General features: G+C 39.9%; 1 protein-coding gene across 1 annotated transcript; it reads left to right on the top strand.

The window, feature by feature from the left end:
• The first annotated feature begins 13174 nt into the window (after window positions 1–13174).
• Window positions 13175–14350, top strand: LOC146315783 (uncharacterized). The gene has a single exon (XM_084736575.1). The coding sequence runs from the start codon at window positions 13175–13177 to the stop codon at window positions 14348–14350; it is 1176 nt and encodes a 391-aa protein (XP_084592701.1).
• The last annotated feature ends 57739 nt before the right edge of the window (window positions 14351–72089 follow it).

A 72089-nucleotide genomic window follows, 5' to 3' on the forward strand; every position in this document is an offset into this window, starting at 1 on the left:
TCACCACTGTTCCTTCCTTGGACCACTTTTGATAGATACTGACCACTGCAGACCAGGAACACCCCACAAGAGCTGCAGTTTTGGAGATAATCGTCTAACCATCACAATTTGGCCATTTTTCCTGCTTCTAACAAATCAACTTGGAGGACAAAATGTTCACTTGCTGCCTAATATATCCCACCCACTAAAATGGGACAGAGGGAGATAATCAGTGTTATTCACTCCACCTGTCAGTGGTCATAATGTTATGCCTGAAGGGTCGTCACGGGTTGGCTGCAGGCGGCAAGAAATCACCGCAGCCCTTGCTTGTGTCTCATTCCAGAGTAGGCCTGTCTTGGACACAAATTGGCACAGCCCAGCACAATAAAAGTGGTAATGGAAAGGCAAGCAGTGTGGCACAGTTTGACGCAGTGCAGCCAACAGTGCTAGTGCCCCAATAGATTCCCCACTTTAAGATGGAAAACAAGCTTTTTCACAGGCTGAATATATTTGATGAGCCTTTACCCTCCTATTATCCTTGGGGTCAATTTGACCCCATTCAATGATTATCATTCAAAAAATAATAGTTGACTTTTGTTTTTTTGCTTCATATTTCATGACTTTTCCTAATTTGATGGGTACAATTGATTTAGCATAAAATTATCATGATGATATTTTTTCAATGCGCTGAACACATATTGCACACATTGGTGTTCCTCTGGGATCAATTTGGCCTCAAGCTGTTTTAGCTGTGTAAAAGTTGGCCGTTTCTCAATATGCGTTCTTCTCTGTACTTCTGTTCTTGGGTACTTGAGAAACGTCATCAGTCTCAGTCCAAGTACTGTTCCAATTCAAAAGTCCGCATTTCGCCGAGTACAGTCAAATACCCGGATGTATTCTCTGTTTTATCGAGGATGCATCGGGTGGTGACTTGTGTGGACTTGGGGCAGCCACGTATCCCACAATGCATTTCGTAGCAACAATGGCGGAGGAGAGGACACACAACTGTAAGTTACAAGTTTCGAAATATTATTGTTTTAGTAACATGGAATGTAATTTTAAGATTATTTTATGTGAAAATGTAGACATTAAAACGTAAAATCTGTGGTCGATTCACCACGATAGCGCGTAGTTTAAAATTTGCTCCGAAGTTTTCGGAGATGTGTCGTCCTGCTAACGGGACGGCCAGCATACAACGCCAGCTAGCAAGATGACCAGGCGGTTAGCATTCATGTTACCCCGCTAAAAACAACGTTATCCCGCCATGACTTTTTGAAATCTGTCGCTGGCTCTGATATCTCTGTAGTAGTAAAACATGAGATATAATTCGTTGTCTGCACATGTAACAGGCAGTCTTTGGTCTCGGAAACTGTTGTATTATTTGTTAGGGGGAAAAGTGGTTTGTCTTAGGGCGTAATCAAATCAAAGATTAATAATTTTTATATATTTTTTTAACTATAACGTTGTACCAGAGCACTATCTTTGTGGTTTCGACCAAATGTTTGTTTGCTTGTCCATTTACCATGCTGCACAAACGTACTATACTTGTTATAATAGCTGTCGTTGTGCATTTTAAGTAACATAAGCAATATTTCAATCGAGGGACAACTGAGGAAACCCGGGCCCTCATTCAGTGGCGGGCGGCTAACGAGGCCCTTTTCACCGGCCGGCGAAACTCGGCCAAGTCAGGATGGGAGTGAGTATTGCTTTTGGGTGCTTGTATCATTGCTTGTATGGCTGGGCAAGGATTAGAGCCAGATTTTTGCAGTCTTCATCCATAATGGTTAGTATTTTATTGAAGTAGCGTGTCACCTCACTTATTCCTGTATTTGTTTTTCCAAGGGACTTTGTTGCCACTTCGGGCATGGCCATAACGGCCAAGCAGGCGAAGAAAAAGTGGAATAATTTAAAGGACAAGTATAAGGTAATATGCCTGTTTCTCTGCTTGGTATTATCCTGAGAACCTTTCTTAGAATACTTTTAAATTAATTACATAGCTTTTGTTTGCCAGGCCAATCAGTTTTGCAGTGTAATATTTAATAACCTATTTTCAGGAGCTAAGAGACCCACCGACAGGCAAAGGGGTAGAGGCCGGGAGTGTAACTGCTGCCACCTGGCAGTGGTACAGTGAGATGGATGCTGCACTCCAGGGGCAGCACTCAATCAGTCTGCCCCTGGTTGTTGCAGCGAATCTCACTGCCACTACAGGTGGTGTGGTGAGCACCTCGGCCTCTACCCCTTCTGCAGGAGAGGGCAGGGCCAGGCAGAGCAGGAAGAGGCCAAGGGACAGTGAGCTTCTGGACTTTATGAAAGAACAGGCAGAGAAGGAAGAACAGAGGGAGAGAGAAGCACTGGCCAGAGAGGAGGAGAGAGAGAGGGCAGCAACAGCCAGAGCGGAGCGCTATTTGGCTCTGTTTGAAAAACTTGTGGACAAATTTTAAATAGTTTCTGTTGTTTGAAAATGTTTGTTAAAGTTATTAAATTTTGTTATGTTTAATATTGAATCCAGGGAATTCATTTTTGAAAACAGTGGTGTATTGTGTATATTTACAACAAAACATACATATTTTTTACAGTGATATACAGTTATTAATAGTGCAGTGCAGTTGAATTTAATTTAGCCAAAACCAGAAAAAGAACATTGCAACAAATGAATATACAACATATTTACAATTATTTACAGTCATGCAGCTGAATTTAAATTAGCCAGAAAAAGAACATTCAACACATTCAACATATATACACACACACATCAATCTCATCTCTTATATATCTAATCTATACAGTATATATAATAGCATCTAAATTATGTTTTAAATTTTTTTAACTCCAGTGAACATGACTACATCTGGAGAGGGTTTCTTTCTAGATGTAGTCATGTTCACCCAGACATGCAGGCAGCTCCTCAGGAGCTGAGAGCTGGGCAGCCAGCCTTGTTCGGACACCATTCCCTGACAGGTCCCTCTCATCCACCTCATTGTTGCCGGGGTCATCCTCATCGTCTGGGCCCAGGCCTTCTTCTTCCTCCTCCAGGATGTCCCCTGCTGCCACACAGATGTTGTGCAGGATGCATCAGGCACCTACTACTTTTGGGGCAAATCGAGGCCGGATCTCGAGGGCCCTCAAGAATATTGAGTGCCACCGTGTTTTCAGGATCCCAAAGGTGCGCTCAATAATGTTCCGTGCCCGTGCATGGTGCCTGTTGTACCGGGCTTCAACTTGGCCTGTTAATTAGAATTCAGGTAGAAAATGTATTGTTGTATGTAACAACAATGTGTGTGCATGTGTGTGTGTGTGTAATGAGAATGAGTGTGTTCTTACTTGCTACAGGCTGGCAATATGGTGTCATAATCGCAACAGGACGCTGCAGGCATGGGTATCCTCCATCTCCCAACAAGAAGTACCCAGCTGGTGGATACAGGGCCTGGTGGTACATCGGGGATCTGTGGAGGACAAGTGCATCATGCACCGATCCTGGTTGGCCAATGAACATATGCAGAAATTTGCCTTTGGCATCACAAATGCCCTGCAGGATGACAGAGGGGAAAAGCTTTCTGTTGATGTAGCTTCTCTTCTGTGGCTCTGCAGGAGGAAGAATCCTCACATGGCACCCATCAATGGCACCAGCAGCATACTGAAAAGTATCATGGCCAGCAAGGTGAGCAAAGCCAGCCCCCACCTCCTCCATCTGCTCTGCTGTGGGGAAATGGACCACCCTATGGAGGATGGTCATCATGTCCTCGACGACTTTGTGCACAATCCTGCACACTGTGGCGAGTGGCATGGCAAAGATGTCTGCCGTTACCCTGTAGGAGGTTCCACAGGCAAGCCAGTAGAGCGTGACGAGCACCTCAACTTCATGGCTCCATCCATGTGCTTTTCCCCGGGGCAGTATCTGGAGCAGCATGGTGATGCTGTCCCTGGATAGCCTGAAGGCCGGTTTCTGCTCTGCTCCAGAGAAGAATGTGGCCAGGATAGGCACATTATAATTCATTTGTGCATACCTCTGCAAGGGACTTTGGTCCTGTTAAAAAAAAAAATGTTTATTAATTGTTGTTGCATTTGTGTTTTTAGTATGTAATATTTATTCAATATTTATTTTATATGTATTAAACTTTGTTCTAAATATGAATTGTCTTTTTAAATTTGAAGTGTCTGATATGAACTGTTAAGAATTACAATTACGTTTCCCTCTAACATATGACCTGTTTGTTCAGGTGCTTGAGAACGTTTCTAGTTCTTTCATAACTTGATAGGCTGTGTAAGGTTCTGAGACAAGAAGTTACTGTAGCCTACATGATTACTGTATCACAGACATCAAAATACATCTTTAAAAAAAAAAAGTTTGGGAAACAGTGGGCTAAACCATTTCAATATTAGTAACTTTGTGTTACAGCTCTACAGTGTCAGTCTCAGTAATGTTATAGCCAGGGGTGGAAGTAATTAATTACAAATAGTGAAAGTTTAGTGTATAGTGTATATATATATATATATAAATATATATATATATATATAGTATAGTTTCAACATTGGCACGTTTGCATTGTCCATTATTTATAAATCAATTGTTGTGGCAGTAACTGCACTTCATCTAGCTTTGTTTTGTCTGCTGGAAACATTTGCTGAATAAGGAAATAAAAACTTGAAATGAGAGGAAAAAAAAGAGCCAATCAAAATGAGGGACAAAACACTTGTTTTGTATCAAATCAGTTATTAATGATTAATTGATTGTTAGTGTTTTAACTATTGGTAAAGCAAAATACAGAAAATTTAGAGCCTCTGGAGAGGTGATGGTCACATCATCAGTTAAAAGTTACTAATAGTCTGAGTAGTTATTTTTTTGACAAATACTTTGTACTTCTACTTAAGTATTTTAGTTTTTTTACTTGTAACTGAGTAATATTTTAGCAATGTAATAGTAATAATTGTTTTTTTTTTATGTAATCTGTTTTTGAAAGGTATTTGTCCAGCCAGTATAACCAAGTACATTTCAACATCACCACAAACCACAGTTGATAAAATATTAATCAACATCTCTAAATAAAATGTTTAATGTAGGGGTACCAAGTAAACTGTCAAGTTCTATGTAAATTGGTAGACAGCCTGACAAAAAAGCTCAATGAATAGACAAACGTACTGTGCCAGAGAGACATGCCAATAAAGCACGCCTCCTCTCCATCCTCCTCTGCATCGTAGCTCGTCTTTTACGGATCCGCCTCCTCAGTTCAGAAGCCTCCTCTTCAGCTGCTCGGTACAACGACCCGATGGTGATAGCTGTCATTATCTGATCCATATTATATCTGTTTTTCACCGTCTTAAATCTTAAATCTCAATTTAGCGCCACTACTGCAATCACGACCCTCCACAAACAGTTTTCCCGCCACTGGCTCTTTAAATATAGGCCACAAGTCAGTGAAAATAAATATTAATATTTTATTATATAATGAAAACCAAAAGATACAGGGTTGTTTCATATCATATTTCGTTTTATTTCAAATATACATTAATGGTGAAAATAACCGGAAGTGGCTAAGCCAAGCCGAGCTGAGATGATGACATCATCAAGTACGCTGCCGTCCCAATTGCAGAATGATTGTCCTGCGTCCTGCCGTCCTCGAGAGACTGTACTCCCAGGTCGAACTTGCTAAGTCCGAACTGCCAAGTCCGTAAGTCCGAACTTGGCGTACTTGGTATTGAGAAACGGCCGTTGTCTGTCTGTGTGTGACCCATGTGTGACCGAACATCCCCACACCTGCAGGTGCAGAGTTGATACTTTTGAGTTGATACATGACATTGGGGAGGGGGAACAATATTGGCAGGTGTCAGGTTTGTCCCACCCGAAATGATTCTAAGACCAGCATGACCTGTTCACTATGTAAGAAATATGTCTACAAGGAGCATAAACACACACTGTGCACATCCTGTGTAAAGTAGTGCAGACTAGAAGCTTGACTGTGGGTATAAAGAACTGTTCCATGTTCTGACTATCTGACTGATGTTCTCATTATGAATTTCTGTTTCATAAATGGGTGAATTTTCAAACCTGTAAACCCCCTCACACACACTAAAAAAACAAAAAAACAACCAAAAAAGACAAAAGAAACAAAAACAAAACAAATCATAAACAAAAAAAAGCATAACAAAAGAGGAGGGGTGAGTGAGACTTTATAGTGACTAACCACAAATATGTTATGAAAAAAGGAGATAAAAATAAGTAAATAAATATGTTTATGATAGGATAGGGGGGTCACCAACATCAATAAATATGGTTCATTCTGTGAGAGTCATGAATGTGCACCCCAAATTAGAAAAGGTTTGGATGAAAGATTTTCAAGATACACTAACTCTAAAACTGAAAATTTGACCTGATGGTGGCGCTGCAGGAAAGGTCACATCATCACCAAAATCAATAGGGTTCGTACTCTTGTGGTCATTAATGTTGTCAGTAAATTTGAGAAGATTTGGATGAAAACTTTTCAAGATAAATTAATTTTAATTAATTTCCTCTAATCCTCTAGTGCCTGATGGTGGCGCTAGAGGACAGATTAAGGTTTCATTATCAAGGGGTTATTTATGTATTCAACAAATAAACAAAGTGCCTGACACAAAAACTTGGTCAACAATTTTCTGTAAATCATTTTCTGGAGGCAAATATCCCTGGGGTCAGATTGACCCCAAGGGTAAAATGTGTTAGTGATATTTGAGGATAATAGGAGGGTTAACCCTACCCTGAACAATTACTAACCTCGACCCTTACTCTAACCTCAAACTAACCTTAAATTGGACATTCACCATCACTTATTAACTGAAATTGTAATATGTGTCCTTGAAAATAGCTTTAGCTTTCATACCCACTTGCAAATGAACACACACACATTGACATAGATCACATTGGAAGACATTACTTGGAGACTTATCCTAACCAACTCAGTGCATGGTTGTTGTGCCTAACTGGACAATCCATCCTAGTTTAACTGGTCTTTAGTCCGAAACGTGCCCCTGAAAGTAGGCCAAGTCAGATTACACACACATAGGGTACTAAAGTGCAAGTAGGGCAGCATGCTCTGAATGTGAATAATGAAAGATTATGTATTTTCATAGTCATCCACTTTACATAAAGGATTGAAAGCAATATGCCCACTCTCCATTAAATCCTCGGTCCATGCAGAGGCATAATGCATGAGTCCTTTTTAAATTGCCGTCTGAGCTTTTAAAGTAGTTAAAAATTACAGCCAATGTCTGTCTTTGCCTTCTAGGAACATTTAGACATGATTCAAACTCGACTTTACTCACACTATAATGTTCTTCCTTGTTTTATTCACCCGTTTTCATCCCAGAAAACATTTTTATTTTGAATGAATGTTCATATGGAAGTCTGCAACAATGCTGAAAGCCTGTGTGGAAAATAAACCAACCCAGAATAAACCATTTCAGGGGCCATCTGAGACTTCCTCTTACATTGTTTGCAATTGCGACCCAAATAAGTTTGTGATGTCAGTTCAAAACAGTTTGCCTGTCATCATCTTTCCTCACATGGTTTTGCTCCACTATTCCTCCTCTGGCATTTCCTTTCGTCTCATCATTCATCCAAATATCTTCTTCTGTATCGTTCAGATTTCATCTACTAATGTGCATCTTTGATTCGTTGACTAATTTGATCTCTTGTTTCCCATCAATTTCACAAACTCTCGCTTCAGTTTCTTATTTCTTTTTTAAATCCATCTCTCTCTGCCGCTGTCATTGTTTGCCTGCTTCTCTTTCTCTATTTTTCTTTCACTTCCATTCACAAGCTGCGTCTCTCGCTGTCTCCCCACCTGGCTTTCTTTCACTGGCACAAACCAGAGCTGTGCCTCTGCCTCTCTGCATCTTTTTCATTCACAATATCTGATTTCTTGTTGCTGTGATTGTTCAGCTCCGTCTCTGTCACATTTTTTCACACATTCACCTTCTACCTCATTCTTTTTGCTTCGATCCCTTCTCTCTTTCTCTCATTCACAAGCTACAGTGCTCACTTCCTCTCTTTTACTTGAAATCCATCCCTCTGTTTCTCTATTTTATGCATCCATACACTAGTTTGCCATTTTCTCAGCCTCCATTGCTATCTTCCGTCTCTTTCCACATATTCAGAAGCCACTGTAAAATTGCTGTTTTCATTTCTTTCCTCATTGTGTATATTCTTTTCGCCCGTGACTGATTTCTACATCCCGTCCACCTCTTCCTCATCACATGCAGCAGCCATGGCACGAGTTGGTTTTTACGCTGAGCACAGAGGACTCTGTTATAGGAATGATATGGTGGATTCAGTCGGGCTAATCCCATTAACCGCTGGAATAAAAAAAAAAACAGAGGGCCTCAGGAAAGAGACGTCTGATAAATTGTACTGTACCACAATGTAGGCAGGACAGGAAAGCTCATGGTGTTGTGAGTGCTCTCACTGTCACTCTCTCAGAATAATTCAGAACTCCAAAATATATTTAAAAAAATAATCTTAAATCCACTGAAAGCAGCGCCTGGCCTCTGCGTCTTGAGGGTTTTTAAGCAGGGGGGGTGGAAGCCAGAAGAAGTATGAAGAGTTTGACATGTAGACGATCCCTAAATAAATATGCCTTTGGTCGGGGTCAGGAGGAATATTACACCCAAGAAACTGCTTAGGAAGCAGCTGGGATTTTCAAAGTACTTTGTAACCCAAATTTTCCAATTAAAAGGCAAAATCCTTTTATGTTTTTTCCCCCTCACTCTTCATGCATTGCGCTGCAGAATGACATGAAGTTGAAAGAGCTCCTCCCTGGTGGCGAGTTTAGGCTGATCATGAATGATGAGGCAATGACTTAGTAAGGCGCTCTGCTTACTTTGTTCAGTCGCAATTTAAATGCGTTTGGTCCGAAACACACAAAGACACACGCATTTTAAAATGCTGATGAAGTGTTGTGGACACAAGTGAAGATTGTGCTGTATTTGCTGAAAGGTGACTGCAGACATGACGCAGCAAAAAGAGCAGCAAGGAATTCTCAATGGAAAAATAAACTTTGTGAAAGTCTACTGGAAAAGTATGTCTCCTTTTAAAGCTTAGATATTACATGACTACTGGTCTCCATGGTCAAAGTAATAGCTTACTCAGTAGAGGCATCTGTGGGGAAACACAATTAAGCACACTGAAGGCAAACATTGAAAAGAAGAAATCTTGCAAAGAAGAAACTTTGTGGCTAATGAAAAGCCTTATGCAAAGGGTGGAAAAGTATATTTAGCCTTCAGATTAAACCTTTGCATATATTTAATATACTTGTTTCAGGAAAAAAACAAGATTAATGCTACACCTGCGATGGGTTGTCTTAATCAACACCTCCTTGATTTCTTGAGTGATGGTAGAGGTAATCACTTCGGGTCATCAGGTGGGTACCTGAGTGGCAACCAATTTCACTTTTTCTGACACACAGGGTCTCAGGTGTCATTCATTGATAAAAGATGGAAAGAGTAGTACCTACCAGACAGAAGGAAGAGAAATATTTCAGAAATCCCAGTCTTACCTGATGATCTGATACTGACCACAGCAAACGCAACTGAAATACCTTTCCTGGGATGGATTGAGCACCTCTTTGATTTCTTGAGTGGCAGTAGGCGTAACCATCTCGTTGGATTCATCAGGTGGGCACACTCCATCACTGGTATTTCATTGATAGGCCCATGACACCTCCAGACAACACAACACCCCCTAGTCTTTTACCTCTTCCTACAGGTTGATAGTCACCTCACAGCCCAGGTTGGGTCCTTCCTCTTCAGTCTGCAATTTGCTTTAGCCAGTGAAGCTGTGTTGCTGACTTTCCCATAAGACAAACATATTTTCACAATAGATCCAGGCTCCTCTACAGCAATGTCTATTTAATACCGTTATAAAAATTAAACATTAATTGATGGATTGTAACAGGATTCGAATGCACTACCTGACCTTTACACCTTTACTTTCTGCTGGCTATATAACAAAAAAGGTCCCTATAAACGAGTCTAACAGATTATAAAACATGAACACTCACTATGTTCAGACATAGATGGATAGGCTTTACTGTCCCAGGAGGAGATTTGTTTTCTCAGCTTATACATGTTCCACACAGATACATACAGATCTACATAATACATCAGACATGGAACAATGTACTTGACAAAGGTGGTGAAGTGTGCATTGTTGTGCTAGATATAAAGGAATGCATCTGACCAGGTCTGCCACAATGGCCTTTCTGGTCAGTCTTCATCACCATGTCCCATCACCTCAGGGATCCATTCTCGGCCCACTATTATTCTCCAACTTCAAAGATGATGTTGTGGAACAACATGTTTCTCTATGCAGAGGATTCCACCATGTTCACAAAACATCATCAAATGGGTCTGAGGTTGCAGCAAGGCTAAAAGAAGACTTTGGAAATATCTGAAAATGGGCTGATTCCTTTAAGGTCACCTTCAAATCTACCAATGCAAGGCAATGATCCTGTCCAGAAAGAGGAATCCATCTTGCTATGATATCATCTATGGGAGCACTGAAATCAAGCTCAGTGAGCTTGGACTATGCATTGACAGAAAACTCCAGTGGCCCAACCATCTATCCAACATTTGAAAACATGCTAGACAATGTCTCGGAGCATTGCAGATGTTGGCCAACAAGCTTGATCACTGAGGCAAAGAGAACGTCTGCAAAACCCAGCTCAGGAGTACCGTGAAAATCTCCAGCCTCAAATTGCATGTAGATCACTAGACTGGATGATGACTATTTCCTAAAAGATTATGTCATCACTAAGCTCAGACATTGCAGAACACTTGCTGCAACAACTGTTGTTTTCAAGATGGGCACTTTCAACTGTCCACTGCACTACTACTCATCTCAATCATGTCCCAGGTGAACCACCTCCAGGTTTACCACCAAGCCTAATCACTCCCCAGGGCACACACCAAATGCCTTGACAGGAACTTTCTCCAGTCTGCTGTAACAACATAAAGCAGCCTTCCCCCTGCTGTACACCATATCAAGTAATGTTCGTGCCTTCAAGAAAAGATAAAAAAACACCTCCTCATCATGAGACTGCAATCCAAAAATCCCATTCACATCTGCCTTGAACTCACTGAACTCCTCCCAGCTGGCATGTAGGAAGCCCCCCAAAACAAACTGAAACATATTTGCAAATACTGTTTGGTTCAGTTCAACAACTGAGAAGGATCAACTGTTTCTCCTTCATCTTTCCTCTTCGCCTCTCGGCTCTGAAGGCTGAACTGAGTGGCACTTCCGTCCTATGGTACTTTTTTTTATTTCAAGCTGTTTTTTTTCTTGACTAATTAAAGTGAATTTTAATTTCTGTTTGTGTGTTCATTATTTATGTACTGAGGTAACCAAAATAAGTGTGAGTAAGCATGACACAAGAGGGAAAAACCCCCCACAATATTTCAAGTGTACTTTTTTGACGCTTTGAGCACCACAAGCATTTAGTTCCATTATATTATCTCTACAGCTGATATCTCCAAAACTCTGCAACTCAGACCAAAACTATTTAGATGGATGAATAGCACTAAAGGCTAGAGGAAAAGGTGGCGTCCCCACCTAGGTCAAAGATTAAAGTACAACATAGTTTGCTCATTTTGATAAAGTGATTAAACAATTCCCATATCAGTCAAACTATTAGTTCAAAACATAGATAGACAGTCATGTGTGATAGATTTACCTGTACTTTATTTTAATGGTCACCATTTTTTAACTGAGTGAAATTCAAATAAATTGATATGGAATCGCTGTACCCAATTTAATCTCACAGAAACCCAACTGTTTTCAGACTGAGAAATTTAAAAAGAATGGAGAACCAAATATATCACTTGCCCTATAAGCCCCAAAACCAAATAAATCCATTTTAAAATTCTAAACAATATTTATTTGTCCAATGAAATGCTAAGAAAGAGATTTAACATTGATCACAATAATTGTTGCTTTTGTGATGCTGAAATTAAAACCACAGGTTGTCCACAGGTCAATGTCTATACTCTATGACATTCTGGGAGGACTTGCAGGACTTGCTACTGTCCAAAATCCCACTACATCCTCCTCTCACAAGAGAAAATATAGTGTTTTTGTTATTGATCTCAAGGACACTAAAGGTGACATGATATTATATAACTTTACAGTCCTGGCAATTTTTTTTATCTACACATCTAAAGGAGGAAATTTAAACCCCTCTTCTCAGTTACTTAAAGGGACCTTATGGTCAATCATCTGAGTGCCTTAAAATTAATGGAATAAAAACACACCAAGTCTCTCCTCAAAACTTATGAAGAACTGAAAAAGTTTTATGACCCCTAGATCGACTTAATGCATTTTTCCTTTTCACAATTTAGTTTTTCTGTTTTTATTGTTTATTTTTTTTTACTACTTATTGCTCTGCATTGTAATATAAATGTTAAATTATTTTTCTATGCCATGCCTTGTATGTTATTCCTCTATGTGTTTCTCTGTCTGTAATATGGCTGTAATTTTTTTTTTTTTATAAACAAAGTTTTAAAAAATTCAGCCAGCCATCTTGGAGTATTCAGACACGAATTTCACCAACACAAGTTAGGAAAGAAGTTTCACGAGTTCAAACATGAGTTGCAATGGAAGCGACACAAAATCAGAGAAAACAGAGGAGGCAGAGGAGAAACAACACTGAGATCCATCAGCAGACTAATCAAGTCAAGGATTTCACCACCAGATGCCTTGATTTCTACCTCCATTCCCTGGAGGAGGAAATAAGGTGTGAGCTTAAGGACGACCCCTAGATTGACAATGCATTTTTCCTTTTCACAATTTTGTTGTTCTGTTTTTTTAGTTTATTTTTTTACTACTTATTGCTCTGCATTATAATAATAATTACTTTTCTATACCATGCCTTGTATGTTATTCCTCTGTTTTTTATGCCTTGTTGTAATTGTTTTGTTACAAATAAAGTTTTAAAAAATTCAGTCAGCCATCTTTGAAAAAAAACAAAAAAAAATGGTATCCCATAGCAACAACAAGATCAAAGAACCATGTTCTGATGATGTCATCAAGTCAGTTCTGGAATGTTGTGCTATAAAAGGCTTCTCAGAATCAAACCTGCATCAGACACGATTTTCACTGTCGAGTATTCAGACACGAATTTCATCGTCACAAGTTAGGAAAGAGGTTTTACAATTTCAAACACGAGTTACAATGGAAACGACACAAAGTCAGAGAAAGCAGAGGAGGCAGAGGAGAAACAACACTGAGATCCATCAGCAGACTCATCAAGTCAAAGATTTCGCCACCAGACGCCTTGATTTCTACCTCCATTCCCTGGAGGAGGAAATAAGGTGTGAGCTTAAGGACAGCGAGGCAAGGCTGACCAGGGGTCGATCTGAGCAGAGGCTCCACTTGGACATCCACGCGGACTCGCTGACCGCTCTCATCGATCAGCTCCAGGACAAGCAAGAGGAAAACAAGAGCAAAGAGCAGATGCAGACTGAAATATGTAGACTGCAAGCCCTGCTAGACACGGCTCCAGCCAAACATAACCGCTCTGAACAGGAAGATACTGATACTCTGAAATTACATCTCAGGAAAATCTGCTTCATGCTGCGGACAGCTCAGAGCGACCTTGAGCAGAAGACATCCTACACCAAAGAACTTGAAGTCAAGTTGGAGGCCATGACCAAAAAGAAAGAGGACCTTCAAAGTGAAGTCCAGGCCATGAAGTTACAGGTCCGTGTTGAGAAACAGCTGCGTGCCGTGGCTGAAACCAACATGGAGACGACAACTCATGGCCTTAAGTTGCAGCTTTTTGAAAAGGACACCGCGGAGTTTGAGGCTCGCACAAAGGCTGAACAGCTGGAGGCCGATCTTGTGTTTGAGCGGGATCAAGCTCATAAGTTGCAAGTGAAGCTGAACAAAATGGAGGAGAGTCTTGCTAAACAGAAGGAGGATGCAAAAAAGACACTGGAACGAGTCAAGGCTTCCCATCAAGCCCAGCTGGAGGAACAAAAAGCAGAGACCAGGAAGATTTCTTCTGCCCTGAAAAAGGCAGAGGATCTGCTGGAGACTCAGCGTCGCAGCTGGCAGCAGAAGGTGGAAGAAACAGAAAAATCAAAGACTTTCTTTGCGGCTCAACTTGAAGAGCAGAAACAAGAAAACAAAACTCTTGCAGATGCTCTGCAGAAGGTTGAGCAGCAGCTGGAAACTCATCATAACGAGTGGCAGAAGGAAAAATCATCCCTCCTTCAGGCCACAGAAGACCTCAGGAAGACTCTCCAGGAAAAGGAACAGGAGTGGAAGAAGAAAGAGTTCTCCCTGAACTCCCAGCTGACAGCTCTCGAGAATCAGCTAGCCAAGAAGAAAAAGAAGAAGAAGTAGTACCGTGTCCTCATGTGTGGCGTCTGAAGATCATCTACAGCCCACACACAGACTTCCAGCTCAGGGACAAGGACTTACACAAACACAGGTATTTGTGAGTATTAATCAGTTTTAACCCCCAAACAGCACTTTAAAAACGGCTGTTTGAGGGTCAAGACTTTACGTTCGTGCAGCACAGTGGTCAGCACTGCCCCCCTCACAGCAGAAAGAGCCTGAATCTTAAACTCACTTGGATCAGGGTCTTCCTGCATGGAGTTCAGATGTTTTCACCGTGATTACGTGGGTTTCCTCCAGGAGCTCTGGTTTCCCCACGCTAAAAACAAAAAGAAAGAAAATTGCACATACTCACATATATACTCCCAGCCGTCCGTGGAGAGAGGGATCTCTCTTTGAATTGCCTTTCCTTGGAGAGCTTGGGCTGGGCGCCTCTTCCTGAGCTGGATCTGCGAGACACATTTAAACACCATCAGCCACATGAATGAACATCACTTTTGTACATCAAAAAAAAAAAAATAAATAAAATAAAATAATGTCATGTTTCTTGGTCATTTGTTTTTTAGAATTTAAAGTTGCACTGTGTGTCACATTTGATATTAAATGGTTTGTTTGATGAATAAATCAGGGACAAACAGTGATCAGTCAGTTTTGTTGACTAGATCTCAAAGATGCTCATCAGCACATGGTCACTTACAGTTCTGAACAGTTCTGTACACACATAAATGCTAAAGGATCTGCCATAACACCCTAAAAAGGTTGTGTGTTTGCAGACAACAATGGTTTGGACAATGTTAGTTTGGTTGTGACATTTCCTAAATTTACACCCTGATTTAAAAAAAATAATACATGTACTTTAAAATGATGGGACCTTACACTGCTTTGGTAGTGACATGAGAATGTGGGGGGACTTTTTTTGACATACAGCCTCATGATTTTAAAGAAAATCTTTGTTGTTGAAATTTAGTGGTTACGGTTTGGGAAAGCTGCCTCCCAACTGAAAGTACACTACAAATCAGCACATAAGTCATTCCCTCATGGAAGATTTTATTTGGGTCATCAAATACATTAAAGACCATTGAAGAATTAATGCAAATTTAAGATTTCTATCTGTAGTACACCATTTAAAAAGAATTTTATTGATGACAGGAAAAAATGAGAGCCTGTTAATTCTGCCTAAACTCACTTATTTTGTCTTGTTTATATATTAGGCCAAAATGTCCTATATTGTTACACAGCCTAAATGCGTTTATTACTGATTTAAAGTACTTGAATTCTTAATATGTTCTTGAGAACACAGGTCAACATAATATAAGACAATCTGGAAATGACAGTAAAACTGGTCATGGCCATTCATTTATGCACATATTAACTTTTACCAAAATGTGTTGATAAGGCCTATTGTGGACTGTTTCTTGATGGTTTGTCATTTTTAAAAAGTGGGTCCTAAAGAACAAAGTTTGGGAAACACTGCTATGTAAGGGATCCTGCAGGGTTCTGCATCATACTGTCATGATTTGTTTCACAATAACGACCTGCTCAATGTACATTATCCTGCTTGATATATGGTTATTTACAAAAAAATCAAAAATTTGACACAAAATATTAATTTCAAAATTATTTTGGTAATTTAACAGTGATTCTATTAATCATAATCACAGCAACGGTCTGCTATACAAATAAAAAACTGACCGATCAGTTAAATACTTGTTGGACAGCAGTTTGCACAAATTCAGCAGAAATACGCATATAACAAAAAAAAACATGAATTCCTCAGATATTAACAGTACATACCCAGATAGCATGCACACGTCTCGCCGATGTCGGCCTCAGATCGTGCATCGGCATTCTACTCCTGACGTCTGTAAATGCATCTGAAAAGCATCGGCCCATAGCAGGTACATGGTTTGACAGAGGGCGGGATTATGTGCGCCACTTCAAAGTTGGTGATAGGTCGGCTATGGATCGATATATTGCACGTTATCCAAGTGGTGCCAATGGAACTGAGAGCAGGCTTTGGAGACGGAGAGGCTATTTCATGTCAGCCAGGACTGGTCTTCAGGTAAGCTCACTTAACGTAAATATATAAAAAATAGCTGTTTTATAAATATGACATACAGGATTAGCAACATAAGTCGGGATTTAGCAACATAAGTTGTTAAGCCCTGACTAGGTATGCTAGCACTGGTGATGAGCCCAGATACCGACTCCTAACAGGCTAGCGAGCTAGCTTAGCAAAGGTTAGTTGCTTATAAGTCACAGACCTGACCAGCAAATGTATCAACTAACTGGCCAACCAATCAGTGTTGAATTTGGGAAAGGGTCGGGTAATGTTAGTTAGCGTTAGCTGTTAGCTAGTAGCTGGTGGGCTTTGGTGATTTTACAGCTGCGGAGCTAACTTTAGCGGTTAACTGGCAGCTAATGAAGGGAAGCTCTGCTCTGCTCTATTTGTAAATATAACTCGGTGTAACATTTTCTCATAGTTCAGTACTGATTATGGGCTGTAGTCGGTGTGTTTGCACTGTAAGTGAAGTTAATATCAACCTCACGTAGGTTTGTCTGAGTTTAGTGCAGCATCTCTGGAAAACACAACAGACTCTAGTTGTTTCTGTCATGTCATGTCTGTCTGCCATGTGTGGCTCTGTAAGGTCAGACAGCGGCCGGGAAAAAAGGCACAGCAACGTTTTCCTTCCTTGGTGTGTCTATTTGTACGTGTTTATTTGTGAAGTATGGATATAGTATAAGTTAATTGAACAACATGGGCTCATGTGTTTTGTCTTCTTTTTCTCCCCTTTGCAGGCTCATAAGTCTGCCAGCAGACCAGACCGTGCTGTCCGTGTGCGTCTCCCGACCGGCCACCTGTATGTTTTTATATGTTCTGTCTTGTTTATCTTTTCTGTGCTGGAGTTGTTTTGACTATGCTGTCCGAAATAAATGTATGATCATTAATTTGAATCATAAGTGTCTCTTTATTTTATTCACACACTAAATTAGGAAGCTATTTTGACGGTCAAGCATATTGTTTTTTTTATTGTCATATTGCCATATTCCTATCACATTATAAGTAAGATAGTGAGATATTTGCTGATAGAATGATTCGACCTGAATAAATAAAGGTCATAGAAGCTGTAGAGAGGCTACGCTGTGCAGCTTTGATACATCAGCCAAACATCGTCTTGGAGAGCATTTTTGACCAAATGCCGTCGTCTCTGCAACATCTTCCCAATGAACAAACACTCTCCATACGACGTCGCGGCGATGCAATATTATTCATTCCTTTGTCTGGGTCACTATCCTCAATAAACCGTCTGGGAGGTTTTCTTTCTGTTGTATATTTTCTTGACATTTTTTCTCAAATGTCTGGCTTTGTCTGTTGGAAAAATATTTCAAAGACTCCGCTCTTTCTGTTCTTCCTGCTCTCCATCAGCTCGCCCACTTCTCCTCAGCTCCTGCATAAACTGTAAGATGCAATCCGTATGGCCTACTATAATATACCATACATCAATGCAAAGCTTATCTTTTCTAGTTTCAGGAGCAGTAAATTTTGCATGACAAATTGTAGACAATTGTAGACAAACCGTAGTACACCAAATATGAGGGGAAAGCTCATGTTGTCTACTTTCAGAAACCATTTGAAATTCTTCTCTAGTGCAAATGGCATGCATCACCATGTCGGTGCCGACATGTGCGTAAGGTCTCAATCCATGTAGTGTAGCAGAACCTGTACAACATGCACCCTAACTCTGTTTGACCTGAATGGAATGGCACCTCAATTAGTATCATTGTTAACGCGTGTGTTTACCCTAATGTGCAATTTTTAAGTAGCTGCTGTGAAAAAGGTCTATTTACATCCTTCTTATTGTCAGTCATAAACTTACGGTCCTTTTGATTCTTCTATGCTGTCTCCAAGTAATCTTTTTTCTTATGTGGTTGGGAACTGGTTCTCAGGCTTCCTCCCAAGGATTCAAGTACATTAATTATCATTATGCAACACAGGATTGTACAACAAAATTAGAGTTGTGTTTTCTTTGTACAAAACACAATATTTGCGTCAGGTTGAACATAGATAGCAGCAATAAGATGGTGATGATAATATGGTTGACATCTTCAAATTAAATATTCAACATCAGGGGAAACTGCCCATCAATTTTGACTGTTTGAGCACAAGGCATCATAAATGAAAAGACACAGGGTTCTCCTCCCTTGTCCTACCAGAGTCTTGTGTGTTGCATCCTGTCAGCTCGGCGACACATCAGTCTTTGGTTTCTCCTTGTTTGGCCAGCCCATTTCGTCCATGGACTTTATGCATTAGCAGCCTAAAGTACCAGGTGTAGCATGGCTCTTACCCACTCACCATCACTCCTTTGGCGGTCACCCACGGTGGTGCATCCAACTGATCTGCATGTTTGAAAGATACAGACTGCATTTTTGATCCTTTGATGGTCCGTTCTGAAGCTCATGCTTCATTTTCCAATGACTATGAGTGCATTTCTGTAAGAAGTTTCAGCAATAAAATGTAAAAAATCACATTAAAGTAGAAAAATATCAATGGTTGAAGGAGCTGCCAGCCACTGCATCCCACATATACAGCTGTTGCCACATGACTGAAGGTTCAGATCAAGGTATATGGTCTGCACAGTGAACCAGAGACAATAAGTGAACCTTTGTATTTCAATTCTCTTTGTCATGCACAAAATTTTGAGTTTTGGGGATGCATAAAACTCTGTACTAGATGGATTTCATAAATCATCTTCACTGACTTCCTGGCTTCAGCTCCATTCTCCACTTCAAGCGTGGCCATAAACAATCTCCTGAGCTCTGCTGCAGTTGTAGTAGTGTCACCTTCCTTTTCCAAAAATCCTCATTTACATATGAACAGACCCTCAAATACCTCCAAACAAATCATGTGTGATTACCTGCCTCTGTGATGGATGAAAGCTCCTGCAAAGAGACTCACGAAGAGGAGGAGAAGGAGGAGGAGGAGGAGAAGGAGTTTTTAATGACCATCGTTTTCTATTTGTGAAGCTCAGTTGCTCATTAGTGGCAATATTCAAAATACGAATCTCACTTGAAGTGAGTTCCATGAAGAGATGCAAACACATCAGACCAAAATACCACAGGGCTGATGAGATGCAGATTTAAGCAAAGCCATCAAATAAAGTTTTTTCATGATTTTCTTTAGCAAATGTAGACTTTAAGGTCAAAGCACATGGACACGCCTGTTCTTATACTTTAGTTTACTTGTGTTCTGATGTTATTTCTCATGAGCTAGTTAAGGAACATCTAAAGGGTTTTCTATGCATGAATTGAACTACTTCACACAACATGTCTGACTGCCTCAAAAGCCAAACAGGCTTTACCTGCTCTGAATGGCCTAGTGTGAAAAGCCTGTCGTCATAGCCTCCCCCTGGCTTCAAAACAATACCTCTCTGATCTCTCTCCAACAACATTTGTGTGCCATTGTATTCTCAATGCAACTACGCCAATGAGGATAGTGGTGCATACCTTCAGCCAGTCTCTCCGTGAAGATCCTCATGGTGCTGCACTGCGCCTCCAGAGTCACGATAGTCTCTGATCGTGTCCTACTTTCGTCCTACTTTTGTGCCTGCCCAACTTTCCCATCCAAATGCATTGGTAAAACCCGCCGTCGCACCTGATTTGCTTGTCCTATTTTAGCCACAGCCAATCAGAAGCCTCCAGGTTTTAACAACGCTTGATTGGCTCGTCTTACTCAAAACCATGGCTCCGCAATTGGCTGGCTGTCACGCATGCACCCTCAAAAGGCCGTAATTCTGCACTTGGACTCCGTCTTGTCAACTGCGCAGTTGAAATTGAATGATGAATGTGAGCGAAACGTAAGTAACTTTATATTAACTTAAATTGTTACAAGGCTGCATTCAGCGCTTAAAACTTGAGTCATTTATCGCTTATTGCTTGCTTATTGTTAAGCTGTCCTTTTTAAAGTGTGTTTTTGCAAGCGTTAGCTAGCAAGGTGCTCCAGTCGAAACCCCGGGTAAAAAAACAGCCAATTTCGGCAAAGATGTGTAAAAATAGTACGAAAAAATATCATTGAGGGTTCAAATACACCAAGTGTGATAACTGTGAGTAAATTTCTAACAATTTGGCGTAGGTCACGCCACGTTTTAAGCTTAAATTTAGTCCGTACTGTCAAGACTCCAGGACACTAACCACAGTAGCCCCACCACTCCTGTACTGTTAACGTCCGCACCGTTTGAAATTTCACGGCAAGAAGCCGTCAAATATCGTTCAGGAACTAATGTGTCGAGCCCTTCTGCTTCTGCTTCTTCTTGTGTCTCATGTACTAGTAATAGTTCATTCATGTTTGTACAGTATGGCATCCTGTACTGTGATATTTATGTTACTTTGTCATTGTTTTCGAGTTTTCTTTGTCCAAATCTATTTAAAGGACCATTTCATGATTAAATCACGTTAAAACTCATTTAATGGTAACACATGTTACACAGAAAAATGTCAAGTTGTGTGTGTGTGTGTGTGTGTGTGTGTGTTATGGTCATTGTTTTACATCAGTGTTGTCCAGCCCTGGTCCTCAGGGACCCCTGTGCTGCATGTTTTAGATGTTTCTCTGCTCCAACTCCAACCACCGGACCCTCCTGCAGTGGTGAGACCCTTTGTTTTATCTTTCAGTGTGTCATGCGGTGACTGTAAGAATATTATAATGGACCGATGATGAGTGAATTTATTTCCATCAGACACACTAAGAGGAGCAAGGCCATGATAACTAACACCATAGCCATGGCCGTGAAAGGAGCCTCGGCCGAGCGGACCACCACAGATCCCGTCCGGCCGTTCCAGGTTCTGCGGCAGGAGCCCGTGCAGCCTGACTGTCCTCTAGTGTTCAACCTCCCTGAGGACGCCTCTGGTCAGGCTGTCACCTACCGTGGGCCCCTGGCACCTGACCTCCACCAGCTCCTCGCCACTGCAGCTTCCTTCTCCACCGTCCCCTCTGCCACCACCTCCACCGATACCTCTGTCGCTGCTGCGACCACCACCGTCCCCTTCAGCATCTCCACTGCTGCTGCTGCCGCCACCACCACCGCCGCTGCCGCCGCCACCGTTCCCCGCTCCACAGCCTGGCAGAGGAAGATGAGGGAGGAGCAGCAGCGACGGGCCCGGGAAGAAGGTGCCCTGCAAGCGGCAGCAGGTGGGAGGCAGTTTGAGCACTTTCTCTGCAAGCGCTGTGGTCAGCCGAAAACAAAACAATACGGCCACAGCCGCTTCAGAGGAGAACAGGGACGCTCGGTGGAGGACTGGCTGGCAGAGAAAAGAAGGACGGCACCGCCAAAGGTCAGTTGCATGATATTCTGCACAGTGATGTTGTTGTTATATTTGGAAATAACCTGTCTGACAGCCGTTTGTTCAATTTGTTGTCTGCAGATGCCTGCCTCACAGCCTGCCACGCAGCCTGCCTCGCAGCCTGCCACACAGCGGCCTGCCGTTTTCCTCCAGCCTGCCACACAGCGTGCCTCACAGACTGCCACACAGCGGCCAGCCGCTCTCCTCCAGCCTGCCACACAGGGGCCAGCCGACGCTACCACCAGAACCTGACGCCACAGACCCTAGCCTCTGAACATTAGGCTTCATTAATAAAATATTAATAAAACAATGGACATATAATATGAATAATATGTCAATAAAGTTATAGTATAATAAGTTTTAAAACTTTAATTGATATGATATTATCTTTGGTATTATATTATAACTTTAATTGACATAGGTTTTAATAATGTAGAGATGCATATAATCCAAAAAAAGAGCCCCCACCCCCTTCACTGGTGAGGCTCAGCTCTGGGCCCTCCTCTCTGCTGGCCAGAGGTCAAGGCTCTTGCCCCTCAAAGGGCCCTTTTTTTCTGCCAGACCTATTAAATTGTATCTTAACATATGAATAATATTAGGGATGCACGATATATCGGCATTAATATCGGTATTGGCCAATATTTGTCATTTTTTAACACATCGGCATCGGTCCGATGAGTAAAACTGGACCAATATTATCAACTGATGTTTATATTCGTCTAGTTGCTATTTGCGTATGTGTGTCGGGACGTGGATGGGGAGGGATATTTGGCCATGCTGTATTTGTTTGGGCAGGTGACAGTGTCAGTGACAAAGGCACAGGATTGATTCCATTTTGAAAATAAAGGAAAGGCCAAAACGTACTAAAGGCGTCTGACTCTCGCGATTTGAAACGTACCCATTGTTCTAAATGGCAGAACACGCACTGAAAGCATCTTGACGCGCGTCAAACTGACTTGACGCTCGCTTGTTTCGATTTTGGAGCGTCAAATGAGGACCAGGGCTTTTTTTCTGCAGCTGCAGTTCGTGTTTGGGGAGAGTTACATGGAGTAAAAAGGTATGGACACGAGGAGCGAGTGCTGTTTGAGCTTTAGCTCCACCTGAAACCAGGTAAAAGAAAAAACAAAAAACGACCCGCAGCAGAGACGGAGGGAGGGAGAGAGCGTGTGAATATGGACAGATGCGCCGACTTGATATACGGACATTTTATGATCATGAAACATCATATTGAACACTTTTGTGGTGTGTTTTTTTTTTTTTTTGCTCCAAGTCTCATTTGTTTACTTTTAAATACTTAATTACTCCCCGCCGATTGATCATAACTGCGCAGGAGGAGAGAGAGGGACAGCAGAGAGGAGGGAGAGGGAGCGTGTGTGAAGTGCCGACTGATATGGGCCATTCTACCGAATTCGTGCAAATTGCTGTCCCACAATAAAAAAACTATTTAAGAAAACAATTAAGAATTCAGACCTTCAATATTTACTAAGATTATGTTATGATCTAGTTAAACACAAGACTGTAACTAGATAGTAATTAAGCTAAATATATACAAAATCATAATTTATGCTACCTTCCTAGGTACTTTGTATTGGGAAGTAGTTGTCCCAATCTCTAAGCCCTAAATTTCAATCCATGAAAATAATACTTAAAAGAATTTTGTCATTTTTTCCAATGGTGTATTTTAAAATATGTGTTTGGTTTATTTTAAACAGAATGTAAAATATTTAGATTCATTTTGAAGTTTTTTTTTTTAAATTACAAAACATGCTTTAAAAAATGCTGTCCCACACTTTCATGTCACAACCGTAACATGAGTCGTTTTACCACATGGGTGGAGCCTGGTTTTAGCCACACACCTGAATTTCTGACCAGGAAGTGACACTGCATCCCTGTCCCTCATGGCTGCATGGTGAGTGATTACCTCTCATCATTTTTAAGTAAATGTGTTCCAAAGTCTGAAAATCAGCATGTTACATTAATAACTGTCACAACCGTACACATATTATCTGCAAGTTAGTACACTTTTGTGGGCTCAAAGCAAAATATTATGTTTTGTTGTGTGTACAACTGTTCAAACATCTGTTGCTAGCCATTTACTTGTTAGCATGTTTGAGTTATGCTAGGAATTAGCTAAAAATGTCACAACCGTAACAGTCACAACCGTAACAAATTGTAACGTTACGGTTGTGACATAATCATTATGGTAGTGACAACATGTAATGTTCCACATATTTAAGGTAATGTTTGATCATTATTATTACATTATGCTCTTAAAACATACTACTACTACTAATAATAATAATGTTATTATATTATATTTGATTTGTAAAGCACATTTAATTCTTAAGAATCTCAGAGTGCTAAATAATGTATGATATGATAAAACATGAAGATAATGCTGATTTATATTTGACATTAATATTTGACATTATACAGCTAAGCTGGGAGAAAGCAAGCAGCAATGCCAAAAGAACATAAAAAGAGTGGAGCAGAGAGGGTGAGAGAATACAGAAAAAGATTGAGGGAAGACCCAGAGAAGTACGAAGAATATTTAAAGAAGGAAAAAGAACGAAACAAGAAATGAAAGGAAGAAGGAAAGGTCAAATCTATCGGTGATTTATCTGACAGGGAGCAAAGGAAGGTCAGAAGATCATGGCGAAAAAGACAGCAACATCACAGGGTATTGGTGAAAAGTCAAAGAGAGATGGAGAGATTGTACACGGCTTCCACGCCACCTCACACACCCTCTGCCACACCTTCTGCCATGTCTTCTCCCACGCCTCCTCACCTTCCACGCACTTCTAGTGAGACTAATAAAAGACGTTCTGTAATGCGTGTCCACAGAAAAATAAAGACCTTGAGCTGAAGATTAAAGAACTTGAACGAAAGAAAGTAAGATATAGAAAACGGTACCACAGATTGTGCATGAGGCCAGAGAAGTCAAAATGTTCCCCAAGAACAAAAACTCAGAAGAGTTCCTGCACATATCAGAAAGACCCTTCTTTTTCATAACACACTCATGCATGATTTGAAGAAAAAATACAAGTCTGCCAATTACAAAGAGAAACAAGGATTAAGAAGCGCACTGACAAGCAGGTTGCTCAGAAAATACAATCTTGTTTCTATGCTCAGAGAAACACTAGGCAGCTCCCACAGAGTGATCAACACGACTGCAGACAACCCAGATCTAAAGTTCACCTATCAGAGAACTGCCCAACTCAAGACCTTAAACCTAGTCAAGACTTTCTCAAGTCGAGATGACAACAGTCAGGCATCGGCAGGGAATAATAATAATAATAATAATTGAAAAAAATACATTATTAGCCCAAGGGTGTTCAGCATGTGTTCAGTATGTGGGCAGTTAGGTTATCATTTCAGTATGTAAATAACTAGATTATTAATATTCTTTTTTGTTTTTCTCTTTCTGGAGCTCTGTTTTTGTTCTTTAATGCACTTTCAAGCACAAAACACATTCTGCTGTGTGTATATTTGTTTTAGACGTTTTAATGTCATGTTGCAGTAGATGCGCTGCTATGTTTAAGTAATGTAAAATAAATGGCTCTTCAATAGTAAATTACCTCATTTTATTGATTATAAACATTTGTGTTTGTAAAATTTGCATTGTAAGGCAGGTTATGAGTTAATATTAAGCAATAAGGATGAGGGGATATAATACAACCTTGCAAACAAAATACTGTGGTCACGACCAAAACAGTGCAGTCACTACCGTAACAGTGCGGTCACTACCGTAACACTGAGTGTTTTGTAAAATAAAATAAGAATTGAGTCATTAAAAAACATTTTATGATAACTATTGGTTAAATGTACATTCAATGTAATAACTAATTAACTCTGAGATCTTTATGATCAGTGTAATTCATTTTACAAAAGAGATTGCATTTAAATTTTGATGAGTCTTAGAAAATAAACTTTGAAATTTGTTTAAAAAATCATTTTAATTGATTTAGTTGTAAAACCCTTCATAAAAAATGTCTAAAAATATTCTTTAGAGGGTGTATGGACACACAATATTAACAGATTAATATAATGGTTTTTATTGCAGTGTGTTGCTGTGTTACGGTAGTGACACATTTCAGGAGCGGAAAAACATTTCAAGAACAGGCAGACATTAATATATGAAATTTGACTGTGCCTTTACTAGATATGTACCATAGAAATATGGTACAATATATGTATGGACAAGGTTTTTGGAAAAAAACAACTTTTGAAAATGTGTTTCCAACTCTGGACTTTGCACGAATTCGGTAGAATGGCCCATATAAAACTTTTTTGATGATGAATCCTGATGTTACTGTACAATTCCCTGTCTAAAATATCAGTCTCAGTAACAAACAGACAGACGCTCGTCTCCTCCATGAAAGCTTTGTCATTTCGCAACATTATTTTAAATCATTATGAAGTGTCCAGATGCTGTCTCCCTCTTCATCTCCTCGGTGTGTGTCTGTGCAGTTTGCTGTCTGCTGTGGTCTAAAAAAATATCCTGCTTTCTTAATACAAAAACATTAATATCGCGCACCGTTTAGTCATTATATAGACGGACCTGAAAAAAGATTATTTTTTTCTCTCAGAGGACAATATTTTATTAAAGACATAAACTATTATTAATAGTTATACTAAATAAATAAACAGATGCATATAAATAGCGACCTTTTCCTAAAATACTGCTGGTTTTATGGTGATGGAATGTTAAATCTGACGCCTGCAGTGCGCTATAGAAGCTTCATTTGTCTTTTGACGCACGTCAAATGAAGCCTGCAGTGCGTTTTGGCCCGAAGACATTCAAAAATTCAGTTTGCATGATTTTCAGTCTGTACAAAATTTTATCATCTCTCTCTCTCTCTCTCTACATATATATATATATATATATATATATATGTATATATATAAACATATCGATATCGGTAAATATCGGTTATCGGCTATAACAGCAATATTAATATCGGATATCGGTATCGGTCAGAATTTTCAAATCGGTGCATCCCTAAATAATATACAATTGAACACAATGAAAATTGTATTTTCACATAACAGTCTTACTCTGAGTAAAACTAAATTCAAACTTCTTGTCAGTCTGTCCCCCTTGATCACACATGCATCAAATCAGCCAGCTGAAGCTGGTGTCCCCTACTTTAGGACAGAACTGAAGGTCGATGTCACCTTGTGTTCAGCTCCTTAAAGTGGGCCATAGTGAAGTAATACCACCCATCTGGATCCCACACGCAGCCGCAGTGTGGACACTTGAGGTAGTATTTCCACTGTTGGCCAGCGAGACAGCACCCTGTTATGACATGACTGCTTTTGTCCCTTTCAAAGATTGAAAATGATGGATATTCTATCTGTGGTGCATCTCAATAGCTCCTCCCACCAGATCCCTCAGACTTTATTTTTGTAGCACCTCTGAGCTCCAGCTCACCATCCTTTTCTGAGGTGTCTGACACCCTGGACAAGGACTACAAGCCTTGTCCGGGTGAGGAGGACAGCAGCAGCAGCAGCAGCGGCCCAGAGGAAAGTCCCGGGCCTCTGAAGAGGATCTCCTCCTCCTCCTCCTCCTCCTCCTCCTCCTCCGCTGCTGCTGCCACCACCACCACCACCACCACCACCACCTCCTCCACTGCTGCTGCCAGCAGCCTGAAGGGGACACGCGGGGCCCCCTGCGAGATCTGCAGCAACCCGAGGCGTCTAGAGACCGGGCACGCCTTCTATGAGGGGCAGTTTTTCTGCTCCATGGAGGACGGGCCTGGGGGAAGGACGCCTCAGGAGTGGCTGGCAGAGAGGAGAGGGCCCACTGACGTCTCCATCCCAGGACCACCCTTTGGAGGATGAAAAAGAAGGCCCTGAAGGAGGAAGAGGAGGGGGAGGCCAGTCAGCCAGAGAGAAAAAGAAGAAAAAGGCACAAGCTGCGCACCTGCCAGCGCTGTGGCCAGCCGGCCCAGAAGGTCTTTGGCCACAGCCAGCTGAACAGGGCTGGCAGGAAAAAAGACTTGTGCTCTTTTTAAGGGCAAGAGCCTTGACCTCTAGCAGCAGAGAGGAGGGCCCAGAGCTGAGGGTCGGTCTCTCTCTTTCTTTATTTTTTATTTAATTTTTTTATTTAAATATTTTTAAATTCTTTTGTGTGTATTTTATCTTTATTATTCTTTATACATATATATACATATTGTCTTTTTTGTTGATTTTAATATTTTTGCTATCCACTTTGCTGCTGTATACACAGTGTATATTTTTATCTTTTATATCTTTTACATGTATATCTTCTACATTATATAATAATAAATCCTATTTGACCTGACTTGTTGTTTGTTTCTTCTTTGAGAAATCTTTTGGTCTCTTCTGCACGGTTTAAAGTCCCTCAATAAATCGATCATTGCTTTGATTAAACAAAACAAACAAACAAACAAACAAACAAACACACAAAACACACTACGCCTCATAGATTCATTTTATATCAAATCCAAGACAGTCATATATACATATATATATATATATATATACTATGTTCGGGTTCTTTTGCGCTATGAGGTAGCTGTAACATGATACTCTGCCGTGTTGAGACTAAGAACAGGGTGGTCCTGGCATTGGTTTTCCATATCACACTTGTCTTAGTTGCTGACTGGATCTCAATTGGCTTTCAAACTAGTTGTGCTGTTACAGACCGTGTTCACACATACAGGTCTTAAACTGAGGTTTACGATGAGTAAGTATTGTTCTAGTGTCAAACTCTGCACATCATCCTGCTGTCATGGTTTGGGGACTTAGTTGTTTCCTTGGCTTACTTCCAGACCTGCCTTTGTCCTTTTCCCTCTTTTTTTTTTGATTAGAGATTGTTTTCACTTGCCCCTGATTCATTGCCCTCTGTATTTAGACTTGTGTCTTCCTCTCCTCAGTTGCCAGTTGCCTTCAGTTTTGTCATGTCCCAAAGGTTTCATAGAACTTGTTTAGCTTTCTGCCCACTTCTTGGAATTTGCCTCTTTACTCAATTTGTTTGCTTTCACCTGACCTGGGATTTCCACCAGATGCGGCTTTGTGACGTTGCGTGTGCACTGCGGTTTTGTTCCGTCATATGAGCGACTGCAATTTCTACCAGCAGCGTTTCAGAAGCGTTTTGCCCACCTGATTATGTTTACTTGCTCTGATTTTGTTGATGAAGTCCTCTTTCCTTGTTCTTTGTGCTTCTACCATGGATAAGCTGTCACGGTGTTGGATTTTGGTGGTTTATTTCCTGTTTTATTTTGGTAGTTTCTAGTCCTCCTTCGTGTGTCCTGTTTTTACTTCCTGTCTTTGTTCTGTTTTCCCGCCCTTTGTGTTCACTAATGATTTTCACCTGTCTGACTGCCCTCACCTGTGTCTTGTTTTCCTTCCCCTTCCTAGTGTATTTAATCCTGTGTCTTGTCCTCTTTCCTTTGTTGGTTCATTTGACTCTCACTCTCTTGTCTCGTCTCTGTCTTGGTCAGTGTTTCCCAGTGTTTTTGGATTTATGGATTTTTGGTTTTGTTCCTCCCTACCTGTTTTTTGGATTCACCCTCGTCATTCATGTAAGCTTTTGTTTGGTTTTTTGTTCATTAAATATCCTTTTTGAACTGCTCTCCTCTGCCTCCTGCATCGCCTGCGTTTGGGTCCAACCCTGCCTTTCCTGAGCCCACCACAACATAAGCAGGCTATGTAGTTAAATAGTTTATTTTCTGTATGTCTTTATGATTTTGAGTCTGCACGGGGTCTTTTATTTTGAAAATTAACTGGATTCTCCCTGCCTTTTCCATGCCTGACTTCCTACCCATTCGACCTGCTCTGCACTAATTGACGCAGCATCCATCAAAAATAGACTCGGTGCATATTCTCCGCAGAGCAGAGCGACGAGCTGCTTCTGGGAAGCATCTGAAACACGCCGTGGTGCTTCTGGTGGAAACACAAGTATTGTCTAGAACAGCCGCAAATTGGTCTGAGTGCCACAGCGCAGCCGTGATGCGGTGCAGTTGCACCTGGTGGAAGTTAGGGATGACTTCTACATTAGTTTTGATCTGTTCCTTCCAAACTTCTGTAACCCTTTTGTATTTTGATTTTATTCATTAAATTTTCATTTGAACTCCACCTGCAGAGCCTCAGAGTCTGCATTTGGGTCCAGTTCTTTGTTTTTAAGAAGAATAAATAAAACATATTTTTGAATGGATGGGGTATTAATCAGACAATTGCACAAGTCCCTCCAATCCGAGTCCCAAGCAAGTATCAAGTAATTCGGTCCAAGTCTCAAGCAAGTCCCAATTTTTTTTGTCATGGGCAAGTCAAGTCAAGTCAAGTCACAAGGTTTATGTCGAGTCAAGTTGAGTCAAGTCACAAGGTTGTTGAGTCAAGTCGAGTCAAGTCACAAGGTTGTCGAGTCAAGTCAAATGAAGTCGCAGATTATGTCAAGTCAAGTCTCTCACTATTGTTCCTCATCCAAAAAAGAGCATGCAGTCTAGTCTGCATGGATTAAAGCATAGAGCTGTTAATTTAATCTATTCTTATATTACATTTGATCATTTAGACCAAGGTAGATGGGGAAAGGCTACATTCCAATAAAGATGTGACATGTTTCAAACAAAAACATGTTTATTTTGTTTATGTTAACATTTTACTGAATACAAACATTTACAGGTTGTTGCATTTGAGGAAGACCAGATTGGACAAAATTGGAGTTTGTGTGAGGACCTGAGGACGGGCCTTATATACAAATGTTGGATCCAATTGCTTTGTGAGAACAAACTATAGGACCCAATGACCCCAATGATCATGTTAATGTGGTTGAAAAAAAAAAAAAAAAAAGGTTTTTTGGGGATAACCAAAACCAAAATTGTTGTAGTTTTCTGGGGTCTGGGGTAAACAAAACAAAACCAACTTACACATTCACATACACTTGTAAAAATAATGTTATCTTGCTAGCTACTGGTCGTGCAGTCAAGGTAACGTCCTAGCTACTGTTTGCAGGTTTCACTTACTTGGCCTCATGTGTCTTCAAGTGGCGGATAAAGTTTGACGTGGTGCCCTCTTTATCCGTGATTGAGGCGTTGAAAGTTTTGCATTCTGTAATTCGCTGTTTCCTGTCAGACTTGTAGTTTTTGTATCCTAAGTTGAACACTTTTGGGACACTCGCTGTTGCCATGATTCCTGCCGAAGGGGGGACACTAACAGTAGTCAGGTCTGTTGTCCTGGGCCCAGGTTGGAGGGATGCACAGAGAAGAAAATAAAAGAGAAGAAGAGAAGAAGAAAATAGAGGCTTTAGAGATTTATTAAATATTTTTTTAAAAAGGTGATGACCATAAAGCTGAGACCTTTACAGTCTATGGCTGAGATGAGCAAAGTCAACGTAGCGCAGGGTAAAAAAAAAAACTAACAAAACAAAAACAAACAGCGAAGCTATATGTTTACCAGCCTTGTAACATAATACTGTCCAGCTCTAATGTTAACATCCATAGGTATAAAAGCCACGACACGTCATGTTTTTGACAGGAACAGCTGACTGACTGTCAGAGAGGAGGCAGACAGAGGAGGAGAGCAGAGCACTGCGGTCAGGAGAAGGAGGGGCTCGTTGCACCGTGGTGAAGCGGGCGCGCGCGGGGGGAGGAGAGAGAGGAGAGAGCAGCAGTCAGGTGAAAGAGTGATGCGGGAGGGGCTCGTTTGTCGTGTCTCAAGACGAGGGGAGTCATCAATCTTGTCTCAAGTCGAGGGGAGTCATCAATCTTGTCTCAAGTCGAGGGGAGTCATCTTGTCTAAAGTCGAGTCGAGTCTCGAGTCTCTGACCCTCCAAGTCCGAGTCGAGTTGCAAGTCGTCAAATTTGCGACTCGAGTCGACTCCAGTCCGAGTCCCTATGACTCGAGTCCAATTGTCTGGTATTAATATAGTCGAGACAACATCAAGAAATGTTGTAACCAGCTACACACTGTGGTCTCTATCACAGTCGATGAAAAAACAAGTGGAAAGCACATGGAGGTAGTCTCATATTGAAACAAGAAAAGACTAAATAGAAAATAATAACCTGGATCTAACACTGGTTCTATAAGTATGTGTGTAGTCCTACATCTTTTTTATTACAAAGCAGATGAACTCATGTCAACATAATTACTGTGGAGAGCACATGAAAGCACAATACAGCTTGATTACATGAATCTACAGTGGACTGTTAACCCCTTGCATCAAGTATAAATCCAGTTCCTGTGCAGATACAGTAATATTTTAGACTCTTAAATGTTTTCAACTTTGTAGGAACTGTGGAATGTTCTCTCTTTTAAAACAATTAAAATGCCTTTATTGTCACAGCATGGTCATGTTAGGCCAATGTTAGAAATAGAAATCTTACGTTCGGAGTTGTGGCCTATGAGTGCTATGTGATAAATGCATCAGTTTGTTTGTTTTAAGATCTAACATAACCATGCCGTGGCAATAAAGGTATATATTCATTGTTTTAGATGAGAGTGCCACTGAGTTTTTTGTGATTTTTATGTATACATGTGCCCCTATCCAAAGAGCACCTTAAACAAATGCATGTTGTGCCCATGAAATGCTCCTACACAAACATTTTTTCATGACAGTTAGCACTGTTGTGATTTAGGTTGACTCAACAGCCTGGTATGCAGTATTATCACCATTCTTTTGCAAGTCTTGCAAATTACTTCATTTATGATGAATGAAGTAACTTGGTATCATGTTATCTGTGGATCTTACCTCATTGCCCAGCGGACAATTTGATGGCCTTGAGCAAGCTAGCTGCTGTGTGCCACTCATGGTTACACAGGAGGATCACAAAGCAGAACCAATCAGCTTTCATAACCCACAAACCTGATGCAGCTCACACTGAAGTATAAACTTAAACAAAGAGCAACATGAAAAAACAGTTATTGGTGTCTGCCGCACCACTCTTGTTATTTAAACTACCTTCAACTGAGGCTTAATGTTCCAAGTTTCTCTTGACTTCAGTATCACTCTAACATTAGTCCAACATCGCCCCAACCTGTGGAAATTACAGTAGCAACATGCAAGCACCAAGTTAAACAGTTTAACCTGTGAGATCAGTGCTAAAACAGCATAAAACCTACAGCTTTCAAGTCTGAAGTTGGCTCACAGACAGTGAGTACTGCTCTGGCCTTGAGCTTGAACAGATATTGGTATTGCTTGTTGAATTTCTGATGCACTGATTCATTAATTTAACACGCACTTAAGTGTAGACGAAGAGGGACAAAAGAAAATATGAACATAGCACTTTTTTGCAGCTGCTTTCCATACAGTTCGCTTGTCAGTATTGCAGTATTTCAAAATTACGGTTATTGCCAACAGTCCTAATGACAATGCCCACATAGAGCCCTGACCTCAACCCCTCCCAGCACCTTTGGGATTGACTGGAACACCGACTACGAGCCACACCTTATCACCTTATCCCCTTATCCATCACATGATGGAAAGCCTCAACCAAGAAAAGAGTATTAGAATGGCGTGTTCAACAATCGGTCTGTCTTTGAGATACTTGAACTTGGTGTCAGCAATAATGCAGGTGTTATACTGGCCGGTCATTGTGGAGTAGGAGCTGAGCATGAAGGAAAAGCTTTCAAATTACCAGTCGATCTCTGTTTCAGTCCTCACTTATGGTCATGAGCTTTGCCTAGTGACTGAAAGAATGCGATCGCAGATACAAGTGGCCCAAATGATTTCCCTTCGTAAGGTGACTGGGCTCAACCTAGAGATAGGTTGAGGAGCTCGAACTCCTGTAGGGAACTCGGAGTAGACAAGCTGCTCCATCGTGCTGAAAGCACCAGCTGAAGTGGTTTGGGCGTCTGATTACGATGCCTCCTCCTTTTGGAGGTTTTCCGGACACGACCCATGGGGAGGAGACCCCGGGGTAGACCCAGAACCCGCTGGAGGGATTACATATCACATCTGGTCTAGGAATATTTAGTTAACCCTCAAAAGGTGCTGGAAAGCATTGCTGGGGAGAGGGATGTCTGAATGAATAGCATTTTTGGCCTGCTGCCACCACAGCCTGACCCCGTATAAATGGAAGAAAATGGATGGATGGATGGATGAATGTGTATCTAATAAAGTGTAAGGTTAGCTCGGCTGTTTGATTGTGGGCTCTGGATTCTAAATATATCTTCCTGAACTTGTCTTGGCCTTGAAGAGGATCCTATTTCCAGAATATAAAAGCTCCAAAAAGTCTTTTTTGGACCGAGACCAAAAGAGTAGCCGTATCTCTCTTCCTCATCTTCTATCTATGTCCTTCTCTCCTTTTTACCCACTTCTTCTCTCACCTTTCCACTCTCTCCCAACAAGCTGTCTCCATCTCTCTCTCACTATATATATATAAATATATATATATCACTCTCTCTTTCAGCAAGCACTCTCTCCCTGTGTGGGAAACTGGATCTCAGGCTTTTCATTCTTTTATGAAGGAATGTGTTATGAAACGCGTGCTTATCTGTATCTGTATCGCTCATCCATGATTAATGTGTCACAGCTTGAGTTTGTTTGCAATTCATCAGATGAAATCAAACAAAACAAAACAGGAAATATACAAAACCACAGGAGTTTAAATCCCTTTTTTTCTGTGTGCATCTGGATTATGTTTACTTGTTCTCAATGCATACAAAAGACTCCCTTGGATGCCATTAGCATTACTTACTATTACATGAGCACGCTGAGACATATATTACATATCAGCATTACATTAATTTTAATTTGATGCTGTTAGCACACATTGGTGACTTCATTTGAAGACATAACTCAAAACTTCAACACAGTACACCAAGATTAAACTACTGAAATCATTCTTTTGACGTTGACCAATGACCACAGCTGACGGTGGTAGATGAAGACACCAGTAACCAAACAGCCCGTCAAAAGTAATAAAAATCAATTAAAAATCACAACCAAAACACATACTGGAAAGAGTAAAATTAGCTATTAAGTACTACACATCTCGGGGAAAGAGAAATTGCAGGTTAACTTAGGTTTTCCCTTTCACTTCAATTGCCAGTTCTTTATGTGACATCTAGTGGCCATTAAAGAAACTGCATCTTCCCGTCTTCTAATAATAGACCAGCCATTATGACATGAAACAGTAGGGTAAATGCAGGTGTTGACTATGATACTAATGACAATTTTGTTCTGTTCAAATCAAACAGAGTCAGGGTGCCACTATTGTGCATGTTCTGCTGCTCTAAATGGAATGGGACCACCTACCTGAAACCCTAAAGAGAGGGCATTGTCATACTCTGATGAGCCAAGAGGAATGCACCGAGCTGCTTTGAATTGGTATTTGGGAGCAAAAACTGACAATCTGAATAACCCTTCAATCCAACTCCACATTCAGCTAAAATACATTAGGAAAAGGGAAATGGCTATTAGTATCATTGGTAACACCAGAGTTTATCCTACAGTGGCCTCACTGTTGGCTGTCCTAGAGTCATAATAGAGCTGTATTAAGTTACAGGAGGACTACTGCTGCTCTGTCTCATTAAAAGCGTTCAACTGGCAAAACATGAGGAGGTTTTATAGTGAAGCAGCATCAGTAAACATAATGGTTTTGTCACCACAGTTAGTATTAACAGCAACCATTTGTCAAAAATCCATTTGCCAAACTTCATAATGGTAATTTTTGTATATTTTGGCATTGAATCACTTTAAAATACACATTTATCTATCAGTTTTATTCAGCTTATTTGGGGCTGGGCTTGTGGTGGCAGCAGGCTAAGTCCAGACATCTCTTTCCCCAACAAATTTTCTAACTCCTCCCTTAGGGATCTGAATGTAATCCCTCTGGGGAGTTTGGTCTACCTAGGAGTCTCCTCCTAGTTGGACATGCCCAAAAAGACAGGAGGGATCCTGATCAGATGTCTGAACCAGCTCACCTGGTTCCTTTCAACATGAAGGAGCAGCAGTTCTACTCCGGATGTCTGAGCCCCTTAGCCATGTCTAAGGGTGAGCCCAGCCACCCTACTGAAGAAATGTACAGTACAATGCCTGTGTTACTGCTGATGCGTCACCAATCCACCTGCCACGTTCCATTTAGCTCTCATTTGTGAACAAGAACTCAAGATACTTCTTGTGGAGTAACAGTCAGGAGCAGCCACAGTGAGCTGTTAAATGAAGAGCTGTAGGCGACAGGCGATCTTTTACTTCTCAGTTGGGTAACCAGCTCCTTTCACCGCGTCCTGCAGTCAAGTGGAAAACCACTCACACTGTGTGCAGCAGGAAACCAGATTACAGTCACAGTTATTTTTGACTTGCTTCACAATGGAAACAACATGAGTTTGTTTAGTTGCTCTGTCAGAAATACAACAGAAGAGCTTCTGCGCAATGAGTGTTTGCTGCCTCTAGAAACCTGGGACCTGTAGTATTAGACCACACTTGCTATTACCACAGGTGTAGCGAAACCAACCACAACTGAATCTTAAGGATTGTAACAGAAAGGGTCTTGGTCAAATGTTTAAAAAGTTTGCCATGACACAAGACAGGATGCGTTTATTGATTTTAGCAACCCGAACCTAACCACATGGGAGATGTAGTCCCCAATGTCACAGGGTACTTTGTATGCTCACCATCCACCATGGCAACCCCCTAAGACCTGTGCGGTACAAGACTGTAACACGTTGCCAAATAATGATCTATTCGGCATTTATGTTACCTCCAAAGTGTATATGGCAAAAACTATTAGTAGTAATACGTTTTTTAGGAGATATAATTGAACTTTGAGTGTTGTTGCTTGGCTGCTACAACTCTCTACGCCTTTCTTTCTTGCCAACAAGACTACCCTGCTTTATTTTTAAAATGAGCTCAATTATTCCCTCGATGGGAACAAAACCCCCTTTGTCACTGTTCTACAGGGGCATAGTGGGAAATGACAATATGCTAACAAGCCAGCTGTCATGAAGTTATGTGTCACTTTATCATTTTTATTGTCATCATGTCCTTGAGAAAGATAATTACTCAAAAAAAAATCAATGGTCCTGACAAGTGCAGGTCAGCACTTCATAGTCCTCATCTGTCTTAAATCATCTTTTCATGAAGAGTAGATTTCATCCTCAAACCTAAATGACACAACAAGTTACTCATGACTTTCAAAAACTGAGTGTTTTCTGATCTGCACTCTATACGGTGAAGGTTTAGTTAATTTTATTGAATGATTGAGATAGGATGTGAAACCTGGTCTCTGTCATGGAAGTTACAAACTTTGCACATTGACCACCCACCATGCTAAATGGTACCTTGTGCATCTGTATAAAACGTCTGGGAAATGAATCTAGCGCGGAAGTGCCAACAAATGCAGTTACATGCATGGCCACTTGAGGCTGGCTCCAAAAGTGAGTCAGTCCCCTTAGACCCTCATATTAAAATGTCAAAATTTACAGCAGAAGTAAACACGTTAACAGCTTGGTACAAAAAAATGTTGGACCAACTTAGACCAAGTTACTCTGACAATTGCTGTCGCACAAATGAAATAAGTTATTTCAAATCAGGTTAACAAGCTATAAGAACACAATTGCTTTAAGTCAGATGTACTGAATAATTTGATTGCTTTCAAATCAACAGCTTGCATTAATGCAACCTAAATTTAATGCAGGTCAACTTAAACTTTCCAACTCAGTTATTTGCTTTGATTTGCTACAATGCATATAATTCCTAATGGTAGCATGACTGATTGTAAAACATTTAGACTGCATTAAACTGCAGAGGGAAAAATCTGGTAAAGACATGGATGTCATGAGGTCAGATGTACAAAACTACATGAAACCTAACTGATACGCTTTTATTGAAAGAAGAATTGCAGGTTAAGGGAACGGGAAGTAATTTCAGGTTTTTATAATCCACAAAAAAACTGCCATCACTAAAGCTGAAAGCTGAATAGGACTCAAAATATTACATTACTTCAACCACTACTGAAATACATTTTTTACAGTGTATGGCTAATTTTTCCATTCATGACAGCTGTGCAGGGGATGAATTTCTATGTGACTCACCTATTTAAATTATATTAAGCCTGAAAGATGCTTAATTAAGGCCGTGCAGTATGACAGGTGGGTACCTTCACAAATTGCTAGCTGCTACGTAGCGGCTTCATTCTGCCACCTCCGCTCCACTCACGCTGCACCTTTATGAGACACCAAGGGGTGTGACAAAGCGCCAGGGAATGAGAAGGGGCTGAAACTTCAGAAATTTAAATCCTCCTCAGAAATAACCTGATGCTGTGTCCTTGAGAATTTGTTTTTATTGATTCTAAAAGGAAACAGAACAAAGTTATGATTTCCACCTTAGGATAAAACCATTTGGACGCCCTGCTGTTCATCATAAATCATGTCAAAGGCCAGAAGCACCAGGCTGTGCTTTGAATCTTTTGACTGTGTGGAAACATGAAAACTACCATCAATGTAACTTTGATCTCACACCCCACAATGGACTTACTGAGGAAGACATGTCACCTCTAATAAGCTAGATTTCTAATAAACCGCAGTAACACACCAACTCAGACAAGTCACTCTTTATTACTAGTAGTTACTCAGCAGCCGTCATGAATGTGAAGAGAAGTGCGGTGCTACGAAAACCCTACTCATTATAAAAATAAAAATATGGAAAATTAAAAACTTGACTATGGGACAGTTGAACTCACATTTCTTGGACAGATAATCCTCCTTCACTCTTTAATATCTTATTTCAATGACTGACGGACCGAGTGACAGATGTGGTTACATAACCAAGATGATTTTTCCACTTTACAAGAGTGTTAAAGTCTGCAGTGGGGTGATACTCACTGAATTACCATTTCAGATGTGGTTCTAATTTTAGTGGCTGCAAAAATAACAAATCTGAGCGAGGGAGTTTCCTTCTGATATTCAAATGTAAAGAGGCTTTTTTGGGGGGATATGTTGCGTGCATGTGCAACTGAGGATGATTTTTCAGAGAGAAGAGAGTCAGTAATACTGTTTCAAATCAAAGCTGGTCAGTGCAAGTTTTAGGACAATTAAAGTCTACATAAGCAGAGCAAAAATGAAAATAAGTCTAAAGCCCTGCTGTCCTAAAAGCCATTTTATTGTGTCATGCAATACAAATGTATTGATGATTTTCCATTCTAGTAGAGGAGGTAAACATGAAGTTTGTGCTCAGGTTACAGGGAAATCAAAAGGGTTCATCCTCTGTGGCAGAAACTTGATAATCAATTTTCAACCTGTTGGAATTTTTCTGAAGGCCTGATGGTGACCTCCGATTGAAGGTCAGGAGGTCACTAAAATCTTTAGGAATTATCCTCAGATGAACATGAATATTCATGGAAAATTTCCAGTCAATCTGGACAGAATCAGATGGACACGCTGCTCAGAGACTGACAGGCAACGTCGATGGAGACTGAGGAGTGAGGCGAGTTGAGTTTACCACCTTCCACCACAATGAAAACCATTAAGTTTCGATAATTACATCAAAATAATGAATTCAACACAATCTGTTACCTCTGCAGTTGAAAATTATCCCGCTGGCTAACACTGGCACATTTACAGAAATGTTGATATGTCTGTTGTCCTTATAAATAAAATAAAATAAAATGGTGACTGATAATACTAATTCTAATGCAACAGCAACTGATTTCATGTAGGTTTTTAGTGGGACTTTGGAAATAAGTGTTATCACATTAACATGTTATCCCTTGGATTAGTATTCTAGTAAATCAGCAAACCAAGTTTTCATCCACTACCGTTAATTGATTGTTATTAGTTGGTTCATTGACATGAGCAGTAGGTGTTTCCAACTCTTCACTTGGGAAAAAAAAAAACTTAAAACAGTGCCAGCTGACCTTCAAACATTGGAAAACAATGTAGAGTGTAGAAAACAGGATGGAGATAGGACATTTTCAACATGGTCTTACTCCCAACTCGTCAAACACAGCAGCTTGGTCAGTGGCCCTATAATGTGACAAAACCAGCTAAATAGCCTCTCAAAACCAGACCAACAGCAAATGAATCCAGAGATCACAATGTGCTCACACAAAAACCATATACACGGTTTTAAAAGTCCAGCAGCATTGCTATCATTGCAAAACGTATTACAAAATAACACCCTAAATGTTTAGCATGCCAGAACAGTTCTTTCACCTGTGTCCTAGAACGCCCTTCCTAACCTGTTGCTGTCTTTTCAGTTTCTCTTCTCTCCCTCCCTGCCTGCCAGGACAACATAAATACACTGTTGTAAATTCATATACATTTATTGTAGTTAATGCAATAGTTTATTGCAAATCAGACACCTTATCATGCTACGTCACTATATTTTATTTAGAGTAAATGTGTGTGTGTGTGTGTGTGTGTGTGTGTGTGTGTGTGTGTGTGTGTGTGTGAGAGAGAGAGAGAGAGAGAGAGAGAGAGAGAGAGCTGTTCTGGCCAGTTTGATAGGATTTGGGTATAAATATGTAATTTAATTCAAAATATGGATTGTTATTCATAGATATTATTCATGTAATTTGCATACAAAATAGGTCTGCCCAACTGCGGAAAAACAAATTTACCTGCTGCAACACTTCAAAAGTAGGCCAGTGCTGTGAGAAAGCCATGGACCTGGCAACCCTGCAGGTACCACTACTGTGTCAGTTTTGCACGTGCAGGACTCTGTTCAAGTTAGCAATAATAAATATGCGACGTTGGATGGTATGCAATGGTAGACTTTCAAAATAAAGGCACAAAAAATTACTCAGGCTTAGGAATAAAATGTGATGTAATAGTGATATTTATTGTAGGTATAAAAAAGAAATTACATAATGATGCATCAAAAGGACAGCATAGGCCAATACAGAATCGACAGTAGGAAAATACTCAGCATAAAACACAAAACAACATGGACAGCACAAGTAACAGTCATTTATCACATCCGCAGCTTCAACACCATATCAGTAAGTCAAACACTGTCAATATCACATCAACTGTAGAGAGCATCACTGCAGTCAGTTAACCCAGTGATACGATATCCAATATCACTGCCATAAAATATGGTGAAATACAAACAACTGATAGAATAATATTAACAACATTAGCTCCTTAAGGATAATACATCAATCTTAACTTTAAGTGTGAAGTTCACTTGCCTTGATGTTTAAATGCTGCATACTTTAAAGGAGAAATATGTAATATCTTTACTGTAATAAATCATAAGAAGACCACAATGTGTCATCAGAGATCAAGACATACTGGCTTCACTGGACATGAATGCTAAATGTCCCTTCTGCACCAGGAAAGCTGTTTTGGGTGTTTGTTTCACATTAATCAGAGTTCAAAATTAATGCAGAAATTTTAATAAATGAGTTAGCTTTTTTAACGTGTTAATTTTGTTAACTGTTAAATTGAGCAAAATGTTAATGTAGTTTGGCAGGCAGTGAGACAGGCAGCCACTTCACTCTCACCGAGTGAGTTATGTCAGAGCAGTGGGCTTTTGTTCCCAGGATAACAGGCTTAACTTTATACTGACAGACAAATAACAGTTATAAACAGCTGATCAACTTACAGTGGAGGAACTGTCGCTGCTTTTATTGTCAATTTACAAGGGTGCGCAGCTCCTGCAGCCTGCCTGCCTCTGCTGTGTCTGGGGAGGAGGAGGAGGATGGAAACAACTCACTTCCATCATAGATCATATATTAAACAGGATTACAACCTATTTAATAAACAGTCTATAATGCCAACTCGCTATTTGGACTGCTGTATTCATTTTTGCACGCACAGTGGCTACATATTCCCAGCTATGAGAACTGAAAATCTGTACTCAAGTACAAGTACTGTTACCTTGCTAAAATATTACTGAATTACAAGTAAAAGTACTGGTGTTAGAAATATATTTAAGTAAGTACAACGTATTTGGTGCAAAAACTAATCAGAGTATCAGTTACTTTTAACCGTTGATGTCACAGTCACGTCTCCAAACTAGGCTTGCAAATTTTGTCCGTTTTCCCTAACCAATAGTTGAAAACTCGAACAATCGATTAATCATTAATCATTTATAAGATACTAAACACATTTTTTTCTTCCTCATTATTGTTTTTTTCTTTTTTTGTCATTTTAAGAAGAGAATGGCTGTAAATGGCTCCACCAGGTAAAACAATGTCAAATGAGGTGCAATTACTGCCGTGACTATTGATTCTCTTAACAGCAGTTAATTGATTAATGTATGTAATAATGATTTTGTTTGTATGTCATTGTTTTCATTGACCCGTTTCTAATCAAATCACCTAAATTGGCTACTAAAATGCAGGTGAAAATTTTGGATATTAACTCAAATTGTACTCAGTACTCAACTATCATTTTAAAAGTAACTAAGTAGTTTACATCTTGCAGTGCAAACTTAAGTACGAGTAAAAGTAGAGACTTGAAAATCTACTCATAAAGGTACAAGTGCACAAAAAACTACTTAATTACAGTATTTGAGTATTTGTAATTTGTTACTTCAGCCCCTGCACATTGCTTTTTTAACATTAGAGAAAGAGAGTTCACAAGAATTCAACCAACCATGACTGATTTTATTTTAATGGTACAAGCTTTTTTCCAGAACATTTTAACAAATTATGCTTTTAAAAGTGACGGGGACAAGGTCTGCCATTTCAGAAAGTGGTGGGTGCATGTTTGCAAATGATAAATGCTTTATACTCTGTCACCTGACTTTAACAGCACTTTAAAACAAAACACTAGAAGGAACTCCTAGAAATTATGCTAGAGGAGCAGCTGGACGTTTCTGTTTGTTTCATGTATTAAAGTTAGGGATGTTCTATCAGATCTGTGTGGAACGATCATGGATGACTTACAGAGCCACAGGAGAGACGAGGAGGCAGCTGATCAGTCACGTGACTTAAATGATGATTAAAACTTTTGATGGAAACATGGCTTGTGTCACAGTGGGACATGCAGGGGACACTGGTCTCTGAACAAGAGAAGCTTGGTACAGGACCTTGGGAGGGATGCGAGTAGAGAAGATGGGAGTAAAGATTGGTTTTCCGGTCCGGTAATGTTTGTGGATGTGATGCTTTTATTGGGACAAATTCGGCACTTAAAGTCTTATTGTAGTTGCTGCTGGTGGGACACAAAGTATGGGATGAAAGAAAACTTTTGTAAGACACAGTACTATTATCCTCTCCACCTAAAATAGTTTCCACCAGTCTCTTCTTTAGTGGACTTTTATTTTATTTATTTTTTTTTATTTTTTGTTCTGTTTGTCACTGCTGTCTCCAACAGTTTGGTTTGTTGGGGCCACAGAATGGTGCACGCATTAAAGTTGGAATGAGTTTGTTCTTTCCAAATCCTCCCGGAGATCCGCTCTGCCCGCCGTGATATCTTTGAGTTTAAAAAAATTACAGACCTCCAGAGTGGAAAACAAAAGAAGTTTGAGGTATTGCAGTCCTCGAATTACATTTATTTTAATAGCGTTTGCCTTGCAGTCTCTCCAGCATCCTCTGTCCTCTCTCCTTCTCTCCTCCCTCCATTCATCCTCCTCCCCTCTGCTCTTGCAACATCACTCTCTTCGCTTATGTAATCAAGCGAACCACATGTGTTGAGCTGAGCTTATTTACCTCCCTGGTGGCCCACCTCTTTGAAATACACACACACGCATAAATGCAAATGTGGATACACTGAAATTCAGACACGAGGAGCCGCACACAAATGCACGACTGCTATAAATGCACACGCACACACGCTTCCTGCAGAGTGGCCAGCTGTCCAGCGTCTTTGCACCTGACTCTTTCCTGCCTAAGCTGTCAGGTCACATGTCCACTGGCCATCGCTGAGAGACATAAAACACAGCATCCTTCATGAATTAATTATGGCCAAAAATAGCAGAAAGAGCAGTCTTTGTTGTTGCAGATGTGTGTGTAGGGCTCTGTGTGTGTGTGTGTTAGAAATTTTGGGTCAGTGAGGATAGTTATTAAGATTTGACTTCAGGGTTTTGGGGACTGAATAAGTCTGCTTTATGTAAATGTCCTCATGATTACAACAGCACAAGGAAAGTGCTACTGTCATGTCTTTCTCTCTGTGTGTGTGTGTGTGTGTGTGTGTGTGTGTGTGTGTGTGTGTGTGTGTGTGTGTGTGTGTGACATAGAGAGACAAAGAGAGAGGCAACACAACCTGACAGTAACACTAAAATAACAGAGGCAACAGGGCTGCGACATGACCGCGACACGGCTCGGTCACATCTCAGGGTCTGTTCTCTTGCCGTCACATAAATGTTTGAGCAGCGCAGCTGTGGGATCACATGTCGCCAGACAGAACAGAGCGAGGAGACGGACGAGTTCACCATCTCCACTGCTGCCCTCAAAGATAAACATGGTTTGCTTAACAATAAGTTTGGTGATATTGTGTATTTTTGTACTAGTTAAAGGTCCAGTGTGAACGATTTAATATTCTATTGCCAGAATATGGCAGATGGAAGATAATATTCATAAGTATGCTTTCATTTGTGTATAATCACCTGAAAATAAGAATCGTGTTCAAGTCAGACTCGAGTCTGTGACTTGGATTTGTCACATGTTGTTATTGGTTATATTTTGTCTTATACTCACATTCGATTTGTATTTATTGTGAATGATTTTATATTAGTGTTGTGAGTCATTGCAGGTTTTTATTGTGTTTAATTGTTTTACTACTTGATTTTATTGCATTTTATTGCATGGTTCTAGGTTGAAATGGTTTGAGCTTTTATTGTATTTGGATTTACTTCCTGCTGAGGCGTTCCTTGTGATTATATTAATCATGTTTATGTGAAGGACTGTTTAATCTGTTTATTCATTAAGAGCCACATGTATCCTGCTGTTACAGATTGTAATAGAAAACAATCTTGTTTCCACCTGACCGCTGTCATCTCCTTGGTTTTAACTAGTGCTCACAACTTGATTTTAACGGACCTTTATCAAATTTTATTCAGTAATTCTTCATTTCCATCCCCTACTTTACAGACTCATCCTCAAAAGACTTGGACTTGAGAGCAATCTTTATTTATTTGTTTGGCACATTAACATTAAGGAAAAATTAACTTAAAAACAAAATATCACTAAATGCAATGTCCATGGGGATACAGGATGCTGATCGACCACATTAAACTTGATCAGGCACTAAAACACACCTGGATAGGTGATTTAATTTGTAAGTTAATGTGAAAGTTAATGTTAGTGCCTATTGATGATTAGCAAACATGTTTAGCTCAGCATCAGATCAGCTATCTAACATTAGCTTGCTTGATTAGATTGGAGTTCGCTGAATATTTTGCAAAGACGAGTGAGCGTTCATTGCCACACTTGTATGCACAGAGTGCTGCTTTGCCGTGACTGTAAAATAATTTCATCTCCCCTGGATTTGCATGGGGGAATCATGGCGGCTTCTTGGTCTTCTGTGAGATGTCACCGTTTTTCTATGATTCACTCAGAGTGTTTTGTGGTTGATGTCAGGTGATTCGGTTGCACACTCTCCCTTCTGCCTGTCGGCACATGGATAACTGCATTTTTTTTGTTACTTTGCTCTTCGCTGCCCCGTTACAGTGCACCTTTGCCTCCTCTTACTCACAGCAGTGGGCGTTATTTGCTCCCAGCATTCTCCCTGTCATGGACAATGTTAAATATTCTACTATGCTGTGCGACCGTGGCGCAACTGAGGTTCTGTGATGCGTCATTATGCATGACACAATGGCTGGGCATAATTTTATACTGCATTGCAACATCCTGCACAGCACAGTGTTCTCAGCAGACTGGAGACAGAAGGCTCATTACAACCTGAGAGACTTGAGACTTGGTTCGGACTCGTGACCAAACACTTGAGACTTAACTTTGAGTTGGAGTGAGACAAAGGGCCCTATCTTACGCTGATCGAAAGCGCAAGTGGAAAGCGCAAGGCGCAAGGGATTTAATTTATTCAAGGCGTGTCCAAATCCACCTTTGCCAGGGGCGGGAGTGATATTTTGTCCTGCCCCGCCCTTTGCGCCAGCAGCGCAAAGCGGAATACACCTATCAGTGTGCCCAAGTGCCCTCATTAATTCACAGGCGAGTTTAGGCCGAACATGCAATAAACCAATCAGAAAGTCAGCTCTCATCACCTTTGAGAGGGAGGTGCGCCAGCAGCGCAAGCAGAGGCAGCATGACGGCGGATTTACCAGGAAGAAACAAAGAGAAAAGATTTTTAAAGTGAGGAGACAGATTTCCTGGTTCGAGGAGTGAAAACGCGATATATGGAGACAGCAGGACGTCTCTAAAACAGCTTCACGTGTAAATAATTTATTTTACATTAACGCCTGCAAAAAACAATACGATAAATGAACCGCAAATGTCATGCAGATATGTAATTGCTTATATTTTAACCTGAAGCACGTTGAAAGTATGTTGTATTTTATTATTAATTATTTTCATCATGATCATCATTAACTCTGCTGGCTGAGGATCGGGGGAGAGAGATGGTGCAGTAGAGAGGGGGAGGCGAACAGATCCAGTCTAGCCACGAAGCTTCCCGGTTTACGCTGGCCCTCCTGAGCCAGGTGGAGCAGATATGTGGCGGTCCGTGCTCCTCCTTCTTCTCCTCTCCCACCTAATCCTCATCTCTCTCCTCCCATCCTCGCTCCTCTGACCCGCTGCGAAATAATCAGAGAGGGTTTCTTAAGTTTGAAGTGCGCAAAATTACGCACAGATATATCCAACCAGCTCTGATAGAAGCACACATAACTTTTTCTCTCAGGTTGGGCCGGACTTGTGCGGTCAAATATAGTGTCTGTATATTTTATATGTTATAGATCATAATTGTTTAAACATTGTTTTTCTGGATCATAACAAACAGGCAGACATAAACACTACAGCTGCTCCACCTGTCATGCTGACTCATCTGATAAAGACAATCAGCTGTGATCCCGTTTGCAGGTCTGCTGAGATTTATTGGGCTTTATAATTATAATAATAGTACTGTTGTACTTATTAGTGAGATTAACTTCAAAGACACGCGCGTGCACGACTTTTAAACATAAATGAAAGGTGTTTGGTGATTGTAGAGATGAGGGTGCGCACCTCAGCCAAGGGCAAGACACACACATACCTGCACTATTAACTTCAATATTTACACTTTATTGCCGGTAGATATGTTCAAAGGACACTTCACTAATCCACACTCCTGTGTAGAATAAAGACTCATGTAAATTAAGGTGTTTGGTGATTGTGGAGCCATTGCGCCGCCAGCGCAAGTGATTTTGCTATCTTACGCCAGCGCAAGTAACATTTTTGCCATGTGGGTAAGATAGCAAACGCGTTTGCGCTGGGTCTGTGCCGCTGTGGGCGGGAGGTCTAAACATGAAGGCAAAACCAAGGCGTGGCCGGGCGCATTTGCTATCTTGTGCTCAGCGCATTGGAGTAAAACGCGCTTGCGCTTTAGACCAGCCAAAACCTGGTCGAAGCGCAAAGTCTGTGGTCTTTCAGCACAAGATAGCACCCAGCAGGCTTGGCCGAAACACACACACGTCTTTACAATCACAAAACACAGTAATTTATGGTCATTCTCTTCCTCACACGGGAGTGTGGATTAGTTAAGTGTTATTCGAACATATTTTTTTTATCAGCAATAAAATGAAAATATTGAAATTAAAAGCGTTCGTGTGTCTCGCGCTTGGCTGAGGCGCACACACGTCTCCACAATCACAGAACACTTTTCATCAATGTTAAACAGCCGTGTGCGCATGTGTCATTAAAGATAAACTCACTAAAGAGGAAAATAATTATAATTTTAAAGCCTAATAAATCTAAATAGACCTGCGAAGGGAGCACGGCCGCGATCACACCTGTCTGATCGTCTTTATTGGATGAGTCAGCATGACAACAGCTGTAGTGTTTGTGTCTGCATGTTTGTTATGATCCAGAAAAACAGTGATTGAACAATTCTGATCTATAATATACAAAATATACAAGACACTATATTTGACCACAGGACTCCAGCCCAACAGAGAAAAAAGTTATGTGTGCTTCTAACAGAGCTGGTTGGATAGATCTGTGCGTAATTTTGCGCACTCCAAACTTCAGAACAGAACAACTTGTTTCGCAGCGGGACAGAGGAGGGAGGATGAGAGGAGAAGAAGGAGGGCCACAGACCTCCGCTTAACTGCTCCTTCACCTGGCTCAGGTGGACCAGCGGAAGAGGGAAGCTTCGTGGCTGGACTGGATTTGTTCGCCTCCCCTCTCTACTGCACCATCTCTCTCCCCACTCCTCAGCCAGCAGAGTTAATAATGATGATGATGCTAATAATTAATTATAAAATACAACACAATTTCAAGGTGCTTAAGTGTAAAACACAACCAGTTACATATCTGCATGACATTTGCAGTTCATATTTATTGTATTGGTTTTTGCAGGCGTTACTGTAAAGTAAACTATTTCGGCGTGAAGCTGTTTTGGAGACGTCCTGCTGTCTCCATATATTGCGTGCTCTTGCACATTCTCTTCTCGAACCAGGAGATCTGTCTCCTTGCTTTGAAAATCTTTTCTCTTTGTTTCCTCCTGGTAAATCCGCCGTCATGCTGCCTCTGCTTGTGCTGCTGGGCACCTGCCTTTTAAGAGGTGATGAGAGCTGACTTTCTGATTGGTTTATTGCAAATTCGGCCTAAACTCGCCTGTGAATTAATGAGGGCACTTGGGCACATCTGATAGGTGTATCCTGCTTTGCGCTGGTGGCGCAAAGGGCGGGGCAGAGCAAAATATCACTCCTGCCCCTGGCACAAGACGGCAAAGGTGGATTTGGACACGCCTTGAATAAATTAAATCCATTGCGCCTCCCGCTTGCTTTCGATCAGCACAAGACACGACCCTAAGGCACAAACGCGTTTTACTCCAATGCGCTGAGCACAAGATAGCAAACGCGCCCGGCCACGCCTTGGTTTTGCCTTCATGCTTAGACCTCCCGCCCACAGCGGCACAGACCCAGCGCAAGTGCGTTTGCTATCTTGCCCACATGGCAAAAATGGCACTTGCGCTGGCGTAAGATAGCAAAATCACTTGCGCTGGCGGCGCATTGGCTTTGCGCCGGGCGTAAGATAGGGCCCAAAGTGTTTCCAATCTGCAAGCTAATCTCTAGATGCTGATAAATCCTACAAACTAGTCCTTTAAAAGAATCTCATGAGTAGACCAATGTGAATAGCTCCTACTAACAAATATTTAATGTGTATCAACGCCTGATATAGCTTCTTCATCTGTGCTATAGAGCTCCATTGCTGTCAAAAATTATTAAAAACACATCAGTGAGACACAGTTGCAGTGGGTGACATGTTCCTTCATTACTGTGAACACACACTGCAGTTTATTTTCACTCAGTCCCACATGCACCACCTCGCTGTCCCAAATGCTCACTAGAGCACCAAATGTGGATTCGTCTGTCCCTAACAAATATAATATGTCCTCCCATCAAGTCGGTTTTATTTTTATAGCTCAATCTCGCATTGGCACAAGGGGCTTCGCAATCTGGACAGTCAACCCAGTCTCTTTAGTCTGTGTACATATAACACAACTTCTTACTTAAAAATAGTGCATGGTGCATACACCAAAGATCGATTTTGCACACAGGTGATGTGCCTGGTGATATTCTTCCCATCACCTTCTCAGGAGAGCAGATCTGTGGTCAGATAACTTTTGTCGTTATGGTAACAAGTAAATACATGGTTAATATTGTGGATACGGTGTGGTATAATGGTATGGTTGGGTTAAAATACTACATACATTTGAAGCAAGTCATGTGACACAAGCAAAATTATGTAACTTAAAACATTAAGGGCATATTAAAGAGCATATTTCAAAAAACAAAAAAGCATTGACTCCAATGAACATAATTCCTTTCAGTGATCACTCATGATCCACTAGAAGTGTGTGGTGGTGTCTGTATCTGTAGAGACCCTATCCTCTGTCTGGATTTTGTTATTTTTTCATTATTTTGCCGTGTTTGGGATGCTTTCCCAACCCAAAGCACTGGTAATTGACGACCTGGGAATGAGACCCAATCTTTCTGGTGCGTTTGCAAACAGCAGCTGACATTTCCTGCACATTCTACCTGTAAATAACTTTTGGTTTCACAAGGGACACGGAGCACAGAATGCCTGTGTTTGTTTGACCCACCCAACCTCCATACACAGACCTTCTCGCTCTTTATACTACTTCACCTGACATTTTTTTTTAAAATGGCAGGTTGGTGTTTCACCTTCACACAAAATTGATGTTTGGTACATGCAGCACACGCAATTTCAAAGTGTAAAGTGTGTTATTTGTACAGAGATGGAAGAGAGGCTGCTACAGTATATGACACCCATTATACTCTCAACTCTGTGAAGGAAAAAACTCCAAAACATACCTTTAAAAGAGAATAAAAAATGGAAGGTGCTGACAGAGGATAAACAGAGAAGTGTAAAACGACCTCCTCTCTACCATGGAGACCTGGAAAGAGGACAGACTGCACGGACACACGAGGGACAGCTCATTCACACCATTCACACAGGCAGGAGAAAGGAAACAAAGGAAGTGATTGAGTAAAACACTACAGTGCCAACTGTCCTGGGAAATTACTGAGCCTTTTTTTAAAAAAAAAAAATGAAACTGTCAGCTGTTTGTAAAGATTTAAGATAAGTAGGAAGATAAGAAGGCTGAGTGCCTCAGGGAAGTCAGGGAGTATTGAGAGATGGAAGAACATGTTGCTGGCATTGGTCTTTTCTTTTGGGATATTGCTGCCAATAATAAAAAGATTATAATGCGCCATATCCTTTAAAAAACATAGAGTACTGCTGGTTTGGTGTGTTTTACTAAAAGTCTTATATAAGTCACAGTAAGTTTTCCTTTTGGTGGGGCAGCAACTGTTTTCAGATTATAAGAGTAAATCAGGAAAATGAACTTTATAAAACTTGATGTTATTGTCGAGTTATAACCACTGAGTTCATGCCAATATGTGGATGCAAGATCGGGAAAATGCTAGCAGTAGTACTTGAGCTGAGATTATTTTGTCAATTTATTATTCAATAAGTCAACTCAATATTATTATTATTTTGTCTTGTTTTTGTTTAATTGGCGGCCTCACTCAAAACCTGCTGAAAGATTTGTTGACTCTTTTGTCCGTTCAGTGGCTTTACTTAAAGCGATAGTTCACCCAAAAATGAAATTTCATTCAATATCTAGTCACCCCTGTGCTGATGTGAGGATGGGTGAAGATCTCCAGTCCACGAAACACTCCAGCAGAAAACAGTGTTGCAGCCAAATCCAGTACAGTTGAAGAGAACAGTTTTAAAATGTAAAAAAAGAACACAAAAAAACACAAAATGTCTCCATACTGCTCGTGTGGTGTAATCTGAGTGTCTGTAAGCAGTAACATTAAAATTTGACCCAAAAAGACGCAGCTTACACCATGTTTTTATCCTAAGTGTCAACTGTAGCCTCTTAGACCTGATCCTCATGCACACGCCTGAAGCAGATACACAGGTTTTAAAATTGATGATTACAATTGATGATTAAAACTACTTGGGTAGGATTAGGAGAGGACCATATTTGGGGTTATGGTAAGTGTGTTAAGTTACGTATGTCATGAGAAGTCACTGAAGCAACACGTAAAACATTATATATGCAACTTTTAATGACATTTTAGTTTTCATATTGGACATGAACTCTGGTCTCCTGTCTGAAAGTCATGTGTTTGTTTCCACCCCACCTCCTCCATGTGTGGACAGTCTCCCTCTTTATACAACGCCAACAGCCTGCGGTGTCTTATGCAGTCATGGATTTACACCAAAATCACTTGAGAAGCCTCTTGCATCACTTTCAGGTGCTAACAGGTACCATACCTTTACGAGTCCCAAAGGGGTGGTGAAGTTTTAGCATCAAAATGCTATTTTCCCAAACCTTTCTAAAAATGTTCTCCAACATGAACTGACACAGGTTTCTGCACGATGATGTAGCTACATATAAAACATTAGCCTGGACAGCCAGTGTGTAACGTACTGTAACCCCAAACATGGTCTTATCCTAAATTTACCCAGGTAGTTGTTGTACCTAAATCTGCCCAAACTGCAACTCTTTCACAGCTTTAACCACATGTTAAAAGAGGCTTTATGAAAGAATCATTTTTGACCAATAATGGAAAAAAAACATCTGTTTGGAGCCACAACTATTAAACTTTCTGTTTTCATTGGAGTGCTCCTTTTTGCTAACAGCTGAGCGGGAGTCTTCATTTGAAAATCCCAGAAAAGAGCGCAGTTGCCCTTTAAATGCATCACCTTTTCCTGCAGCTTTCAAGTGATATAATTAATGCATTTAACTTTAACGCCACTTTTAGTTTTCATCCACTACTTTCCTTGTTTTCTGTTTTCTTGTTATGTGAGCGATCGCTCCTGTCTGTATTATTCATTTGTGATATTTGCCCTCTGCGTCCTCCGCAGGACATGCCGTGTTTTTCTATTGAGTTAGGAAGAAAATATTCTGTCCGCTGCCCTTTCTTCATCTTCAGTATTCAGACAGAGGGTTTGGAGGGACACTGAGCTGCTGTGTTCGGTAAATAATAGATACAGCTTCTCTTGTTTGCTTCTAAAGGACAACATTCATTAATGCTCCATGTTCGCCTTGTTGTGCCGCTGTTTTAGAAAAGTGAATCCTGAGATTTTCAGACTTCAATCTGATATTGAACACGGTGCAGCAGAGGTGGCAAAAATACAGAGCACAGATACCTCTGTAAAAAAAGAAAAAGACTGAAAGAAATGAACTCAATATATAAAAGTGAAAAGTTTCAATCTGAAGGACATTTCCACTGTGTAAAGCGGACTGAATCTCACTTTTTCTGTCTCCCTCTCTGTCTGTGTTGTCTTGGTGCGTCATGTTATGCCTTTGTCTTGTTATGTCTTTAATGTTGTTTTCGTCTTGTTACGTCTCATACATAATTTTTGTACTGTTAAGTCATTTTTGTCTGGTTCCATCTTATGTGTCGTTTTCACCTTCTTATGTAGTTTCTGTCTTGTCACATACTTTTTGTCTAATTGCATCTTTCATGTTGTTTTCGTCTTGCTACATCTGTTATGTAGTTTGTGTCTTAAGTCTTTTTTGTCTTGTTCCATCTTTTAAGTTGTTTTCATCTTGTTACATCATTTATGTCATTTTAGTCATGTTACATCCTCTGCCTTGTTTTTGTCTTGTTACATTTTATTTTTTTGAATCAAGTCACTTTTACATTGCTCCATCTTTTACGTTATTTTAAGCTAGTTATGTGAGGTCGTTTTTTTCTTGTTACACTCTTGTTGCACTGCTTTCATCTTATTTTTTTTTTTTTATATTGTTTGTGTCTTGTTAAGTCATTTTTACGTTGCTCCATATTTTACGTTATTTTTAGCTAGTTAGTTTTTTGATATTGTTTGTGTCTTGTAAAGTCATTTTTCTCTCATTTCATCTTTGTCTTCTTTCATTTTTATGCCTTCTTTGTCTTGTTATTTATTATTATTATTCATTTTGTCTCATTTTATCTTTTAACTTGTTTTCAACTTATTACACCATTTACATCCTTCCATATTTTAAGTTGTGCTTGTCTTGTTACATCCTTTACGTTGTTTTCATTTTTTAAATGGTTTTTGTCTTTTTACATCTGTCCTGTGTGATATGCACCGATGGATACACCGAAGAATCATCTTTTCTATGTGTTATGGTCCCCTCCACTGAGGACAGAATCAGTCTTGAGGTTGAGAAGGTGGCACACGATGCTACAAAATAAAAATAATCAATTACTCTAAGTAACGAGTCTGTTTTGAAAATATAAGGAGAAGAAAGTGCAGATATTTGTTTAAGAAGTTCTTAAAAAGTAAGAAAATAAACACTCAAGTGAAGTACAGATACTTGAAAAATCTACTTAAGCAAAATATTTGTGCTTTTTTGTTACTTCCCACCTCTGCAGTGCAGAATGTAAAGCTGTATATTGAGCTCAAAGACCAGATACATTAACCTCAGACTGAAGTTCACATCATCAGCCATGACAATAAGATTTCTACTGTGAGTTGTGTTTTCAATTACATGTATTTATATATATATTAATAATAGAGGCCAAAACCTTAAAAACAAACCTTAAAGGACATTTTGTTATTGGCTAAATTTGTTACTGGACGTTTAAAGTATAAAGTGTCCAATTTGTGTTATTGTCACACAAACGAAGAAAATATTGCACCAATTATTGCCAAACAAACAATGATAGTGACCTATGCTGTGCCACTGGCAGTTTTCAGTAATAGTGTGTTCAAATGATGTATGAGCAAAATAACGGGTGTAGTAAAATATAGATGACTCATTAACTTCTCCACTAATCACATTACTCATACCACGCCTCTTTAAACAGCTGGATTGATTGTGATAGTGCGTGAAGGGAAATAGATCAGAGAGGAGAAACCTGACTTGACTGTCAGAACAAAAAAGTCAAAGAGATGCACAGTGCAGGGGGTGAGCGGGCCTGAAATGAACAATTATCGTCATTATCGATTTTTCTGTCAGTTATTTTTGTGATGAATCAATCAGTGGTTTGGTCGATGAAATGTCAGAAAATGATGAAAAACGTTGATCAGTGTTCCCCAAAGCCCAAAGTAATGTCCTCAAATGTTTTGTCCACAACTCAAAGATATTCAGTTGGACATTTTTTCTGTAAAAAAAAACAAGACTCAAAATTGATTAATCACTGCAGGTCTAGGTGAGTCACAAATACAAAAATATCACATAGAGAGAGAGAGAAACACATACATTTCTTTACATGATTTCATTTTGAAAAATAGCCATCAGCCCCAAAAGCACATTGTGCAATGAAATAAATCATAATCTAGTGCTGCAGGGATGACTCATTTTGTAGACTGACCTGATGCTGGGTCCAAAAACTGCAGCTTCCCAGTGGCTCCTCAGAAACCTATAGGTGATGTCACAGAGGCTACATCCACTAATTATTATACAGTCTATGACAGGTCCCCTCCACAAAAAGCAAGTGGGATTTTTTCACTGGATTTTGGGTTGGTGCAGAAAATAAACTCTATGGTAAACAAAGGTTTAAGATGAGCATTCTCTTCATTAAAGGGATAGTTCACCCAAAAATAAAAATTCAGTCATTATCTACTCACCCTTATGCCGAGGTTTAGTTTTATAGTCCCCAAAACACTGCAAGAGTTTCGCAGGAAAATAGTGTTGTAGAATCTCCCAAACAATGGAAGTCAATGGTGACCAGTTTTCAAATGTAAAAAAACAACACAATAAAGACACAAATTGCCTCCATACTGCTCGTCTGGTGTAATCCAAGTCTTCTAAAGACTCAGCATGCCAAGCTGACTAATAAAAAATGTTATTTACCCCATCTTCACTGTAGATCCTTAGCTTGGAGCCGTGTTCACGTGCACATGCACACTGTCTGAACTGGGTGTGTGTGTGTGTGTGTGTTGTGACAGTGCAAACGGCATGTTGGGACTTTAGTATGGAGGCATTTTCTGTTGTTTTTCCAGTTGTTTTGAAAACTGGTCACCATTCACTTCCATTGTTTCTAAGATTCTGCAGCACTGTTTTCCTGTGAAACTCAGCAGTGTTGTGTAGACTAAGAAAATAAACCTGACCCTCAGTCAGCATGAGGGTGAGTAGAGAATGACTGAACTGTCCCTTTAAAATAATCTTCACAAATGAACACCACTTTAATGATTCTTGAAGTGTAAATACAATCTCCAGAAGTAAAAAGCTAAAGTCAGGTTATAAACAAACCACACCACATTACACTACAGCGTCACTAAGTGACTGGTGTTCAGCATGATGATGTTTAATGTCCCTGACAACCTCTGTAGTTTGATTTAGCCACTTGTTAGCAACCACCTCTTTTAAGACATGCAAAAGCTTCAAAATTCACAAGTGAAAGAATGTGACAGAACGTGAAAATCTCTCCAGCTTATGTTTTTGCCACAGACTTTCTTTCAGGCATGTAACCAAGAACCTATTTAAAATAACACAACAGACTTGGAGACGAGGGAGCCAGAGGTGCAAGAATGCTAAGTCATTTCTTATTCCTGCAGCACTCTATTAAAGATCTGGTGAGATGTACTTATTCATATTTTGTAGTGGAATTACATCCTAAAGGGCACTTAATAATGATTTATCTACCATAGTGGCATCCAAAACGGTGTTTTTGTACCTTATTTTTTTTAAGAGTGTGGCAACCGCCACCCATGTCCCCCCAGTGTGTCTGTCTACAGCTGTCTCCTGTTAAATAAAAGCAAAAAAGCAGCACAAAAATCATCTTAAACAAAAAAAGTTCAGGTAAGACTAATTAACATTCATATCTGTATTAAATTGAAGCAGTGTGTCACTTCTGGTTTCCCCGTTTCAATTTCCTGCCACAGCAGTGACATTAAACTAAAAGCAGAGCCTCTTTATGACACAAATCCATTTAAATCCTAAAGTACATAACTCCAACTCTTCCAGCACTTTCTGGAGAGTCTACAGCATGTGAGTCTGACGTTTACTTTTCCAACAATGAAAGAGATCAGACCATCCTGCTAAATGTGACCATTTCTAATTATCTTTGGTATTTATCAAGGAAGGAAAGGCTGCTCTCAATAAGGGAACTCATCAAAAATATCAAACCTGGCTATGCTGTAATTTTATGTTGCATGGTCACTCCAAAGTTCCACCCTCCATCTAAAAACAACTTTTATTCACTGGTAACTTAATTGTATAGCCTGAATTCTGCAAAGGTAATTCTACACTGTACAAAATCAGACAGAAATTTAGTGGAATCAACTAATCTTTTTCATCACCTTAACCTAAATATACAAGTTTTATTTATTCAAGTTAATTTTTGACTTGAAGTGATGAGTTGAATAAATGGTACAAGGTTAAGTCAACTCATTAAATTAAGTTCCTAAAGAAACATGCTCAGCTAGACTTCCCAGCATGCATTGTTTGAGAGTTAAAACTGTCTTGAGACGATTCTTTTTTTTTTTTACAGTTTGAAGAATTCACGCAGTATATGACGGAAACTTGCTGTGTGTCTCTAAAACTCTTTAAGATAAGTCATGGTGGTCTGTTTTCACAGTGAAAACAATGATGAATTTTAATACTGAATTCAGTCCCTACACTCTTACACTTAAATTTGATCAATTCACTGGGAGCAGTTTCACATATTGTCTTTGTGCCGATGCTGAAACAGTGACTCTAACAGGAGCAGCTGTCCCTTTGTGTGAAATGAGGATCTGACTCTTGAAAATAAGAAAATGTACAAGAAAACCATGTTTTTTTATTGTAATGTTTGGTGTGACTGAAGAGTTGTTGGTTCAAATTAATATTTTAAGCGTATTGAACATGTTTTCCCAAGTACAACTGAACTGATGTCAAGTTTCCGTAACCAGAAAAGTTCATTTGCTTTAAATCACTACAAAACTTCACTCACCTTTGAAAAGTTTAAAACATCTGAATAGATGAAGCAAATTTAAATGAATCCAAAGAATGGCAGCAAAGTTTTCTGTGCATGAAAACAAAATAATCCAAGAAATGCAGGGAAACAAAAGTCCTGAGAGTCCAGGAGAAGGGGAAGAAACACAGAATGCAAAAATTCAAGAGGAAACACTCGGAGACCAAACAAACAGACAAGGATGAACTGGCAGCCAAAGAGGAAACAGACACAAGGCCAAACACACCAGGAGGTGATCAGAGGACAATGACAGAGGGGAAGGCAATGGAACAGGTGAAAATAACCAGTGATCAATAAAGGAGGGAAAAAGAACAAAGGCAGGAAGTCAAGACGACAGAAGAAGGAAGGAAAGAACTACAAAATAAAACAGGAAATGACCTACAAAACCTCAAACTACACCAATGACATAAGCATAAAATGAAAAATCATACAAAAGCAGGGGTGGGAAAGTTGACTCACCCTCTGTCTGGGCAGGAAATAAGTCATTATTTAAGATGTCTTCTGAGTAACCTGCTTCAAAAGTTAATTACACCATCACAATCAATCCCCGTGACACTGGAGCAGAGTTTAGATGACAACTGAGGTCTGTCGCACGCTTCCTGACTATCAAAATCCTAATTAAGATCTCTGTGCCTCTCATATGAAACGACCTTCTGCTGTAAGTGACAGAGTTGGGGCAGAAGTGCAGAACAATTACTGCCAAGGATAAGAGAGGGTATGTACATAGATGAGGAATGATGTGACTTTTATTATTCTATATTATAATGAAGAAGACAAGCAACTTATTGATAAGTACATTCCTTAGAATTTAATTTATATGAATGTGTGTAGAAAGGAGACAGTTGAGGTGGTTCCAGCATCATGTAAGGACGCCACCTGGTCGTCTACCTAGGAAGGTGTTCCCAGCATGTCCAGCTGGGAGGAGGCCACACAGCAGACCGAGGACTAGGTGGAAGGATTATATCTCCACCCTGGCCTGGGAACGCCTCAGGATTCCCCAGTCAGAGCCGGTTAATGTAGCCGGGGAACAAGAGGTCTGGGGTCCCCTGCTGGAACTGTTACCTCCATGACCTGATTATTGGTTTATGGATTGGGTAAAATATCGAGTGTTTGGTTATTTTGTGTTTGTAGGGCTGTGTTTGTGTGTTTGCACTGTTTGTATTGTGAGACATCAACTTGAGTGATATTTGAGTGAGATTATAATGTATATTGGAATGATGTTTATGCTGGATGATGCTGATGTGCTGTTTGGTGATGATGGACTACATGCTGGAATATTTTGTTTATAGTTAATGTGTCTGAATAATCCTGTATGGGGTGGGTCATCAGAATGACCAGAGATAAAAATAAAATATTAATTCATTCAACAGCTTTCGTGCACTTATACCAAGGGTGTGCACATTCTGCACAGAACTCAAGTGTGGAAACAACAGGAAAATAATGCATTCACACTTTCTGCAATATCAAGGTAATCATGAGGCAAACCTGTATGTGTTTGTACTGACAGCTGTAAATAAACTTACATTAAATAAGTAAATAAGACTGGATATTGAACCTCAGTTGCCACTTGTGTCCCTTTTCTCTCCAGTTTCTTTATCTAGCAAAAAATGACATTGTGATTTGTTTTACTTAAGATTCTCTGTAAAGGTGCACACCCAAACTGTATCTGCCGTGCATGTAACACATGTTCTGCAGCCTTGGCCACCTTTGTCTGGTATTTTGTTTCTGCAGTAGAATCTACCGGAACTACTTTCTTTGTACTAGAAAGAAAGTAGTTCCACATGAAAATGCTCATAACGAGGTGTGTGGATTATCCTACGTACCTGGGTCCTGATTTTTGGAAAGAGACACTGGTTTTGAATTGTTCAAATGTATTTTTTTGGTGCCACAGGTCAAGTGCAATTTAGTCCAAATATATTAGGCCAAAGAATAGGAGAAGCGGGAGTGGTATTGTGTTCGCTTGACCACACCATTGCGACGAATAGAGAGCTTAGCCAGAAAGCAAAGCTCTCAATCTACCAGTCAGTCTTCATTCTTGCTCTCACCTATGGTCATGAAGGGTGGGTCATGACCGAAAGAACGAGATCATAGACACAAGCAGCCAAAATGGGTTTTCTCAGGAGGGTGGCTGGCATCTCCCTTAAGGATAGGGTGAGAAGCTCAGTCATTCATAAGGAATTCAGACTAGACTCGCTGCTCCTTTGCATATCACCTCAACTGGTGGTGGTTCAGGCATCTCATAAGGACACCACCCAGTCGCCTCCCTAGGGAGGTGTTCCAGCCATGTCCAACTGGGAGGAGGCCACGGGACAAACCGAGGACTAGGTGGAAGGATTATATCTCTGCCCTGGCCTGGGAACGTCTCTGGATCCCTCCAGTCCCCTGCTGGAGCTGTTACCTCCATGACCCGGGTTTTGGATAAGAGGTTGAAGATGGATGGATTAATGGATGGATATTAAAGAAAAGGCAGACAACGCAACAACTGGTAATTCCAAAGCTCTGCAACTCACACCAACACTATCTAGATGGATAAACAGCACTACAGGCAAGAGGAAAGATATGTATTTTTGATTTGAGAGTGAACTATCCCTTTAAGTAAAGTTTAACATCCGTGTATGTGTGAGAAAATTCAAGGCAACATGATGAACTCAGAGTTTAGGGCAATCCATTACAGCATCATTACAAACTGCAGCCTCCAGGAAGCTGCAGCAGCGAGCTGAATCTATACTTATTTGACTGTGTCAGAGGAGATAATAGATTGTTAAAAGCTCTTCTGTTGGAGTGGGTTTAGAAAGCTCGAGGAGCTGTCCGTGGTGCTGAACTGTGCCATAGTTTCCTCACAGTGAGCTCGAGGTTCAGACTCACTAATGAGGTAGAACTGAGTGCGAGAGCTGCATGATTAAAGACCAGGAAGGAGCGTGAGTGTCTTCCCCAACAAATTTACATTTAAAGTCACCGCCCATCTTCTGCTGCCACCTCCAAGCACTTGTACTGTAGCTCTGAATACGAGTTTAGGTATTTGTTTAAAAAGGATACATTCCCAATTATGGATGATGTATAGCTCTTATTTCTTCATGGTTTGAAAGCACTTTTTTTTTTATCACTTTGAACAAAAACATCTGCTAAGTGAAGTTAAAGTAATTTAAACTTCTGGTTTTGTTTTTTAAGTCTATTTTTTTTTTTTTTTTTTGCAGTTTCTTCCTATTTTCTCCAACTTTTGAAAGCTCATTTTCCTCTGCAATGCAGTCCTTGTCACACTTAACTTTGGAGAGCTGAAGACACGTGTTAAGATGGTGGCTCATTGTGTCTCTTCAAGGATGTACACGAATCTGAATATGTTATTCAGGAAAGGACAAATACTGTGATGGTAACAGATATTTCTTCTATCCAAAGTTTCTCATTATCATTCAGAAAAAGTCAGCCTCATAATTACCTTGACATGGTCATAAAAGGGTGCATCTACCTGAATCAATCACTGATTAACAAGACTGTTTCCTTCAACTAAAGGATAATTTGTATACTTGCATATCTTTACTGTAGCATTTCTCTCTGCAATGCAAAACAGAATATTTCAATCAATGAAACATTTTTTTCAGTTTCTGATTTTTCAATTTCCTCCAATAAAGGGGAGATGGTGGTGAGCTTCAGATAAAAAATGTTTAGCTAAAAATAAAGAGGGAGAGAGAGACAGAATCAATGACCTTTTTGACCTATTGGTTGAAATGTATTGAATGTGTCATTGAACCAACTGCACTCTATAGCAGTGAAGTGTGGCATCCACGTTCAAAACCGGACTTCTCAGTGGGATGAACACTTCATTGAAACCCTGCATGCAGAGTTTTGTAAGATTCTCCTACGTGTGCAGAGGAAAGCCACAAACAAAGCATGCAGGGCAGAATTAGGCCACAAATACTAAAAATACAAAGAAGAGCAAGAGCATATAAAACTAAGTGGCCCCCGACTCATATCAATATTAATCACTGCAATGCCAACAAGGACCTCTTTACCCAACTGATCCTGAGGCTACAGATGTGCTCAGGGGAAGAACACCTCGCCAATTCGACTCAGCCAAACTACCAAACAATTAAAACACAAACAAAAAGCACAGAGCAAAATGGCCTGAATCGACAGCAGGCCACAGCAGATTATTTGAGCGCGGTGACTCATCAACAGCTAAAAAGAACCTCGACAAAGAGCAAACGCAGCCGCGCTGCTGAAAAGGGGAGACGGAGAAAAACCTGATGGCTCCCTGCAGAGCAAAGGCTGAGCTGTAACTGCACCCTCAGTCAACCTGAAACAGAGACACGCTTTCTCACCAAGTGTGAGAAATATACATATATACATTATTATTATTATTATTATTATTATTAAGCAGCGTTAGCAGCATGTCTGTGTTGCTGCCTGCCATAGACTGAAGGACAGTTACACACAGTCACACGCATGGTTGTACTTAATGATATTTCTTATGTTTTGTGATTTATTATAATATTATTATAGCTTTGGCAGTATGTACAGTGTTACATCATGCCAGTAAAGCAATTTGAATTGAATTGAACTGAGAGAGAGATGAAATGTTCTTTATGAGGATGTGGAAAATATATTCCATAATTAATTATATGCCAAGATGAATCATTTTGATGCTTTGTAGAAACAACTATTGGGCCTTGAACGGTAATTGAAATGAAAGCATATGAAAAGTTTATCTGAAACATGACAAAGGGCTCAACTAAACTCATTTTTAATAAGAAGTCACAAGCCAGAAGTGTTTACTGCATTTTAATGGCTAATCAGATGTTTAGATGTAAATTCTTCATCTAAAGTAACAGTAACTACTGATGTTAAACAAATGTAATGAAGTTAAAAGTTAAATATTTTCCTCTAAACCAGTCATTCCCAAACACTGGGTCGAGACCCACAGGTGGGTCACAGAAGATTTTATTTGGGTCACCAAATAAATAAAAGACTATGGAAGAAATTCAGCAAATTAAATATTTAAAATGTGTATATTGTTTTACTGATGAGAGGTTAAAACGAGATCCTGTTAATTCAGCCAAAATGCACTGATTTTGTCTCATTCATGAAGCAGGCTAAAATTTCCCATATTTTGTTTTCCTGGTGAGAGGAATAAGATGGACTTTTAACTTAACCGTAATAAACTTATTTCTCATTTATGAAGTACTGAAAATGTGTATGATTTCAATAAAATGTGTTAAGATAATACAAGGTAATGTACTACATATGTTCAGGAATGTTTATTTATGCACAAATTAACTTTTCTCAACATGTAAATTGGGTTGCAATGGTTTGTCATATTAAAAAAAAAAAAGTTTGGGAAACAGCTTTAAACCCTAGATTCTCAAACTGTGAAACATGTACCACTGGTTGTATGTGAGCTACCTCTAGTGGTACATGGAGGAATGTCAGAAATACTTTTTAAAAATGAAATAAATTAATTTAAAATTATATAATACCATCAAAATAATAATAATAAAAATTCAATTTGGATTTATTTGGAGCAGAACTTATTAGAAATGAACCTGCCTCCTACTTGAACAGTCTATAACTGTAGCTGTAGCCAAAGGGCCAGTGAGAACTTCATAAGTTGCTGTGGGCCAGATAAAAATGATATAAGGTCCTATAATAATGGTCAAATCTCTAATAATGGAACAGTCAGAAATGTTCTACATAGGACACTTCTACTGCTGGTCACACTTTCTGAATTACAATGTGATAAACTGTGGTCTAATATTTTGTTGGCGATGTCCAAAACTTGATGTTTTCCAGTGTACCATGCAGGCTGCATACAGACTGCAACAAGAAGAAGAACACAAACAACACTGACCCCTTTCAGAATAAAAGTCTGCTAATGGTTTAACTGTTAGACTGTCTTTGCTAGATTTTTAATTTTTGGTATTTCCATGATGGCCTTGTGGGGCCACATGAAACCTTTCAGCGGGCCGTATATGGCCCCCGGGCTGCATTTTGCCCAGCTCTGGTCTATGCTATTGTATTTTAACGTCAGTCATTATTGCCGTACTTGGGGAGGTTAATATTATCTGAGGTGGTACATGGTGTAAAAGGTTTGAGAAACACTGCTCTAAACTACTGTAACTTGAGTAGATGTATTTAGTTATTTCCCACAATCGTGCAATGGAAAATTGGTTAATTTTATTTGCTGTGTGTTACTCAGGGTTAAGGTTTGAGGCAGCTGTCTCCACCCACACACACTCCTCAGAGGAAATCTCCTGAGGTCAAATGTGCACATCTGGTCCGTAGATCAAGCTAAATCTAAATGTTCCTCAACAGAAACCTCCTGCATTATTTAACAATAGCACTATTTCATCAAATAAAAAGTAAAGCAAACTACAGTAAAAGTGTTGATATATATCAAGGCTTGAAAGAAGGATGCTGATCGTCTACTCAGACGAATAAGTCAATAAATAAAGAATAAGTTTAATAAAGTGTTTCAGCTCCAGGATGCTTTGATGGCAACAGACACGTCGGCTCTTCCCTGAATCAAACTGGTGACCTTCTGGTGATGGTACGCCCTCTCACACTAATTATAATTATAATGGAGGTATTAAGCTGCCACTGTGAGACAGCAACACTTAAAAGCTAAAATAATTACTGCGGTGGAATAAGCTGGCATTTTTGATTCCCGTAATTTCATAGTTGCTTAGCAATCAGCGCGCACAAAGGACAGCAACACAATGCTGAGGAGAAGAGAAGGTGACTTGTTTTCAAATCCTCCTCCCTCATTTCGCAGCACAGCTGAAATTTCACTATTTGACTGAAACCCTTTAATGAGAGTTTATTCAGACGGCACCCCGAAGGTTCAGTGGAATTGAGTGCTCGCCTGGGAAAATGAGCACACTGTGAAAATACAGGGGAGCCTTGGTGAAGAAGTTTTCTTACGGGGAAACGGTTTGTCCCCCACGGCTCTTTTGCACCTTCGTGGCTGTTATAATGTTTGGATTCCTTCAGGGTTTGGTATTGGTTCACAGAGAGCTAATGGCTAACGCCTGGAGCCTCTAAATGTAGGAGGGGTAATCTATTCAGAGCGGGATGAATGAGGGATGTGTGTTTGTGTTGTGCTCGTGTGCTTCTATCTTAGTGAGGACCGGCGTGAGTTTCAGACCTTGGGATAATCAGACTGAATTACTGTCTCGTTTCACTTCATCCATTCAGCCTGACGGAGTGTTCATGTTGGTGGATTTATGTTTTGGAAGGGGGGTAATTTGTGTTTGTTGTTCCCTAACCAATCATACTGAGTCTGTCCTGCCAACACCATTTTCATTTGACATGGAAGCTGCAGTTGTGGTTGCTAGGGAGCGGTTAACGTAATTATTTTTCAATCAAAGATTTTTGTGGGATTTCATCCACACCTGTTCCCATTTTTGTGATAATTTTTTGCAGCCAAACCTATTTAAAGGCACAATTCACCCAAAATAAAAAATGTGTGTAACATTATGCATTTTTCCTACTACCTGTAGTGTTATTTATCCATTTAGATTTTGGTGTGACTTGCAGAGTTTTCTACTTTCATCTAATGTAACTGGACCAGATGACAAAGCATGAAAAAAAAAAGACATTTGACCTCAACAGCAATGTCTCTCTCCAGAAAACACGACTCAAGAAAATCCGCAGACCTTGTTGTGAGCAGTCTGATATAGAACTACTTTCTTTCTACTGGAAAGAAAGTAGTTCCTACATGAAAGTACTGCAGAAAAAGTAGTTCCTGTTGTTCCTGCTATAGAAAGAAAACAGTTTGGGTCCCGATTTTTGGAAGAAGACACAAGTTTAGAATTTTTCAAATGTATTTTTGAGCACCACAAGCCGAGTGCCATCTATTTCCATTACATTGGAGAGAATTCAGACATCTCTACAGCTGATATCTCCAAAACTGCAACTCACATGAAACAATCTCGATAGATGAATAGCACCAAAGGTAAGAGAAAAACTGTATTTGAGATTTTGGGGTGAACTGTCCCTTTAAATCAGGGGGCAGATCGGAAGTCTGGAACCATGTTAGTTTGTAAAGTGCAGACTTTATTAAATAAGTTAAGTTGATAAGCAATAATTAACATGTACTTTTCTTATATTTAGGTCACCTAAAATGGCTAAAAGTTTGTCACTGAAGGTGTGTTTTTAACATTCCTCTACCGCTGCTAGCTGTTTCATGGGAACTTAAAAGTTTCAGGACTGTCAGCAGATTTTTCTGTGTAGTTGCAACTTTTACCAAGTGTCACATTTTTGCTAAATTATGTAATCAGAACAATTCCAAAAGCCTTACACAGCCATACACATACACAGGTGTGTATGTGTATGGTAATAATATTGTAATGACAGAGAGAATAAATGCTTTTAAATCACTGCGGCTGCTTTTTAAATCAATGAACATTGACTCCAGACGGAGGGCCGGACGGACGGACAGCAATTTGTATAACAACAAGAAATCACACAGCACATGGACAGTAAATATACTGTCAAAAGATAAAAATAGATAGAAAACTAAACCCCAACATTAAACAAAATGAAAATAGTTGACTACACTGTATAAGAAAATCCTTGACATACAAATATTAAAAATAAAAAAATCTAGTGAATATCTGAGAATATAGACAATATATAGAAGAACAAGCTATCCCAAAATATAAAAATATACAAGAGTAATATACAAGGATACACTACACCAAATGTAAAAGTTATAGTAGTATACCAGAACACTTTATAAAACATAAAAAATTCAAAAAATACAGTAACGGTTTATATACATAAGGAGAGTGTGTATTGTCGTAGAGTGGGATCTTTACCTTTTGTTTGTACACACAAACACACACACACACACACACACACACACACACACACACACACACTACTAGCTCATTTATGTCACATTTTAGCATATTAGTGCTCTCATCTAGTCGACCATAACAAGCCACAGAATCCTTTAGCCACTTTAATCCTTTAATCAACCCTATCAACCAAGAGAGTGCACGGACCTAACAAGACAGAGAGTTACAAAGTCTTAATATAATATGATATAAGATATATTAGAATCTAAAGTCTTTAAAGGATCATTTGGATCCTATTGTTATTTTAACAGTTTAGCCCAGAGGTCTACAACTTTTGTGATCAAAAGCCATTTTTGGCCAAAAACAAACAAACAAACAAATAAATCTGACTGGAGCCTCAACTATTAAATTCTCTCTTTTCCCTGAAAACTTTTTTTTTTTTAAATAAAACTGACATCCATCCCCAGCTTATGTAGACTCCACTGGAGGAGGAGGAAAAGGCACAGAGCCACAAACATAGACTATGACGTATATTTGTATAAATATTAAAACTTTTTTCAAATTTGGTATATAGGCTGCACATTTTTAGAGTTACATTACATTACACTGTAAAAAAAAAATGCTGAGATGACTGAGCATGTACTGCAATAGACTTCAGACCTTTGAGACCAGCTCTTACATTTTGGAATACCTTTTGCTGACCTGTAACCTTTTGTTGAGATAATTTACTATTCTTTTTTAGACAAACTTGAGCCTCATTTGTCTGATTTGATTTGTCACTTGTCACTGGCGCCTGAAAATTTAATGGTTTTAACTGAAAATATTAAAAATTTAACCATCATCCACATTCACTTAAATGAACTTTTCTCTATAAATTTTAAATGCAATTTGGGGGGTTTCCAAACTGTCACGATTTTAATTTATCTAAAGGAGTAAGGTAAATTGTCTCAACAAGATTATTATTTGGTAAAACTTTTTCAAAACCTAAGAGTTTGAGTTGGGCTCAAAATTCAACAATCTATTGCAGTACATCGTGTTGACATTTTGAGTTGTCTGAACTTTTTCATAGACCTACAACACTGAAACATGAAAATTAAAATGTAATATGTATTTAATTTTTTGCTGAAGTCACAGGGAGCCACATGTGAGGCAAAAGCGGCTCCAGAGCCACATGTTGCAGATGTTTAGTCCATCAGTTCTATCAGTCACAATAACACGATGTTCACCAGGTTCATTTATGAGATCTGACAACACAGTGACATCACTGAAAAGAACTCCAGGTCAAGAAAGACAAGCCGTTCAGCTCAGATTCAGTTTTGACATGTATGGTTGTGTGCGCAGAGTTTAACTGTGCAATGAGGGATTAGTGAGGGATCATGGGATTACCGATTTCAGGTCTGCACACTTTCAGTTTCACCTCAGAGTTAAGTGGTTTAGTGGTTTGCTTGTCTGTCCGATCGTCTTACTGCTTGACTTTCTCGCCCCGTCAAACGATGTTACGCCGATGATGTCGCTGTGCTCTCGCAAATACCTCCAAATGTTATCGTGACCAATAGGAACGATGGCCAAAACTATGAGAACAAGATCCAAGTTGTGGAAAACAGTGCGTGAGGTTTGGGCAAGGAGCTAGGGAACGTGTGCCAATAACAGTCCTCACAGGTGCAGAAGCACAAAGTCTGTGCGTCTTTTCATCTGATCTGTCCTTGTCTTTGATTTTATGCTTAAACAAACTGAACACCCCCCTCCTCCCAGTTTTCAGTCTGAGCCTTTGCACCTCAGTAAATGGGCCACATTTGCATCTTTATAATATTCCCTTTTAGCTGCCTCAGCACAGGGCGCTCTGTGGCTGGGTGTGATGTATTTGTGCTCTGTTTACCGCTCACTGTTGGATTAATTCTTAAACAGCTTCCGGAAACATCCTCACCGCTCTCATTCATCCCCACCGGCCATTCTTTCATATCGTCTTTGCCCTGTCGCTCCGTCTCTTTCTTCCCTCGCCTCCCTCACTCTGCCGTCTTTATTCTGCTTTATTCTCGCTGCCTGTCTGTCACTCTTCCCGTCTCCGGCTTTCAGCTCACTTCCTCTCTGCCACCAACACATGTCGTGGAGCTGGAGCACTTATCCAGAGTGACTGAGTGTGGCGGTATAATCAGTTTGCAGTCACAGGTACACTTCTCTTTGATCTGAGCCAGGGTGGAAAAGTTTAATTTGATGCATTTTTTTGGGATTTGGTTCGTGCCACTCAAAAGCAGCTTGTTGCAGGCTAATTTTCCTGATCTGTCATTCAAGATTTTAGATGCACAAAAAAAAGGACATAGTTCATGTTTCTTGTAATTAACCCGCTCTGGTGTTCACACACTTCCAGCTGAGAGGACAAAAAGGATTAGTTTTTAAGGGAAATCTGAGCATTAGTCCAGATTTCACTTTGTTGTGCTCAGCTTTACATGCATGAGTAACTACTGACAGCAAATAGTTGATAACACATAATCCCCTACTGCACAATGTGGTGTTGTTTCTTCTGCTTGATTTGGATTGTACTGAAGTCAGATAACGGGTGTGTGGTTATTTTGTAAGACCAAGTTTTGTAGTACTCAAGGTTGGTGTTGGTGTTAATTCTGGTCTCAAGAACACTTTTTGAAAGTCTTGTCTGGGAAGTGATCAGATTTTTGTCTTATCTTGCAGAAGGCAAACCGATCGATGGTATTGGGCACCAGTGGTGGACAGTAGTGAAGTACATTTACTTGAGTACTGTACTTAAGTACATTTTTTGTGTATCTATACTTTACTTGAGTATTTGTTTTTTTGGAAACTTATTACTTTCACCCCACTACATTTCAAATACAAATATTGTACTTTTGACTCCACTACATTTGTAGGAAGGTTGTTGTTACTTTTCAACTAATCTTTGAAGTCAGCTGTTGGTGTTTTTTTCTTTTCTAAAATGCAGTTGGTCACATGCTGTGTTCCTCACAAAAGGAAACCAATCACAGTAGCTCCTCTCAAATAGGATTGATGTAAAAGTGGAAATACATCATCCAGGCGCTCTGTAACAAGAACAAGCAAGCTCTCCCTCTTTCATTCAAACAAAAAGCAGTAATGGTGACGGCAGGAGAAAGAAAAAATTAAATCTCAAGATGTTATTATAATTATTCATTATTCCAGGTAGCTTTTAAAGTCGGATTGTTTTTATCGGGGTGAAAAATATCACATAATTCATGTATATATACTGCCTCTGAAGACAGAAAGAAATCTCAGATATTTAACAGACTTGGAGAACTCCTTACAGTTATCTTCAATCTAATGTTATGACGTGACTTTAATACAGTTACATCAGAAAATGACAATAACTGTCCCGTTTGGTTCTGATTGTATTTCTATATTGAAGTTTTTATAGGTGTTTCTATAGACTTTGTGTAGCAGAGTGGTTCTACAAACAGGTCAGTGCATCATTAGATGGTTTCAGAGAGGTACAAGCTTCTGTAAATGCATCATGAAAACAATACAGCATGTAATGATATTAGAAAATGTACTTTGTAATTTGTACTTTTGAATACTTAAGTATTATTAAAAGCAAGTACTCTAGTACTTTAACTCCAGTAAAATTTTGACTGAGCAAATTTCACTTGTAGTTGAGTAATATTTGACCAGGAGTATCTATACTTTGACTCAAGTACAGGGGTTGAGTACTTTGTCCACCACTGTTGGGCACCAGGCATGTCTTCACCACAGTTTTGATGCGGCTGCATGTCCTACCAGCAGCCTGATTATGTTGACTTTTGAGACACATAGACAACAACTTATTTTCTAACATGATGGGCATTTTCACATTTTGTCCACTTGAGGACATCCTAAAGGGCACATTTTCACATGCTGTCTGCTGGAAGGGCATCCTTTCTCACGTTTTGTCCACTGGAAGGGCAGCCCAGCGGACACTTTTTCACATGTTGTCCATTGGAATGACATCTTAAATGGCACTTTTTCACATATTGTCCACCTGAGGGCACACCAAAAGGCACTTTTTCACATTTTGTCCACTGGAAGAGCATCCCAGAAGACTTTTTTTTCCAAGTTTTGTCCAGTTGAGGGAACCCTAGAGGACATTTTTTCAAGTTTTGACCACAGAAGGGCACGTAAGAGGGCAATTTTTCATATCTTCTCCACTGGAAAGACATCCTTAAGGGCACTTTTTCACATTTTCTCCACTGGAAAGGCACCCTAGAGGGCACTTTATCATGTCTTGTCCATTGGAGGTGCACCCTCAAGGGTTCTTTTTTGTAACAAAAATTTTAATGATTACAACTTGAACTACTTTTCATGACATGTTGCAATGTGATTCGGCAAAGATAACCCATTTTTTATGTTGATGTCTTTTTATATATTATCAAACTCTGGAAGCGACACAGACCCGAGCGCTCCTCAAACTTCACTTGGTATATTTTTACAAGCAGAGAAATGACATGTCAAAGTCACAGCGTCAAGCTTTCCTTTCCTTCACATCTGTCTTCCTTACGTTTCACTTTCTCCCCTGGAGACAGTGATCCATTCCCATTAGGGAGTCATCTCATTCCCACGGCTGTGTCCCAATGTGTGAAAAGGATTAAAGACTGTAGTTACAGTGCAGGATATGAATACTGAACACATCTCTCTGACTCCTCCATCGTTTGGAAACTTACATTTAGATGTTATAGAAATGTCACATTTATGAAAATCCACTGTAATATCACGCTGTCTCAGAGATGATTTGTTTGCTGAATTGAATTATTTTCCTCTTTTGGCCATCACAAGATTACCAGAAGCCATCTGGCAAGTCTGAAGCATTTCTGAGGACGCTCCAGTCCTACTCTTTTTTTTTCCCTGAATCCCCTGGAGATGTTAGCTGCTCTGAAATGGACCAATACAGGTTCAATAAAGGATCAAAAAGGTTTAAAAGATGTTGTTTGTTGCTTCAGAGCTCAGCAGGGATACATTTAGAATAAATGCACTAATGGACAGTGAAGTAGAAGCTTGAGTTGTTTGAGGCTGAAAAGGTAAAATAAGGGGCATTTATTGGCTCAGAGGGAGAAACTAATGACACACTGCTGCAGAAAGCTGTAAGTACACAAACTGTCCAAACACTCAATTACTGGAAGATTTAACAAAAGATAAAACTGTGGTGTCGAATCAGATTCTGCTTTATCTGAGAGGCTTCAGGTGATCTGAGACCAACAGCAATCGATTACAATGCAGCGAGACAGAAAAATAAACAAGGAGGAATTAGGAGGCAATCAAGGCATTTTTAATCAACTAAGAACTTGAGTTTATCAAAATGCTTGTAGCAGATTTAGGGAATTCTGCATGCAAGGGAAATGTGTGTATTTGAGCTGAGAATCTGGTTGATGATAAAGCCGTGAAAACCAGTGACAGACTCAGGGTGTCTGAGGGCCCGGGGCAAAAGCAATAAAAAGGGCACCAGGTGTTCGTGGTGGTGCACCAACCTGGCAAAAATCATTATGCACTTGAAGTGAAACAGTTCCAAGATCAAATGATTAAAATGTTTTTTTTTTATTGTATATGAAGTACTATAACTCTAAAACACTGGGAATTATTTAACTATTTAAAGGCAGGTAGAGGCCAAATACTTTTCTAATATGTAGATGAGCCTATAAGGCACTGCATTGCATTTTTGCCACTGAAAGGGCACGTCCACTGGAAAAGCACCCTACAGAGCACCAGACCACGTTTTATCTACTAGACTGTTGACCCTAGAGGGCGCTACACCACATGTTGTCCCCTGGAAGGACACCCTAGAGGGCACTATACATTGTTTTGTCCATTGGAAGGTCACTTTAGAGGGTACTTTACCTTTAAGATGGAGCGATTGCCCTCCCTGCTCCCCCCTTGAGTCCACCCATGATGAAAACATCTGGAGGGTAAATTACAGGAAATCAGAATCAGGATTTAGTGATGACGAGAAAATGAATAGCAAAGATGGAGACTGGAATCTACACATTAAAGGACCAGTAGAATTTAGTCAGACTTTACTGTGAGTCTGAAGATTGAAGATCTTCTGAACATTCTGACACAAAAATGCTATATTTCAGAGAAACAACCCAGGTGAAGAATAATTTTTCCTCGAGGTCTGTCTCTGTCTGAGTAACACATTCTCGTGATATCTAACAACAAAGAAATGATATATAGCACTTCAAAT

Source organism: Lutjanus erythropterus, chromosome 14 (assembly GCF_056507025.1).
Source record: "Lutjanus erythropterus isolate fLutEry1 chromosome 14, fLutEry1.hap2, whole genome shotgun sequence".
NCBI classification, from domain to species: Eukaryota; Metazoa; Chordata; class Actinopteri; order Lutjaniformes; family Lutjanidae; genus Lutjanus; species Lutjanus erythropterus.

Bases quoted from the DNA above. Each gene is read 5' to 3' on its own strand.
- LOC146315783 (XM_084736575.1), top strand. From the start codon at position 13,175: ATGGAAACGACACAAAGTCAGAGAAAGCAGAGGAGGCAGAGGAGAAAC.